The sequence below is a fragment of the Brachyistius frenatus genome, unplaced genomic scaffold, assembly GCF_029030835.1.
Source record: "Brachyistius frenatus isolate BFR_SWC_R1_liver_20210118 unplaced genomic scaffold, ASM2903083v1 Contig_36, whole genome shotgun sequence".
NCBI lineage: Eukaryota > Metazoa > Chordata > Actinopteri > Embiotocidae > Brachyistius > Brachyistius frenatus.
In genome coordinates this window covers 2,351,037-2,420,074 of record NW_027210635.1, presented here as the reverse complement: position 1 = coordinate 2,420,074, position 69,038 = coordinate 2,351,037, and the positions used below count along the sequence as shown (strand labels likewise).

At 40.1% G+C, this 69,038-nt stretch overlaps 6 protein-coding genes and 1 non-coding gene across 17 annotated transcripts in view; 2 read left to right on the top strand and 5 right to left on the bottom strand.

Moving 5' to 3' along the window:
• Positions 1 to 11,949, top strand: part of gucy2ca (guanylate cyclase 2Ca) — a 14,946-nt gene extending 2,997 nt beyond the window's left edge. The window contains exons 4-27 of the mRNA XM_069701305.1: positions 1 to 106; positions 211 to 329; positions 1,091 to 1,190; positions 1,332 to 1,443; positions 1,536 to 1,680; positions 3,034 to 3,119; positions 3,209 to 3,326; positions 3,498 to 3,579; positions 3,815 to 3,908; positions 4,217 to 4,279; positions 4,461 to 4,532; positions 4,641 to 4,745; positions 5,491 to 5,577; positions 5,828 to 5,960; positions 6,146 to 6,283; positions 6,588 to 6,676; positions 6,813 to 6,904; positions 7,162 to 7,320; positions 8,896 to 9,088; positions 9,305 to 9,479; positions 10,069 to 10,167; positions 10,294 to 10,388; positions 10,551 to 10,627; positions 10,808 to 11,949. The exon at positions 1 to 106 is cut by the window's left edge and continues 113 nt beyond it. Of these exons, the coding sequence (XP_069557406.1) occupies positions 1 to 106; positions 211 to 329; positions 1,091 to 1,190; positions 1,332 to 1,443; positions 1,536 to 1,680; positions 3,034 to 3,119; positions 3,209 to 3,326; positions 3,498 to 3,579; positions 3,815 to 3,908; positions 4,217 to 4,279; positions 4,461 to 4,532; positions 4,641 to 4,745; positions 5,491 to 5,577; positions 5,828 to 5,960; positions 6,146 to 6,283; positions 6,588 to 6,676; positions 6,813 to 6,904; positions 7,162 to 7,320; positions 8,896 to 9,088; positions 9,305 to 9,479; positions 10,069 to 10,167; positions 10,294 to 10,388; positions 10,551 to 10,627; positions 10,808 to 11,015 (2,747 nt within the window). The 3' untranslated portion in view covers positions 11,016 to 11,949. The remainder of the gene's footprint in view (positions 107 to 210; positions 330 to 1,090; positions 1,191 to 1,331; positions 1,444 to 1,535; positions 1,681 to 3,033; positions 3,120 to 3,208; positions 3,327 to 3,497; positions 3,580 to 3,814; positions 3,909 to 4,216; positions 4,280 to 4,460; positions 4,533 to 4,640; positions 4,746 to 5,490; positions 5,578 to 5,827; positions 5,961 to 6,145; positions 6,284 to 6,587; positions 6,677 to 6,812; positions 6,905 to 7,161; positions 7,321 to 8,895; positions 9,089 to 9,304; positions 9,480 to 10,068; positions 10,168 to 10,293; positions 10,389 to 10,550; positions 10,628 to 10,807) is intronic.
• Positions 11,950 to 17,881: 5,932 nt separating this feature from the next.
• On the bottom strand, positions 17,882 to 25,680 carry plbd1a (phospholipase B domain containing 1a). Its single transcript, XM_069701303.1, has 11 exons — positions 25,345 to 25,680; positions 24,424 to 24,646; positions 24,134 to 24,217; positions 23,601 to 23,742; positions 22,787 to 22,927; positions 21,559 to 21,703; positions 21,094 to 21,294; positions 20,549 to 20,689; positions 20,263 to 20,448; positions 18,917 to 19,023; positions 17,882 to 18,797 (listed from the first exon to the last, which is right to left on the bottom strand). The coding sequence occupies exons 1-11, from the start codon at positions 25,412 to 25,414 to the stop codon at positions 18,621 to 18,623; spliced, it is 1,617 nt and encodes a 538-aa protein (XP_069557404.1). The 5' UTR covers positions 25,415 to 25,680; the 3' UTR covers positions 17,882 to 18,620.
• Positions 25,681 to 25,698: 18 nt separating this feature from the next.
• trnar-ccu (transfer RNA arginine (anticodon CCU)) lies at positions 25,699 to 25,771 on the bottom strand. The gene has a single exon. It is a non-coding gene; the product is annotated as a tRNA-Arg (tRNA).
• A 227-nt stretch (positions 25,772 to 25,998) lies between these two features.
• pick1 (protein interacting with prkca 1) lies at positions 25,999 to 33,380 on the bottom strand. Of its 3 annotated transcripts, none has more exons than XM_069701301.1 (13): positions 33,262 to 33,380; positions 32,989 to 33,047; positions 32,697 to 32,808; positions 31,607 to 31,735; positions 30,633 to 30,699; positions 30,398 to 30,487; positions 30,252 to 30,305; positions 30,014 to 30,076; positions 29,484 to 29,617; positions 28,858 to 28,950; positions 28,695 to 28,745; positions 28,077 to 28,221; positions 25,999 to 27,681 (listed from the first exon to the last, which is right to left on the bottom strand). In XM_069701301.1, the coding sequence occupies exons 2-13, from the start codon at positions 33,027 to 33,029 to the stop codon at positions 27,416 to 27,418; spliced, it is 1,245 nt and encodes a 414-aa protein (XP_069557402.1). In that variant the 5' UTR covers positions 33,030 to 33,047; positions 33,262 to 33,380; the 3' UTR covers positions 25,999 to 27,415. The 3 variants fall into 3 exon arrangements, with proteins under 3 accessions (XP_069557402.1, XP_069557403.1, XP_069557401.1); XM_069701302.1 differs by lacking the exon at positions 33,262 to 33,380 and adding an exon at positions 33,134 to 33,207; XM_069701300.1 differs by lacking the exon at positions 33,262 to 33,380 and having other exon boundaries at positions 32,989 to 33,221.
• Positions 33,381 to 35,314: 1,934 nt separating this feature from the next.
• Positions 35,315 to 36,490, top strand: LOC138622503 (galectin-2-like). The gene is made up of 3 exons (XM_069701363.1): positions 35,315 to 35,431; positions 35,665 to 35,836; positions 36,058 to 36,490. Exons 1-3 carry the CDS (start codon positions 35,322 to 35,324, stop codon positions 36,202 to 36,204), a joined length of 429 nt encoding a protein of 142 aa, XP_069557464.1. The 5' UTR covers positions 35,315 to 35,321; the 3' UTR covers positions 36,205 to 36,490.
• A 48-nt stretch (positions 36,491 to 36,538) lies between these two features.
• LOC138622485 (interferon-induced very large GTPase 1-like) lies at positions 36,539 to 51,480 on the bottom strand. Of its 6 annotated transcripts, XM_069701322.1 has the most exons (7): positions 51,212 to 51,480; positions 50,575 to 50,616; positions 49,374 to 49,465; positions 48,665 to 49,240; positions 47,787 to 47,846; positions 45,457 to 45,516; positions 36,539 to 42,225 (listed from the first exon to the last, which is right to left on the bottom strand). In XM_069701322.1, the coding sequence occupies exons 3-7, from the start codon at positions 49,453 to 49,455 to the stop codon at positions 37,397 to 37,399; spliced, it is 5,607 nt and encodes a 1,868-aa protein (XP_069557423.1). In that variant the 5' UTR covers positions 49,456 to 49,465; positions 50,575 to 50,616; positions 51,212 to 51,480; the 3' UTR covers positions 36,539 to 37,396. The 6 variants fall into 6 exon arrangements, with proteins under 6 accessions (XP_069557423.1, XP_069557424.1, XP_069557425.1 ...); XM_069701323.1 differs by lacking the exon at positions 50,575 to 50,616; XM_069701324.1 differs by lacking the exon at positions 45,457 to 45,516 and having other exon boundaries at positions 51,212 to 51,478.
• Positions 51,481 to 55,464: 3,984 nt separating this feature from the next.
• Positions 55,465 to 65,926, bottom strand: cdc42ep1b (CDC42 effector protein (Rho GTPase binding) 1b). 4 transcript variants are annotated; one of them, XM_069701354.1, is made up of 4 exons: positions 65,757 to 65,926; positions 60,616 to 61,339; positions 59,133 to 59,683; positions 55,465 to 56,650 (listed from the first exon to the last, which is right to left on the bottom strand). In XM_069701354.1, the coding sequence occupies exons 3-4, from the start codon at positions 59,584 to 59,586 to the stop codon at positions 56,007 to 56,009; spliced, it is 1,098 nt and encodes a 365-aa protein (XP_069557455.1). In that variant the 5' UTR covers positions 59,587 to 59,683; positions 60,616 to 61,339; positions 65,757 to 65,926; the 3' UTR covers positions 55,465 to 56,006. The 4 variants fall into 4 exon arrangements, with proteins under 4 accessions (XP_069557455.1, XP_069557456.1, XP_069557454.1 ...); XM_069701355.1 differs by having other exon boundaries at positions 60,635 to 61,339; XM_069701353.1 differs by having other exon boundaries at positions 60,805 to 61,339.
• Between the last annotated feature and the right edge of the window lie 3,112 nt (positions 65,927 to 69,038).

The window sequence follows — 69,038 nt, the reverse complement described above, 5'->3', positions numbered from 1 at the left end:
CTCTGTTCTTCTCCAACTTTTTGAATGAAACTCTGCTATTTAAGGATCCTTGGCAGCAGGTCTATGTCTACAAGAAGTCCACCAATATAACCGAGGACTGCTCCTGGTGAGCCAAGCGCAAGCACAAATGAACCTGAGTAATCTCTGTAGCTTCACTGTGCGCTCCAGCATTTGACACCTTGCTGTTTGATCTCCTTGCGTTTGCCACAGGTACATCAACGGAATGGAAGCACCCTCTGCCAACTTCGCCACAAACACAAAAAGAGAGATGCTGCGTGGAGAAGACGAGCTGATCAGGGCCCTCAATGATAAAAAAAGACACAGCAACAGTGGGTATTTTTCTTGCTTTTTTTTGGACACTGGCCTTACACAATAAATCAGTGTTTTTAGTTATGTCTCTGGAGAGAAAGTTGTCAATTTGGAGGTCAGTCACTTTGGTCCAGAGTGAAATAGCTCAATAACTATTTGACAGATTGCCATGGAATTTTGTTCAGACATTTAGAGTCTCCATTGGATGAATCCTTAACCTGTTGAACTACCAGCAGGTCAAAGTTTATAACAAGAAATAACTCAACACCCACTGGATGGATCGGAAAACAAAATGTTGTACTGTCATTCATGGTTCCAAGGTTATATTGTCAAATTGCTTCAGAGTTCTCCTGATCTTACATTTGAATTAAATTTCACAAGAACTATAATGGACTGGCAAAAAAAAATAATTGGTGCAGACATTTAGGAACCCCTCAGGATGAATTGTAATAACTTTGGTGATCCAGTGATTTTTGGTCATTAGTAAATGACCACGTATTAATAATATTCCACTATACTTTGAGTTCAATGCCCATTAACCCACTGGCATGGCCGTACATTTGTCTCTTAGCGCCTTCCAAATTTTTTGTGCATCACTTTTTTGTTGTGAGATAAGAGCTCTTGTAATGATATTGTCATTGGTGTTGACTGAAAGTCCATCTGTACCACATGTGCGTTGTGACACTGACATACTGCATCCACTGGCCAAAAAAGTTGTTATAAATATACAGAACAGCTCAAACATCGTCCCTTCCTTTACTGTATAATTTATTTCTTTCAGTTTTCATTTTATGTGGGAGCATTGATGACATTATTTCAATAAAGCAGAAGGCGAGCCGCATTCACCAGGACATCATGTTTATTCTCCTTGATGTTTACAAGTAAGTATGGCCAGGATTTTATAATTTTGTTCACACACTTTCACCATGAAGCTTCCACTCAGTGTCAGTCAAAACAGTAGAAAATATAACAACCACTAGAGATGTGTGACATTTAAAGTGATCTCCTTTCCCTTCGTCTAGTCCTGGCTATTATATCAACACAACATCCAGTGTGGGTATGGAGGACGTCCTGGTGATCACTCTGCCACAGAGGAACTACACCAATGGATTTAACTCTACACACAAAGACCCGGTGAGCTGCGCCTCAAATATCCAAACACGGCTGTGTAGGAAAACTACACGAGTGTTAAAGTCTTTTTCTCTTTTGTTCAATCTAATGGTCAGATAAATGACTACGTGGCTGGATATCATGACGGGGCTCTGCTGTTTGGCAAAGTGCTCAGAGAGAGGATGCTCAGCAAGAGACATAACAAGGGATCCGATGATGTGCCGCTGAGGGACAACCCGTTCGGAAATGTCTCCTTTGATGGTGCGTATGATCGGTGGTAACTCTTTGGTTAGCAACACAGTGGGAAGAGGAATGCAGGAGGATGTCAGTAAACACTAACCAAACTCAGGGATCATGAGGTATAGAGGTGAAGAGGACACAGCTTTTATAGGTGAGGCTGTAATGACAGAGCACGCAAACAAAATAAAGCAAGGAGAGCTCTTTTATTCTCCAGCGGGTAAGATCAGCATTTTAGATAAGTACTTAATGGCAGCAGAGAAACACGTCAGGGGCCACAGGTCATTAAAACATTAATATTTATAGTCATTCAGAGTTGTTGGTAGAGACTGTTAGCTTTTAGGAGGTTTCATATTCTATATTACAACAAATATAAATCTCAAATGCATCGAGAGAACTATAAATCATTTGGAAATCATAATATATGATGTTTCATTGCTTTTCCATTCCCCAAGTAAATATTGACTCCTGCTCTGTTGAGTGGTATATAAAAATCCACTCAGAGAGTCACGTCACACTGAACATTTACTGTACCTTTGTTTTATTGTTTGTTTTATAGTTGTCTCATAATACAGACATGATCTGATTTTAAACTTCTTCTATAGCTGTGAACAAGGAAGCTCCAAACTCGGAAACTCTGCTTCTGTTGCCCTCGTGAGCATGAAAGGGTGCCGGTCTGAAAACAAGCAATGAGTGATCCTGGTTTAATTTTCAACCAGGATCACTTATTGTTTGTTTTCAGGGTTTGTTTTTTCACAACTTTTCTGGTTTCAGCGATAACTCTCAAATCCTTTGTGTTAAGTGTTCTTGAAGGCACCACAGAGGCTTCCAGAGTGCTCCCTGCTCCCATTTACAATAGTATAAAATAATGATGTGCGTTATATTTGATCTACTGCTGCATTTTAGAGAATAGTCTATTAATCTGTTGATTTGGCAAGTTTTTTTAATAACAGATTTTTCTCAAATGAGACAGTTTGCTGCATTTCCTTGTCTTACAATATCTTTGGCTTTTCGACTGCTTGTTAGGCATAAGAAGCCTTGGACTTTTGGAAGGCTAACTGTGATGGGCATTTTCTCATTTCTACAATTAATTATAACTTTATTTAATAAAACAACCAGAAAATAATTGATAATTAGAGTAAATATTAATTGCACTCTTATTTGTTGTTACTTATGTCAAATAGGGGTCAAATTTAAGTGACTAGTTTGAGGAAATCATAATTTTTTTTTTTAACTTGTTGGACTCATTTGTAGCTCCTCCAATTTTAATACTTAGATTGTTTTTATTTCAATATTATTATATTATAAAATGTATATGATTGATATGTTTTATTGTCTGTTTATATTTATGGGTGCGTGTGTGTTTGCTGCATGCAGGTATGGGAGGACACTATGTGCTGGATGAGTATGGTGACAGAGATGTTAACTTCTCTATGATTTACACATCAACCGTCACGAAAAAGGTGAGACTACTGTCCATTTAACAGTTAACATCACAGCCAGTATAAAGGGGAACAACTGTTTTCAGCACTTTGCTTCTCTCTCTCTCCAGTACGAAACTCTGCTCATACACGATACATCACAAAATAAAACCATAATAAAGGACATGTACCCTGCGCTGCCTTGGAAAGAAGGTCGTCTGCCTCGAGATAAGCCGTACAATCAAGAAGGTAATTCACACTAAATCTCAAACAACCACATGTCGGGTCCTTATCTCAAGTCTGAGAGTTAAACCCAGGAAAGCATCATTAAGACTAGAAATACAGCATCATTTCATGGTTTTTATTTTAGGTCAAGCTCTAAATTGTTTTGTGTTTCTTCTATTGCGTGTGTGCTTCCAGGCTTAAATACGGAGAATGTGGTTGTGATTGTTCTGAGTCTCAGCATTGTGGTTGTGACAGCCATCGCCCTCATCTTCTACAGGTAAACAGCAAAACTGTTTCACAGCTGTATTACAAGTGCTGCATGTACAATTTTAACAAACTGTGGTTTTAACCGAAGCTCAGGAAACTGATTGAGCAGCCGCTGTCCCTCCAAATTTGTATCTTACAAAGCCGTCATGTTGATTACATCTGAATCCAGAGAATGAATCCATATATGTCTCCTGTACTCATCATGTATGTATGTATATATACTGTGTGTGTGTGAATACTGTTAGGCAGAACAGGAAAGAGCGTCTTACACAGAAGAAGTGGTCGCACATCGAGCCGCACTTGATTAATCCTCTGGATGAGAAGGAGGTCTCTCTGAAGGTAAACACTCTCATCAATCCTGATTGTAACTCCCAAATTGTATCTGTCAGCTGATAAAGGAGTTTTACAAGAAAAGATGAAATGAGATAAGCTGAGCATGATATCAGAGACCATGTTGAACCAGATGAGGTAAAAAGATTAAATAAGAAAAGGCCACATGAAACTATATACAATGAGAGTTTCAGATTAAGTCTATTAATTAGCATTAATTTAATGTTAACACTAGTTAACATTAGTTATTAGCTAAATATGGGGTTTGGTCTACCTATTTCAAAATTTGTGTGTGCGTGTGTGTGTGTGTGTAACAGATTGATGATGATAAGAGGAAGGACAGTACATACTTCTCTCATCGAGGCCGCTACGATAAGAAGGTACCAAATTTCCAACTTCCAAACCAGTCAAGATACAGTTTACATTCATGTCTGTCAACACTCATATAGTATCTTTTATGTCACAATTTTATCCTATTACACCTTTGTGTCAAATTGGGTTATTTAGTGTATCAAAAGAGGATGATTTTCACTTTGTGTCTTTTTTCTCTGTATTCTCCAGCCTGTGATCTTGAAAGAGCTGAAACACGCTGATGGAGACTTCACCGAGGACCAGAGAATTGAGCTGAACACTGTAAGACACCGCCGTGTTTTATCTCGGTTCATGTTAATAATATGAATGAAAACACATGACGAAGCCTCCCTGTTATTTCCTCCTCTCCTCCACGTCTTCCCGTTGCAGCTGCTGCACATCGATTACTACAACCTGACCAAGTTTTACGGCACGGTGAAGTTTGAGTACAGCGTGTTCGGGGTGTTCGAGCTGTGTCAGAGGGGCTCCCTCAGGGTAAGGACAGACCATCGCTCGTACAGTCTCACTGTTTTACACTTTCCCTGTATATCAGGTCCTGCTGCTGCCAGTTCACCTTATTGGTCGGGATATTTTATTTTGTATTATTTTCTACCCTTATGTTTGTCTGTTAGTGTGTAGACAATTTCAAAAACACTTTTAGTGACAGGTTCATTTGATATGTTTGTAAATTCTGTGAAGGAGGACCTTTTTGAAAAATTAAACTTCTATTATTAAAATTCCAAATGTGGAGAGTTGCACAACTTTAACTAGTTTCCAGTCAAATTATCTTTTGGTCATGAACTATTTTAAATTCTGGCTATCTGAAATTCATCTATACATGTCTCGCCTTTTATTTTGTTGTTATTCTGTACCGGTTTTAAATATTTTTACTGATTGTAATGCATTTTTACATTTGTGTATTTGTTAAAAAGTAACATGTTGACTGTCATCTGCACACATGGAGTGCAACAACGACCCTGTTGATTTGACTTCACTTTGTGTTACCTGACAAACATGTTGTTTACGACAGCTCAGTGGCCTCTTTTCTGTACTGCTCACAACGACTTTACTGATAAGTAATGGACACAGATTAAAGAACACTAATAGTGCGTGTGTTAATACATGTCGTCTCACACTCACGTACAGACTAGTTGATTGTTTTATACTCCCATTAACTGAGTGCAACCATGTACCAGAGCAATAAAAGTGATAAAACGTCTTTATGTTTTTTTCTTTTCAGTACATTCTTAATGACAGGATCTCCTACCCAGATGAAACCTTCATGGACATGGAGTTTAAGATATCAGTTATGTATGACATTGCAAAGGTATTGTTTGTTTGTATTACTAATGTTTTTTGTAAATATGTCATCTATTCACACTCTCTCTGTTCATTTAGGTGGTTTCTATTATGCTCTAAAACCAAATATGGAAACTAAGTGACTTCATCATCTTTTAATAGCAAATTATTTAAAGTACTTCCAGTATTTATGTTTCCTTCATCCAGGGAGGATATGATGATACAATAAATAGCAACTCTTTACAACCCTCTTGCTCACTGCTGTATGTCTCCTGCAGGGCATGTCGTATCTCCACTCCAGTAACATCGAGGTCCACGGTCGCCTCAAATCCACCAACTGTGTAGTTGACAACCGCATGGTGGTCAAGATCACTGACTTTGGCTGCCACACCATCCTGAGGCCAGGCAAAGGTGAGGCTGACGTTTATATCATCACTGAGGTTGATTATTGAGCCAAATCCACATCATTCTCCTCTCCTCTCCTCTCCTCTCCTCTCCTCTCCTCTCCTCTCCTCTCCTCTCCTCTCCTCTCCTCTCCTCTCCTCTCCTCTCCTCTCCTCTCCTCTCCTCTCCTCTCCTCTCCTCTCCTCTCCCAGATGTATGGACGGCCCCGGAGCATCTTCGTAAAGATGGGGTGTCTCAAAAAGGCGACGTCTACAGCTACGCCATCATTGCACACGAGATTATTATGAGGCAAAGCCCATTTAATACACAGTACTGCTCTAACACTTCAGGTAATCCACCATCATACTGTTATAAACAACAGAACTAACCATAAATGTATTCTTTGGTCATTTATTTTTTTGTATTATTAATAAAAGCTTTTTCTTAACCAGTTTTGACATTTTAAAATATACTTTTGCTAAGACAAGGTGATAGTTGTTGAGCCCAAAGACACTGAGTACAAGACAGTTTACAGTGTGATGGGATGTTGATGCTGAGCACTTGTAACTACACAGGGACCACTGAGTGTTCGTCCTCAGCTAAGTCCCACTTATCTTGATACCTTGATTAAATGATTGTTGTGCAATCCCGCAGAGAAGATCTACAGAGTGCAGTACCCCAGTGAGAACCACATCTTCAGACCGGATCTCAACTTTGACAGCATATCAGACCGAGAGGTCGAGGTAAAAGAGCCCCCGAACACTGAGGACCATCACACTTCTACATGTTGTAATATAAAGCTGGTTAGATGATATGGGAAAAATGTTTTCCTGCTCTTTTTGTCTTTTTGTGTGTCTGTGCTCGTGTGGGTGTGTACAGCTGTACATGCTGATAAAGACCTGCTGGGATGAAGACCCGGAACGAAGGCTAGATTTTAAGAGGATAGAGTTAACACTGGGAAAAATTTTCAGGTACGTCAACACCACGCATTGCTTTAGAATGACTTCTAATGGTTTCTTTAACATGCCACATAGCTGAACATAAAGTCGGTGGACATCCGAATAAAGTATGTTCTGATTTTGGTGAAGTTTAATGCCTCAGACAGGGGTGTCCACATATTTGTGACCATTTGTTGATATATTATCTTTCTGTACTATTCTCAGCCTTGCTGAGTAGATCATTAAACGATACAGTGATTGTAATGTAAAACATTTTCTGTCTGACACAGTAACCTGCACAACCAAGCCACTGAGACGTACATGGACAACCTAATCCGACGTCTGCAGATGTACTCCAGGACTCTGGAGCGTCTGGTGGAGGAGAGAACCTCTTTGTACAAAGCTGAGAGGGACAGAGCAGATCACCTCAACTTTATGCTGCTTCCTGGGTACGTTTACCGCACCTGTTGATTTATAGCCAATCAAGTTTGAAGCTGCACTGAACTTTTTATTTTAATCTTTGAAAGAATTAAGGTGAACTGGTATATTGTGAAAGGTTGTCATATATCTCTGCACTTCACCTCAGCTCTACAGAGTGTTTTACATTGTGTCATTAGTTTGGTTTTATGGCCCCACACATCCTGAAGTCAGCAGCAGTTTTAGCAGCAGTGGGCAGCAGTTTGGGTGAAAAAGTTCTAAAAACCTAGACAGATTTACACTGTGGACCACTGAGCAGCTTAAGAGCCAGACGTTTCCTTCAGTAGCTGGTCGATATGAAAACAGCGCTATAAGGAGAGTAAAGTTTGGAATTACATTCCTCAGGTTACTTGAAACGCAGCTCTGAATCTGAACGGTGCTTCATATCTGCTGAACTTATAAATAGGCAACAACCTGCTGCAACATTTAGTTTATAAACTTTATGTAATGAAAATATGATGATAGTGTTATGTTTTCATTACTCTGCCCTCTAAGGCCAAAGAAAAAGCTGTAAACAAAACCTTAAAACGTGTGTGTGTAGCTTTTTATTGTCTCTGTTTATCTATGGTTTCTTTATATTTATCACACGTCATGAAGCTTGGAAACAGAAAAGGATAAGCAGTAAACATTTGAGTTTTTAATCAAGAATATACAGCAAAGCTACACCACCCTCCTGCCTACTGTCAATTTCTCACCATGCATCATCAGTCAATCTAACTTTATTTATATAGCACCTTTCAAACAAATCAAAAGTAACTTAAGATGCTCAACAAGTGATACACAATATGTCGGAAGTTAAAAATGGATAGGAGATTAATGAATACAAAAACAACCCCCCCAAAAAAGTTAAATAGATAAATTAAATAAGAAGATAATAAAATACGGGTACTTAAGATAATAAACAATCAATAATCAAAAGTCAAGCAATACAAATAAAATAAATGGATCATTGTGAAACCATGAAAGGTTAGTAAAAAAAAGTGAATGTTATGATCAACAGTAAAATGTTAATACAACATACAATAAAACAATAGTGATGACAACAGTAAATTAGTATAAGTAATAAATACAAAGTTTAGTTTACGTTTTGAAGAAATCTGGATTATCAGCTCTTTTTGGATCCTCCGGACGGCTGTTCCAGCAGCTTGGTGCGTAACGGCTGTTTTGGTTCTGTTTTGAGGAAAAGTTTAAAGAGAAGAACTGTAGAATCTGAGGAGCCTTCTTCATTCATTAACCAAAAGCATTTCTGAGAAGTCGTCTGGTGCAACCCCCCTGTAGTCCCTCATAAACTAATAAAAGTACTTTAAAATCAATACAAAAACAGGAAACCAGTGTAAAGGCTCCAGAAAGGGGGTTATGTGTGCTCTCCATTTGGTCTTAGTCAGCACTCATGCAGCAGAAGTTTGAATTGATTGTAGCTCATGAATTGGCAAAAGCTGCATGCATGTGCATGTGCATGTTATATTCATGTAGTATAAATGGAAATGACAGTATTTTTTAGAAGCTATTAATTAGCTTGACATTTCTGTCTGTCTGTGTCTCCTCAGCCCAGTGGTGCGGTCTCTGAAGGAGACGGGCCGAGTGGAGCCGGAGCTGTTTGAGGAGGTCACCATCTATTTCAGTGACATCGTGGGATTCACCACGCTGTGCCGCTACAGCACCCCAATAGAGGTGGTCGACATGCTCAACGACATCTACAAGAACTTTGACAGCATTCTTGACCACCATGATGTCTACAAGGTGAGACAGTCTGAGTTCAACCTCGGCCCTTTATGACCTATTGTTTGTCTGGTCATTCAAAGAGGTCACAGCAGAGTGGCGTCTGCTCTTTTCCTGGCACTGTTTTTTTGAAGCATTGACCTAAAACTTAGAGTTACTGGCATACATGGCTGGTTATCGTTCACTGAAAGCAGATAATGTTATAATTACTACATCTGTATTTTCACTGTATCTCAGGTCGAGACAATAGGAGATGCGTACATGGTTGCATCAGGTTTGCCCAAACGCAACGGCAACAGGCATGCAGTGGACATCGCCCAAATGGCTCTGGACATGCTGGCGTTCGTAGGGACTTTTGAGCTGCAGCACCTGCCAGGGATCCCTCTGTGGATCCGTATTGGTGTGCATTCAGGTACCAGATATTCAAAAGGATTAATTTGGTCATATTTGTGTCATACCTACAAATGTGCCTCAAAATTTGCATCGCTTACATATTTTAAAAGATAAAACATATTCATGGTCCTCAAGAGAGTTTTAATTTCAAGCTATAAAAGAGGCAAATGTACAAAAACAAGTCATTAATACCTAAACAGAGTAGATATACTGACTGAAACACAAAATAAACCCCTTTCCTCCAAACCCCTGATGAAATATTTTCACAAGTCTAAAATATATTATTACTTTTAATGTTTCAGCTTCTCAATATATCTGTTTTCTTTATTCCAGCACAATTATTTATATTAGATTTCCCCACACACCATTCTCCCTTATTTCTTATTGCATGTCAGTGAGAACTGGATGTTTACACATCTATGTTGTTCATAATGCTGCTGACATCTAGTGGCTGAATGATATATAGCATATGATTAGACTGATATATGCCACGTGAACCTTTTTCTTTTTCATAGATTGATCATGATCATGAACTGAAACAAATAATGAATTGTATTAGAACTGAGAAAATACAAAAAGTGAGCGAAAATGGGTGTATTTGTGTGCAGGACCCTGTGCAGCAGGAGTGGTTGGGAACAAGATGCCTCGCTACTGTCTCTTCGGAGATACAGTCAACACGGCCTCACGCATGGAGTCCACAGGCCTGCGTAAGAGACACACACGTTTTAACACATTTACAATATTAGCAGGTTAGCTTCTGATTTTAATTTGCTCAGAGTTAAAGAAAACTCAGGGCTCAAGTCTGATGCAGGTTTTTTACGTCGTCTTTCCAGCTCTGAGAATTCATGTGAGCCAGTCCACCATCAACATCCTACAGAGGACAGACTGCAAGTTTGAGTATGAACAAAGAGGAGAGACATACCTGAAGGTCAGCCGGGTTTTGCTATTGACTTAAAAAAAATAATGGATGCTTGTCTTTCCAGTCATTTACATATCATGGAAGTTCCACAGATAGACGTCTCTGCTTATATGTCATGTGTGTGTGTGTGTGTGTGTGTGTGTGTGTGTGTCCATATGTCTTGTCCCACAGGGTAAAGGCAAAGAGATGACATACTGGTTAACAGGGGTGACTGGAGGACAATACAACCTGCCCATACCACCAACAGCGTGAGTGAAGTCTCATCAAGATTTACTGATTCACTGTTGATGTGCTGACACTGAACTTTTTACTGTGTGCACAAATCTGCTCTGCATGTGTATCTGTATGAGAGTGGGCTTTGCCATATTTAATGCACACAATTTTGCACCGACCATAATCCAAAAATAATCCCACTGTTACTGTCTCAGAGAAAACTTCCAGCGGCTCCAGCAGGACCTGGCAGAGATGATCGTGTCCAGTCTGGAGAAGCGTGGAGATGAGAGCCAGGGTTTGGAAAAGAGGAAGACCCTGTCCACCAAAGTCCGCCGGCAAGAGACCAACAGCAGCCTGCAGAGTGACAGCCCACCTGACTACTTCCACCTGGCTGTCACAGACAACCCCAGCACCTACCTGTGATTACAGAGGAGCTTTCCTTACGAGACTCAGACGTTTGTCACAGCCTGTTTCTGAGTCAGCACTGCTGTTTTTTTTTTTGGGGACATCTCTGTTCAGTCATGGTTGGAGTGACTTTGGAGGAGCAGCAGTGGAGAAAGCAGGCATGTTAAAGGTGACACTTGATCTTATGATAAACCGTCTTGCCCCAGAGTCACAGTCCTCTGTCCATTCTTCATACTTATTTGACCGACATGGTCCCTCACGACCACCTCAAATAAAAGGTTTCTTGACATCAATTAATCTCACGGATCTTCAAAAGGAAGAGTCCCCATTCAGTTATAAATTAAGATTTTTGTTGGATTTTGTTGTGATAAAAAAATGTGCCAGAAATCTTCATCTTTCATTGTGTGGAAACGACATTCGGAAATTCCACAAATAGTTAATGTAAATTTTCCCAAAACTGTTGTGGGTGAATTTTTCTTGGTAAAATTTTCTAATAAAAATGGCAAATATTTAAATGGCACATGCATGTTATAATTTGGAACAGACATGGCAGCCTTTGCCTACTCTTGCCTGGTGGACAATGATTACATATTACAACTACACGGATTTTAGTATGAGAGTGCTCCCTTTTAAGATCTATTCAGAAACCACATGGTTATTTTTTTCCAAAAGGAATCCAGATAATGAGGGAAGATATTGAAAGTATTCTTTACTTTACTCTGAACAGTCCTCATTTGTTTATGTTTATATGTTGCCTGCAGAAACTCATTGATCGAAACATTTATTTACCATGTAAATAGCCTTTTCTGCTGCAAAGACAGTATCCAAACAACGCTTATCAAGAATATTTCTGGTTCACACCACAACAGTGCTGCCTTTGTTTTCAGAGCATCGGAAATATTTCTGTGATAATTTTTGTTGTATTAAATAATGTTTGAAATATGGCACAAGATTCAGAGCAGTATCTTTGTTTTGTCTTTAAACAACAATTTTCAATAAACAAAATACAGATTTACATGGTATTATCATACATGAATGTATTTTTACAAGCAGAGCAGAAAAGGAATACAAAATTCTAATATTATTTAAAAAAAACTTAAAAACATGGTGGAAAAGAAGAACTTTTACCACACATGTACAGAATAAATGCAGTGAAGAAAAGTTCTTAAGAACACAGCTGTGTTTCCATCACTTTAGAGGACATTACATGGAATTGACATTTTACTGGAAATTCACTTTAACCATTGTCACTATTAACTAACCCTGATCTTAAAGGTGCAATGTGGATTTTTTTGAGTGTTTAAAACATAAAAAATATTTTTTTAAAAAGAAGAAAAAAAACAGAATGTGAAGGAATGTGAAGGAAGTTATGTTAAAGATGTCCATGTATTGTATTGCATAGCAGTAATTAGCATGCTAACCACTGTCTCATAATACCACCCGATACCTGAAGAGGCGATAGTGAGTCGTTGCAGCGTCCAGTCTGCTCTCGGTCTAACATGAGAAGGAGAAGAACTCTTGTATTCTAACTTCTTGTTAGGATGACGGGAAGCGTAAACACAATGATGGCTGAACCGGAGTCTGTTCCTTTATCGGCCGTCTCTGTGTGCTTGTAATTCAGGGTGTGCAGGAGAGTGTGCTGCAGGCGGCCTGGTCCAGCTGATGAGTTCTGGACTAAATTTCTTCAATATACACCTCTGTATAATGTTAATGACAGTATCGGTATCTTTTTGCTGTTTGTTAAAATGCAGTAGAGGTCAGTAAGAACAGCTGTATGCGACAAGCTCAATCAGCTTGTCATCTAGCTGTCTACCAAAGTAAAGTAATCGTAGCAAACAAACCAGATGTCTCGACTTGGTTTGGACAATTCAATAATGGATTATTAATGAAGCAAATGCCAACATAAACTGTATCCACAAACTTGCAAAATGGTGTATATATGTCGTTTTGCTGTGGCTGTTTTCTTGCTGCTATGGTCAAAACAAAAATTATAGACTTAACCAATCGGCATTTTTTTGTTGTTGAACAATTATGTGATGATTACAGTCGAACTTTACAACAATCTGTTATAAAAAAAAAGAAAAGAAAAATGAACAAAAAAAGCCAACATGAGAGGTGGATTGAGGACAGACTCATTGCTACAGTGACTCATTATCGCCCCTTAACGTACAAAGTGATATTAGAAGATGGGACTTCCATTTTTACATAGTGCACCTTTAAACCAAGTCTTCACTCTAAAATCGAGTGATTTACATTACGAGGACATTTGCCTCATGTCCCCAAAAGGGACATGAGTCCCCGCAATGTAGCCTGGTAATCACATGTCCCCACAACATGAGTTATACATGTGCTTTGCACACGCACAAATGCACACACGCGCACAGCCTCACACAGTTTTAGTTGTAACTAGCGCAGTGCCACCCAGCTCTGTGGCAGGAAGTGGGAACCTGTGCTCCACCACGGTGCTGCACACGGGCAGCCCGCCGCCCCCCTCTGGTCCAACATGGTTTGCGGGGCCCCTGCAAGTGGTGAAGCTGTCCTCCCATTTTGAGCCTGTTTTGGCGCCCAGGTGCAGGTGATGGCACGGTGAAGAGGCCTCTGATGCCCTCTGAAACATCTCTGCCTGACCGTTTCTTTCTGAGTGCGGTGGGTGGGATTTGGCAGGCGGTACTGTTTTCTGAAGAAGCTCCAGTCCCGGCCCTGTGTCCTCTGTAACACAAACAACAGAAACTGAATCAAAGAATATTCACATTCAGTACAACATACTTTGTAATTGAATCTCATTGATCAAATAGCCTATATGTGGACTGTACCTGGAACATGGATCACTTAACTATAATCTAAATTACCATTTATATTTTAGTCACTGAGATTCCCAGTCAATTACATTTGGAATACACGTGTATGTAAGCATTGAGCATTTAGGAATAATTACAGTGTCATTTTATCGGCCTGTCATATTGGCACACGTTAATTTTGAGACGATGCTGATATTGTATTTTAAAGCCTGTACCGGCCGACTCCGATGACATGCGGATATCATCATACATCACTGAAATATGGATATTTGGTGAGGTGTGAAGGTGAAAAAATGATTTTTTTTTTCTGTGGTTTTAATTTTCATTGATAGTTCGAGAACCAATCATATTCGTTGAATGAAGACATTACATTACAATAATTATACCATTATGCTAAACTACTTCTTGAAATGCCATGTTGTTTTCACATCAAACTACAGATTGGTGAGAGGATGTAAGATGTGTAACTAAAACATTTTGGCTGCCAGGGGAAAAAATTATCTTCATCAGAGGTCTGCATCGACACAAGTAAGTCACAAGTAAAAAATAGTGTGTTTCAGAACAATGACGTGAGCAAAGCTGCTGATGTGTTTTTTACATTCCTGGATGTTCTGCAGGAAGACGTGTGGACAGACAGTTTATTCAGTGAGGACAAAAGGATGCTATTGTCCAAGTAAATATTGGACAATAGATGCTTCCCCGTAGCCCCAAATTGGGTTAAGAGTGAATGTGAGCTACAGTCTAGAAGATTAAAATTATAGCCACAATCATATTGGCACATTTGCACAAAAGCTGTGATTTAGACCTTCATCAGCACAAAGGTGATTCAAAACAGTCACTGGAGGCTGGTCACATGTTTTAGACTCCGTTTTATTTAGCTGGTTTTACAAAGTAAATGTTCACAGATATCAGCAGCTTTCAGATATCGAGTTTATGGATTCAAAATTATTCTCTCTCTCTCTCTCTCTCTCTCTCTACGTGTTCGGTGTAGAAGAGTCAGTTTGGGTGTTTTCAATGGTGTGTGTAGACCCCAATTTGTCCTTCCTAACCAAACGGATGTGTGTTGACACCAGAATAGCTGGTAAGAGAGCAGGGCTGACCCATGGGACGCCTCAGAAGAAGAGAACAGAAACTGTGGAGTTTCTACTGTGATGAACGTTACACTTCATCACCCGCAACTCCATTTCCTCCACCCGACTCTCAGAGCCCTGCTCTGCTTTGAGTAAAACAAATGCTCCCCTTTGGGGGGTACATGTTGTCTAATTAAGTATGGCAGTTTATGAAGCTTTGAACTACGACATGGAGGATAATCTGGGGTTAAATAATACGTTATTTACAAGAAACATTATAGTTACTGTTTCAGCAGCTCCTTCTACCAGGAGAGAATTTCCTAGTCATTGAATTAGAGTTTAAACCGTTATACAACACTCAAAATGTCCACAAAGTAAAGACTAACAGAATAATGAAATACTTATGTAACTTTTCCAGCAGCTGATGATGCTGGGATATGTTGGTCTTTATGTAAATATTTAATTTATAAAAAATGAAATAGAAAAACGGAATAATATGAGCCATTAATGTCAGTTATTATTACCGGAGATGCTGCGAAGTCTGGTCTTTCGTTTGTATATGACAAACCAGAGAGCCAGAGCCAAGATGGAGCCCAGTGTGGCCACAACCACACAGATCCACAGCCTCAGCACCAGCTGCTGGTCCACAGAAGTCAGGGGAGCTTCTGAGGGAACTGTGAGATTAACAAAAAGTTTATAAAAACAGTTTCTGAATATCTATAAAACTGTATATATATATATTCCCTGTAAGAACTTATCGTGGATATGAGCACAAACTGGGCATTTATTACAAATGATGAGCTTCTGAAGGAAAACGGATACAGTCAAGACCAACCCTGTCAAATCTGATTTGGTCATTTAAGATCAACAGAAGTATTTAACATTTTTATTTGTCTTCAACAGAAAACTTAGTGCTGTTTTTGTGATGCATAAGTGTATAGATTTTAGATCATAACCATCTGAAAACAGGTGTATTCACTTTGCACTGAAGAGGAAAAAGTATCTACGGTTAGATCAGGCAGAAAACAACACATCTCTGGTGTTAATAAATGGTACGAATTCAAGTCAACATCTAAAAGTAGTCAAGAGATGTCAAGTAAAACCAGGTCCAAAACCAGGATATATCCAGAGGTTCTAAGACTAAAACCAGACCAGGGTTCAGTGAAACTCACCTGTCTCTAGTTTGGTTTCCATCTTGCTGGAGATACAGTTGCCCACGAGGGTGTCCCACATTTGGCCCTCCAGACAGACCTCTTTGGCCATGTCTGCAGTAGGGAGAGTGGTGAGATCTGCTGCAGTGGTAACCCTCCTCTCAACTTGTGTTTGTGACACAAACTAAAAAAAAAAAAAAAAAAAAAAAAAAAAACGAACAGTGAGAGAGAGAGAGGAGGGATGTGACAGGAGAATTTATGATATGAATGCAGAGGGCCTAACAGACATTTCAGTTCCTCTATTTGATAGGAAAGAGTGACTCATGACACGTGTCTCCGGGGGCAGAGCGTGTTTCTGTTTCAAAAACAAAGCTCCCCACCTTCGAGCTCCTTAGTTTGGATTAAATGGACCTTCTTTCATAACAGACATTTTGACATATCATAGCAGGAAATGTATTAAGGATGGCTGCATCCCACATTTTTCATTTACAGTTAATGTGCAGCCCAGAAGGATGAATCAATCTCTATCAGCCAGAAATGTTAAATTACAAAAGTCAATAGTCACAAACATTACAAATGACAACACACAACTATTAACATTAACAGAAGTCTTACCATTTTACTTAAAATGCCTTTAAACCGAGGGTGGGCAATTAATTTTCCCAAGGGGCCTCATGAGAAACTGGGACTGTTGTAGAGGGCTGGCCCAATAGGCTGAACTCCATTCTGCTCAATATTATTTATGTCTTTATAAAAAGCAGTAAATTGTATGTTTTTTTTTTATTAGCTGCTACTGGTAGTAGTAGATGTTACAATTAGGCTATTAAAATGTGGTGCAAGCATTTTAAAAATGCTTGATGTTGATCACAATTCAATCAACATTCACAAAAAAGATTTTGAAAATGAGCATATTTTTGCAGTATTTCAAAGAACAGCATTAAATTAACTTTATACAAAAATGTAGTAAGTGCTATTGATATTTTGTTTGAAGTGTAATTACCTCATTTGTGTTTTTCAGTTATTTGTTTTTGTTCAGTGAGAGAAGGGTTAGTAATAAGTATAAGTATAAGAGCAATGACACCTCCAGCCCACAAAGCACACAACCAATGAGTCAAGTCTTAAAAAGGGTTTATAATTACTGACTTACTGAATTAAAGACTGGTTTTTACTTTGCCATGTTCCTCAAGGTAAATTACTCACAAGTCTCTGACACAACTTAGTGAACAAGTTAACCTCAGGTAGCAACTTAATGGGGAAGAAACGCCCGACGGAGTTGGTCCCGGTGAGAACTTCTCCCTCCACAGCTCTGCTGCGGCTCAGCAGGTAAAACTGATAAATTCACTCGATATCTCTTGGGAATCTCAAAATGCCGCACTTTGCTCCAGATCTGCTTCCTGCACCTGTTTTAACTGCAGGGTCTCCGGTAGGTGAGTGGTGGTTCAGAGAGGAGGAAGCGTGGCTAAGGGCTCTGCTACGTGCAACAGCCAGGACGTTCAGACCACCAGCTCGCGTGGTGAGACGTTTAGGGAATGTCTGTAAATTAGGCTACTGAACTTTACCTGGATTACACATGCCTGATGTACACTTATTTACGTTTGATTCCTAATTTACCATTGAACTCACGCGGGCCAGTCAGGGACAGCCAAATGGCCGTATGTGGCCCGCGGGCCGTACAATGCCCAGGTCTGCTTTAAACTGTTAACTTCAGATATTGTGAAGTTGGTAGTTCTGCTGGAGGGAACTGGAACGACGCTCCTCCACAAGTGAGAAATAAAATGTTGGAATTCCCTCTCTAAAGCAAATGTCGTGCAACAGAGTCACTCTAAGCAAATTTATCTTATCCAATAATCAATTGGATAATAAATTATATTCTTTTCTCTATGAAAATTTAATATGGAAAAGCTTCAGATTTAAAAGTCCAGTCCAGAATATCCACACACACACACACACACACACACACACACACACACACACACACACACACACACACACACACACACACACACTGCTGATAAAAGAGTAGGGCTTTAATAAACATAATAAACATGGCACTATGTACAGTATTACAGAAAGACATGCAGGCTTATACAAAAATACAGACCTGAGAAATTTTCATTTTGGATAGTACAAGAAATATCATCACCAGAGAAGATCAACACCTGAGGATTGCATTGCACTGATTGTTTCATGTATTATTAAAATGATAATGTCTCCATAATTGAAGACATTCAAGAATTCAACAAAAGAAAATTAAACAGCAAAAACAAATATTTAAAGATGGATCCAGCGCTGATTTAGAGCATTGATTCAGCAGTTTATCAAATCATAAAGTTACTGTAGTGTTCAAGGCACAAACGGCTGCACACTCGTCCCACAGTATTGCCAAATAAAGCATCCACTACATCCTGAGTAAAACAAATTTAGTCTTAATTATGTGGAATTACTACAAAATGTAGAAATTTCAAAAGAAAGCACATGTTGGTGGACATAACTGTGAACATAAAACAAGAATTAAACCACAAAAAAAACCATTAAGATGTAACTGTGAATGAGGACAGTCATTACTGTGAAGCATCTGTGTCTGTCTCACTCTCACTCTCACTCTCATGGCTTGAAGAGAAGAGGCTGCATCTTGACAAATGTGAAGTTGTAGTACTGCGGCAGGCCCTGGTGGGCGATGCTGCTGAATTTATCCCAAATGAACGGCGGGAGTCCGCCCTGCGTCGTTGGCCCGTTCACCGCCTGCGCACGGAAGTCCCCAGCCATGAGGAAATCTGTCACCTGGACCGACAACAACACAGACGGGAGGAATTTTGAGCGCAGCTGAAAAGCATTTCATTTTACAAAAAACTACACATGTCCTCTGGTAATGCCAGATCATTGTGGTGATCGGCGTCTACCTTGGTGTCATAGCAGCCTCCTGGTGAAGGCTTCTCTGCTCTCAGGTCGTCACGGCAACAGATGGTCTTACAGGGGTCGCCCTTGGAGTACGGATCATTCTTGTAGTCTGAAAACAAGCAAAGACAAAAAAATGTCACAGTGAACATGAGGTTGCTCACGTTAACAGACGACTGGGCTAACAAGTAAATCTTTACAACACTATTTGACTATTATTTGAGATCTAATATGTGAAACGAAGATTCACAATCACATCACTTAGAGGGCGAGATCGGTGCTTCAATCATCATGTGCAGGGGTCAAACGGGCCTCCTGATACTCAAACTACACCCTGAAAGAGCTCAGCTGCGTCTCTTTCAGTATCAAAGCATTACAACTGACATTTCAACAGTTGAAATCTGCTTTCAGAAACAAACGCAGGATGTGGCCTTTCATTGTTTGACGTTTTTAAACATCTGTAATGTGACAAAAGCAGCAGAATCGATAGCGTCTCCACGCTGAGAGGGACAGGTGGCACAGCACAGGTAACATCATTATTTACAAAATCTGATGTGTCATTACGATCCTATGAGTCCAAACCAAATGCTGAGCTGCTGCACAGATTCAGTTTCTAGAGCAGCAAAAGTCCAAATTATGTTTCCTCTAGAGAATCCTGACTTTTTTTTTCTGGTGTATCAAGTTGATTATTTTAAGGACTTTTCAGTTTTGCTGTTTAAATACAGTAATATTTGCAGTAGTGACAATACAGCACCCGTGGAACTTATACATCACTGAAGTAGTCCGTAAAATAATACAAAAACAGTTCATTATCTTGAGCCTATATGTAACTGTAGATATTTTCACTGCTCAGTGCAATTATATCTATATTTTCATGAATGACAGGGATATCAGTGTTTATTAAGCCATGAGTTAAATGTAAATAATAATAATAATAATACAGATCTGTCACTGCAGTGCATATGAGAATAGGACTGTACAATATATTTGGAGTGTTGGTGTTCTTGTGACGCCACAGAGGAGAACTGAGGACATTCAGTGGAGTGAAAAAAGAAATGACATTTAGACAATTCACCTGCAGCATCTTGATCCAGAAACAATGTCTTTTGTTACTCTATAATCCACAGAACCCAGAGTGTACCGTGTTCACAGTAACTACTTTCTACTAAAGAAATAGTCCCCGTTTCTACTGTCTGAAATACGATCCGAGAACCCCAACCTCATTGGACAAGTGCTCCCCCTCCTCACAAATCCACAATGTATCCCCTGAACATGACTAAAAAAATCTCACATATGGTAACCAGCTGAATGAGAGTAATCTAAAGTAACGAAATGAGACGGAGCCACGCACCATTGAACCTTAAGATGTACTTCAAGGAGTCCAGGTCCTTGACGTTAGCCTGGTCCCGGCGGAAGATCTTGGCTCTGGGACAGAGGTCGTAGGAGAAGTCCTCTCCATACTCCCGCCACATTTCTCCGTAACCGCTCAGCATGTAGATCTTCCGGTGGAAAGGAATGTTGTAGGACGGCCAGTAGCCTGCGGTGCACGGATAAAGATTCAGATAAAGAGAGGTAAATCCTACAAATATCCGACAGACACAAAAACTGTAGAAAAGAGAAAAATAAGTGTAAGTTACCGCTGCGCAGAGCCTGTGTCTGGTCAGAGTACTCCACCAAGCCGGGGATCTGCTCCACCACAGTCAGAGCGCCGTCATCCACACTGTGGTTCAGCTTCACTTTGCTCCTGTCCAGCACCATGTACTGGTTGTTGTAGGTACCTGACAGTTGAAGGTGGGTGGTGGTCAATAAAAGAGGAGTGACGGAAAAGCACTGTAAGGCTTTTGGCTTCATTTGTTTTACCTTTGCTACTAATTCTGTCAGTTTTTAAGTTATTATTTGTACTTTAAAATTAACCATTTATGCAAAAGTTGCCAGATTTACGATTTCCTTTTCACAGGATTCATGAAGTTTAGCAAGACACAAGTAAATCTTAAAACCAGTTTGTGCTTTCAGCTGCAAGAAGATGCATATAACACATTATCAAATTTATACTAAAACAATGATACGCTGTAGTAATTTTATCTTTTTACTTACTGTTATCTTTAACTGAATTAGTCTTATAAAATAAATGAATTGTGTGCTGCGCTGCCATACATACACATAATCACTGTGCTTCTCTCACCAGAGTTGTGCATGGAGAAGGTTTTGGCCCATTCTTCTCCGGTATGTGCCAAACTGTGAGCCAGCCTGACTCTCTGCCACGCGAGCAGGCTCTGTGGGGTGACTCCCTCAAAAAGGGAGGAGTTGAAGACACTGTTGGTGGTCTGGGTCATCATCAGACCACTGCCCAAGATGTAGAAATCATCCAGAGACACCAGGAAACCTGAAGACACAAACAAGCCATGCTCCAAACATGATGAAGGTGGCAGGAGATTCAGAGACAAACGCAGCAGAACACAAACCTTTGGACAGAGGAGCAACAAATCCTGTGATTCTCAGCTACAACTGTTTATTCTTTCTGGACCTTATTGACTCATTATTGGCTATTCTGAAAACACTGATAGCGACAATTTCCCTGCTGCAGTTGTTCTCATTGAAGAATTGTTGCTATCATAGAAGGAGAATTCCTGGGACCTCCTGATCATACCAGGGTAGCTGCTGAAGGACAGTTTCCCGGTGGCCGTGTGGGGCTCAGTGATGTGAAAATCCCAGTGTTTGTAGATCCGCATCGTGGCCGCGTACGTGTACCAGCTGGAATGGGCAAACAGGAGGTTCTCAAAGCCAGGCAGCATCTGGGGGAGGACAGAGAACACTAGAGTGGATTTGAGGTTCAGGATTCAATATGGCAAATTTGGGACTCAGATTAGAAGATATTGGAAATATTTGACATTCAGTAGCACCTCTTAGAAAAATACTTCACTTAGTGATGCGGTTACGGGTCAGAGGTCAAGGGGATTTGCAATGTTTCCAAGGACGCACAAAATATGAGGCACAAATCAGTGATATGCGATTACAAATTGTTCCTCGATGTTATATTGCTTCTGTAACATCTGGGGAAAAGCCTGGTAGAGAATGTGACGATGCTCAACAAGGAAATAAATATGTCTTATGTGCTGTAGTTTTGTTTGTCTGCAACCACAGGTAGTGAAAATGATAAAACCAGCTTCTGTTAATGAGTTAATTAGTTCAGCTCCATAATTAATTCAAATTCAGGTAATGTTCATTTCACAAATGCTGCCACACACAGGCATGGCACAATCAGTGGGAAGAGTGGATGTTATATTTACACAAGAAAGATGTGATTTTAAGTAAAAGACAAATGATAACACTGCATCCCTCCCGGATCTAAAGCGCTGAGATCTTGTTTCCATATAAGGACACCGTATTTTTGCAGCTAATATTATGATGTCTCTTTCATGATGGATAAAAGAGAAGGATGTGCTAACTTTGCTTCTCTCACAGCAAGTGAGACTGCAAACTCTGCTGCAACTCTGGTAACACAAAACCGTGTAACATCACAGACAAGAAATATGCAGCTTCTTGAACACAATTCTCCTCGGTTGAATATGAAAGCTTTGAAATTAAATTGAAAGCTTTAAAATCTTTTAAATAAGTGAAGTAGTAAGGATAAATATGTTTTCATTCTGCAGAACATGAGATGACTTCCTTTCTTGGTAGCTGCTTGTTTTTCTCATTTCGCACATTTATGAAAATCTCACCGCAGCTCATGTTAGTGACGCATCACTGATTCACTGTGCAGGAGCTTTGAAGAACTTCCCCTATACAACTGTCTTTTGTGTTGCTGTGTGCATTTCTTATGGAGAGTATGCGACATTCCCTAATAGCCTGATCAGGACTGTCTTTTGACCTCTGACCTTGATGAGAGCTGAGCAGTGCCCCATCCCTGGAAGTTTGAAGCCTTTGATAGGAGGGTTGGAGCTGGGGACCAAGGCTGGGATCAGATCCAGGAGGTCTCCCACCGCGTTCAGGAACTGGATGGAAAACAGCGACAGCGGCTGTGGGAAGGACACCAGATAAACAGCTGGTCAGCAAATGAGAATCTATAATACTGTGACCTCTATAGACACACAGACAACGGTGAAACTTGAATTTGCAATTTAAGTCTGACTCATTTCATATATAAGACTCATATCATATATATATATATAGTGAAGACATTGAAGTAATTTTGGCAATAAAGACAATTCTGGCAGAGCACAAAGTTGTCGCCATGACAGCAGACAAAGCTTCAAACATGGTCGTTGCTGCAGAGAAGCTACAAGTTAAAAAAAAATATGGATGCTTCACACACATCTACAGCACAAAAGATCTAAACAAGTTTCAAGGTGGACACCCGAGATCAGTGTTACTAATTCAGTAGGTGGCCAAATCTTAATCATGGTGACAGTCTCTCCGACTGTCCCCGAGTTATGGTGTTGAAAAACGGTCAGAAAAGGAGTTTTGGCCACAAATGGTTTTTTTCGTGAGGTCACGGTGACCTTTGACCACCAAAATCTAATAAGTTCTTACTGTTGAATCCCGGTGAATTTTGAAGAGATTGCCCCCAGGCATTCCTAAGATTTGGTTTGGCACTTCTGTGTTTTGTCTTTATGATGTTTTGTGATCTGCACTTTGGCTGCTGTTGTTTTTTTTTGGTGGGATTAAAATGCTACCTTGTGGCTGTTTTACCTTCTTCCCTTGTTTCTTGGCCCAATCGGCCACTCCTGCCTGCAGCCCGTCCATCTGGGCCACGATGAAGCCTGCGTGTTTCCACAGAGGATCGGAGCTCTTGTTCAGTTTCACCTGCTCTCTGACCCACGAGTCCTGCTTCCTACAAAAGTACCAGAGGGACTCATTTAATCATAAAACCTCCTGAGACATGTAATCAAACCGATTAAACATGGACTTATATTGAGGAGGAACCATGCATGGAAAGAGGGCCACTAAGAAACAGTCAAACATTGCACCAATCAAACCTCTGCATCTGACTGGCCCTATGTTCTCTTATTCCTGCTGAGGTTCGCAGTATAATCAATGTCAGGAGGGAACTTTATTAAGCTGCGGTGTTGTCAGGAGTGTCTGAATGCCAGCGCAGAGAGAGCTGTGGCGTGGCAGGAGCTGAGAAGAGGATATGAAAGTGTGACTCGGATTGTGTACTTTACGTGACTGCGACGCCGCTGCGGTGGTTTTTGTTTTTAAAATGGAGAAGAGAACAGACTTACGCCATGAAACTCTGAATCGGCCCGAGGATCTTTGGGTTGTTGATCAGCTGCGGGTACATGTTGTTGTAGTGGTCCATCATCTGCCTCAGGAGGAAGAATGAGTTCAGAAAAATGAAAATACAGCAGTTATAATCTTAAAAACAAAGTTACACATCAGGTTTGGTGTCGTTTTGATCAGTCAGTTGTTTTCTGTTCGATCACACCTGATTTACGTCACTTATCTTCCTTTATTTATTACATCTTTGGTTTATTTTGAGGATCAGATGGTCGAACACCTTAATGACACTTACTGGGCAGTGAGGAAACCTTCGAGGTAGCCGGCCAGGAAGAAAGTGACTTCATCGGTTTCGGGGGTCTGTCCGTACCCGGCACGAATCTCTAGGACGCTCCAGCCTGTGCTGGACAGGGTGTCGTTCATGTACCCATAAGCATCCCCCTCAGTCTCCAGCACGCCCTCCTTCAGCAGGACTGTCTTGTGTTGGGGGTCCCAGTACACAGTGGCTACTGTCATCTCTGAGAAGGAATCAACATTGTGAAGACATAAACAAAAAGAAAGGGCGACACAAGAAGTGCTATAGACTACAACAGTCATGCAAACTGATGGCTGTAAAAGACATTGACATTGGCTTCGGGGGAAAAAAAAAAAAGAAGCTAAATGCATATTCAATATAAAAATTAACTAATGATAACGATTTTTCTGCATGATGCAACACTGGCACATTTTCAATTGTTTTATTTTCGATTTTTGTTTTGTTTTGTTGAGCTGAATAGATGACATCTACAGCAGGCGATATGAGGGTCATAAGGCAAGTAGAGGTATTACATTCACTGAAAATCAAACAACCCACTCCTGTATGTTTCTATTGCTTCTGTCTTTTACATATATTAACGTTTCTATATTACCAAATGTTAATGTGGATTTATTGACATAAACAAAAATTATAGTTAGAACAGACATTTCAATGAGAGGATCTCCTCGGTTTGGGGATTATCCTGCACAAATCATATTCCACTCAAGCACTCATTTCCAAAACACTTTAAATCACAGCAGCTGACAGGAAGTCGGTCGCAGTAAAAAAACAAAACAAAAAAAACACATACACAAAACAGCATGCCCGCTTAATGCCACCCACTAAGTTCAATCCTGCAAAGTAAAGCCATTAGATCCTTACACAACCACCTGAGACTTCACGTAAACTCGACCTACTTACTGTCAGGACAGGCGACGGTCGCAACCGCGCGGAATAAAAGAAGGACAAACAGCCTTCGTATTAAAAGCATGTCTGCGAGAGTGCAGTCAAATGTTAAAACTGGGGGCAGAATAAAGAAAACGGATGGACGAGCATTGGTTGTAGGCGAAGAGGAAACCAATTGTTAAGTGACGGACGGAAAGTCCAAGGAAGCCCGCGTGTCACGGGAGCGCAGCGTTTCCTGATTGGCGGCGGACGGAAGCAAAACGGAACAATAAATCGTACACGTGAAACACTTCGGTGGGAGCGTTAATACAACCAGCTCAGCTCGTAAATCTTAACGAGTCGTCCGTTTAAAATAAGGAAAAAGATCTCCACCCCAGATGGGACTCGAACCCACAATCCCTGGCTTAGGAGGCCAGTGCCTTATCCATTAGGCCACTGGGGCTCTGCGACTTTGCCAAGTGTTAGCGTGACAATTTATAGACCTGAGAACGGGAACTGATCTATTACTTCACATCGTCACAAGGATTGCATCAAAGCACCACTAAAGCAACACTGAAACTATCGGGTTGGGAGAAAGACAACATAAACTGCTAATAGAAGGTGACGTCAGTTTAAAAATAAAATAAAACAAACACAATTATCTTTCTAAAATAAGTCAAACACTTTAACTAGTTGTATGAATTTAATGTTTTTTATTTATGGTGCAAACCAACTGTTACTTAGGCCATTTTAAGGATACCATAGTCAGCTTCGGGCCAAATAAATCTGCGTGAACTGCAGGGAAATGTTGTTTTTTATGAACTAACCTGTGCAAAAGAAAAGAAAATCATACAGTAGGTCCCTTCAATTACGTTCCAGTTCTTCAGAAAAACTAAACAACACACAAACAAAGATATTTTAATTCAACACATGCACCCGTTCCTGCAGTGGGATCTGGAGAAACACTGCCCCCCAGTGGATGTTTATATTGGTTACCACAAGGCAATCATTAAATTCACCATCATTAAGAATAAATCTGGTCAATTAAACTCTTAAATATATTTTGACCAAAAGAATAAATACAGTAAAGTGAAAATGACATGAAAAATTACTTTCCTCCCCTTTTTCCAAACTTATTTACATGTAGTGTTCATAGCACGGTGAAGCCCTGCAAGGCTGTGTTGTTGACTTGAACCGCACAGCTGTAAGGACACAGCTGGAATGAAAAAAGCATTGTATTGATTGGGATATGAGTGAATATATATATATATATATATAAAAACAACTGAAAAATACTCTTGTTAAAGCTTTCTGCATCTGGATGCTGCTGTAAATGCGTGCCGTCACCTGTAAAGCAACTTAAAATAGGCAGAGGAGAAGAAAACACGCATGTGTGTAACAGCTGCATGTAACAACACTTCATGTAGGATCCATCTTCAACAACACCTTGACATTTTGTATAATTATCCTCCTGTTTCATTAGTGAGTTGTATGTTGCACTGAGAAATGGTCTGTGTTGTGACACTTAAATGTACCACGAGAAAACTTTTCAGGTAGCTAAATACAGTAAATCCCTCTCCGAAAGGAGCAGCAAAGTTTGTAAAAAAGAAAAAAAAAAGAAAGGAAAAATAAATATTAAGCAATAAGACTACATATTATGCACACTGACAAAACAGCCCAGACCCATTAGAGTTCATCATACAAAGAGCAAAGAAGGCACACCTCATACGCTTATAGATTCTACTCTGCAGCATTAAAAACAAAGTCCCCTTTTTCTCATTCAGGAATGACCGTATGTCACACGATGGTGACTTTAAAAAATAGAAAGTTGTTTTTAAAGAGACAGCTGAGTCAAAACTTGCAAAGGTAAATGATGTCGTAAAATAACCACAAAGCTGTTGATTTCAAGGAATCACCCAAAAAAAAAAAAAAAAAAATCACCAAACAAAATCAACATGCAGCTTCTATTGTAGCAGCTGTTTTAAGTCGTATTCACCTGTGACGACCGTGTTAACGTTTCAGCTGCTGCTGTATATTTCACTGCTGACATCATTGCTTGGTGGTTGCGTTCACATTAAATGCAAGTGATGTTACTACACTCTCTCTCTCATTCATCATCAACCAGTTTCTCTGCGCCGTTCTCTGCTTGTCTGCCGCTTCCTCCGTCCTCTCCGCCTCCTCCTCCCTCCTCCTCCTCCTCCTCCTCTTCGTCTTCTGTGTAGGAGAACGACTGGCTGCTGTAGTTGATCATGGTGCGGGAGAGGTCCACCTCGATGGGGAAGACATCCGCCTCCTTCAGGATGGCGTAGCACTCGTCATAGTAATGGGACATGCCGGAGACAAAGCGCTGCAGCTGGAACACAATGTCCTGAACTGTAGGTGAAGAACAGAGGAGGATACCGCTCAATGAAGGGTGAGGGTCACAGGTCACAGAGGCTGAACTGAGGGGCTGCAAGTGCATGAAAAATAATGATGTTTAAAACTATGAATCATTGCAGAGCTTCTCTACTTGGCTCCAAGAATAAAATAAAAATAAATAAAACTAACTGGAACTAAGCATAATAGGTCTTCTTTAAAATGTATATAGAAACATCAAAGACAACCTGATCTAGACCTGCAGCTTAATACATCCTGACATGGCTGGATGGTTGATTAAACAACACATGAAGTCACATTGTTCTGTTTTTGTGAATGGAGAGAAACTGATCAGATGCGGGTGTATAACCAGCGTCAGTTTCTGTGTGTTGGAGAAAACAACCAGAACAGACCATGTTTCTGATCCAGCAGCTCTATCTTCTCCAGAACGTCCTTCCTCATTTTGGCGAAGCGGGCGCGAGCCTCCTGCCGACACCGCAGCACCAAACGGTACTCGTAGTTCCCAGTGCTGACACGATACAGAGGCTCTCCCATTGCCTGTGGGAAGAAGCGCAGTGCTCACAGGTTCATGTGATGCGAGTGCAAAAAACCCCTCTTTTCTTCCTTTTTTTTTTTTACAGCTCTTAACAGTTTTGTAGTATTGGCTCCAAAATACATAAATCAAAGCCGTGATTAGTGACTGTCTGTCAATAACATCGAGGGTCTTCTCTTTTCTGCTCGAAATAATGTGGGCCACCACAGAGAGTGTACACATAGCATCAACTGGCATGAATGGATGAGCCAAGAGTCACAACTATTACTGTACAGCAGACCGAGCAGGCTAGATCCTTTATAAGAGGATTATGGACCAATCTGAACATGATTCAGTAGTTTTCAACAGGTTAAATATTATTAAAGGTTAAATTATCAAACAAAGTCAGTGGTTGCAAGCATGATGCCAAATGTTTTCCTTTCCGTTTGTGTTTTAGAAAGTTCAAAAAGCTCATCCCAGAAATCAAATGGCGACTCACAATACTGCTGTATTCTTCATCATCCATTTCCTTCACCTTCAGGCAGTACGACTAAAAGACAAAAATAATTCATGCTGTTATTCTGATGACTGACAGTCAACCTGCTGACGACATTATGTCGAGTCATTGAGCAAAGCAGAGGAACACACGGCTGTGGACTCACCAGATATTCAAACTTCACATCCAGGTACTTGCGGATGGTGAGCTTTGTGTCTGGTATGGCCTTGTGAAGGTACGTGTTCAGATCGTGGAGCATCTGCACAACAAGATATGATTGGTTAGTGACATCTTAACAAAAGAAATTGTGTTTTTTTTTCTATTCATGAGGTTTGATAAAACTGAATTGAACCAAAATGCTGCCTCATAAAAAGATGGTTGCACGTTAAAAGTCAAAAATCACTCTGGTAAAAAATATAAAGAGACTGAGAATACTGACCATTTTTTCCCCATCTTTTTTGAAATTGTCGGCATTGTTGACTTAAACATTAATAATTTCTTCTGTGAATGGAAACTTTTACCATGAAACTGACACCCTCCTTCACAAACGTCTTTTTCGGAGATGCAATTTTTTAGCTTCAAAGTGAATGCAGAAAACACAACAACTCAAAGTGATTTTACACTAACATGATAAAAAAACATGATTATGAATATTATATTGCATTTCTGCCAATAAATCCCCCTAAAACCTTTAAATTCATGTTTCCTCTCCGACTTTGAAATAAAAAAAAAAATAAAAAAAATGGTGTTTTCAGTGATTTCACGACGATTCAAAGTTAAATCTGTACTTACAGGCTTGATGGTCTTCAGAAGCTGAATACCGTATTTCTCAATGTTGCGGTGAGCATCAGCAAACTTCACAAACGCCTCGCTGGCTGCAGCCTGAGGCTCTCGCACGCCAATGACGGAGAAAACATCGCCGAACGCTGAAAAGGCACATCATCGGATACCCGTCAGATACAGTTGGACGCAAAGGCTTTCCAACCTCTGAGACAACTGGAGGGATGTCGTCTTTGTTTGATCACGCACAGCCAATTTTTTGGAGAACATAAAAAATGAAAAATAAATTGTCTTCTCTTAACAAATGACCGAGGGTCTGATGATGAGGTAACCGATGCCTCGAAAGCAAGAGAAGGTTATAAAAGGATGTCAAAGAGATTCCAGCTTATGCAGTGAATATGTCAGCGGCCAAACTTTCCATAAAACTATATTCGACACTGAAGCTGAGATCTACTCAGTTGATCTGTTTTGTGTTTTTGTCTTTAGCTATTCAAAGTCTGAGGTGTATCATGTCTGACCTCTGTAGGTTTACAGCAACTGACCTCTGTGAGTTTGAGAAAGCTCAAAGAAAGCTCGGAGCAGCCTCTTCGTGTGCTCCATCAGCCCTGCAAGCAAACAGAGGAGTGATGAGGAGTTGTTTTGACCAAACAGGAAGTCACCTGAACACAGCGTATCTGATCAGAACAACAGATTAACAATGTAAATTCTGAATTATCACACTAAACTACAACAGTTTAGTTTAACCACGACCTTTTTTTTTAGACTTTAGTCATTCTTCACCTTTGTAGAGCTCTGCTGTTTTCTCCAGCTCCTCCAGTCTTTTGACCAGTCCATCTGTGAAGGTAAACCAGGTTACACACATAGAGCTTTAAAATCCATCTATACCAATAAACCTGCAATGATCATAATAATAATAATAATCTTACCGTTGCATAGAATAGCTCTACTGAGTCCCAGAGCGTCTGCTGTGCCTGAACTCATATTCTCCACGAGGCGATGTTTGACTTTTTTCAGCACTGAAACACACAAAATAACACTGAATAAGAGTTGTGATCATGTAAGAATGCAATAACGTTACAATACATAATTCACAGAAAGTGATTGAAAACAATAGACCGGTACTAAAAGTGAGCACGTGGATGTGAATAGTGGAAGAGATACCTATATCCAGAGACTTTCCCTGTTTTGGGTCAGCCTGCAGTTTGTTGTAGTGGATTACTGCTTCTCCCTGTCAAAAGATAACCAAGAGATACACAGTTAAACTAACAAACTGTAATATAATGATAAACTAAAAAGAAGACAACCTCAAGAATAAAACTCTTTCTGAGTCAACTGAATTTCACAGAAGTTAAAATGTATGATTAAAAACACCATTTCTGAGACATGTGGTAAAATGAATAATGTGAAAACTTCATGGTGCCGAGGGTGAAAATCACATGAGGTGTTTGCAGTGAAAGGAGAACGGCAACACAATATAATCCTTTAATTCCCACACCGAGCCCCGTCTTTATTCGGCCATGCCGGAAGTCATGGAATTTTTCTGGGCGTGAACAAAAGATGCCAAAAACAACACAGCCAGTCTGCATTGGTGACGTTACGCCGAACGCTGTGGGCTTTTGTCCGGACCTCTTTAGTGCCACTTGACAGGCCGGTAACGTCCCTCTTCTCCACAGTCCGACGGTGGGTCTGCAGCCACAACCCGTTAACTGTTGCACTATTGACTGATAACACGGCAGCCACAGCCAGGCATAAAAAAAGTGAGTTATCTTTTACTCCTTACAACTATTTCTCATTTAAGTTCTTAGGTTCTTGATTTAGTTCAGCAAAAGTGAAGTTTATTGAGTTGAATTGTTCTTACTTCCAGTTGTCAGACCAAAAGTAGATTTACACACAATGTGATGGTGTGAAAATGATTCGAACAAATTGTGTTTTCCTGCGACGAAGCAGAGTTGCATTTGACAAGCAGCTGGAGTTTAACTGATTTGATCACTAATCGAGAAGACTGCATGAAACCGGTCTGTGTGTCTACAGGACTGCAGGAGGAGTGAATGGAAAGCCGTCCGATCATAATCTCATATTGTTCAGAGCCATTAATAACAGTGGAGTGTGATATCTCTCTCACAGCCTGTGTGTACCTGGACTGCTTGAATCATCTTGGCCACCTCCACCTTAGTTTTTCCCTTCACTGGTTTCCCGTTCACTCCTGTGATCTCATCGCCTGCCGCCAGCGTCCCATCCAGAGCTGCTGACGTGTTATCAAAAACCTGCGAGGGAACAGCAGCCTCAATTAAAAAGGTACACATGACAAAAGGGGAAAAAGATTTCTTCTTCTGACTTCACCAAGTGGAGTTTTATCGGTTCAGTTTCACTCTTAACAACGGCACAAACTGAGACATGATGTATGTTCATATCAGTGGTGGAAGAAGTATTCAGGTACTTCACTTCAGTAAAAGCACAAATACAACACTGTGAAAATACTCTACTACAAGTTAAAAACATTACTTATTCAAAGTATGTAAGTAATATCAGCAAAATGTACTTGAAAGTATTAAAAGTAAAAGTACTCATTGTGCAGTAAATGCTTCTTATCAGTTAACATATTTCATATAATATTTTTATATTACCGCTGCTTTAATTTGCCTTTTCCTGCTGTAGTTATTTAAGGTTGTGCTGATTTTCACTACTTTATGTTGGTTAGTTTAATCTACAGTAATGCATCATATTCTATAAGATCATCATGTGTGTCGTTTCTGTTCTGAGAACAATGAATCTCAACAAGGTCAGAAAAAACACTTCTGTTTTCAGCTTTGTGATGTATTTTTCTATAAATGACGTAGCGTAAAACAAAACGAACCCACAAAGGAACATTTCATCTCTCAGTTTACCATAAAAATTCAAATCAAAATCACAACATTTGAGGTACTTGTTTTTCACTGGACAGAGAGCGTATGAAAAATGGTAATCTTGAAAGTAACTAGTATGTACAGTCGTGATGAAAAATGTAGTGGCCTAAAAAAGTACCAGATTTAAGGGAGCGGAAGTATAAAGTTGCATAAAATGGAAAAACTCAAGTAAAGCACATTGACTTAATACTCAAGTAAATGTACTTAGTTACATTTCACCTCTGGTTCTCATCATAAAACGTGAAAACCGACGGAAACATCTGCTCCCGGATGACAAGATTGTTAAACAAACAAAAATATAAACTAAATACGGTGTGCCTACCTGGACGATGTAGAGGCACGGGCAGTACTGTGCTCCACCACCAATGCTGATGCCGATGAGATTGTTTGCATCTTTCTTCAGACTCACAGTGCCAGGTACTGTCGGGATCCCCCTGTACATATATACACGACATAATGTGACACACCGAGCCGTGCAGCATCGAGCTCACCTGGGACTGAGAGCGAAATTCAAATCAGGAAATACACTCTATTAGCGACTGTTTAAAGGACTTGTGATCTAATTTTTTTTTTTTTTAACCATAATATCAAATAAAACATGAATAGTAACTCACAGCTTGTCCTCCTCCAATTCATAGTCCATGTCTGTGAACATCGCAGGACCGACTCACTCCTGTGATTGAAGCACACGACGTGAAATTATGTTTGACTGCATCTTTAGGGAAGACACGCACACACAAAAAAACAAAAACATCCAACCTGACAGCTTTCTCTCAATAAACTACCGATGACGTAAGAAGTGTGCTTCTTCTTAGCTGCTAGCTGCTGGCGGGTGCTTTAGCAAATGTCGTCCGTTCAGAAACGTCAACGGGCCGGAAACAATTTACCTTTTATTAGACGTCGCACGAGGTCGTCACACAGGCGTCACTAAGTATGTGCATAAAAGTCCAAATATCTTTTAAAAAAAAAATATATATATAAATCAATAAATCGCCCCCTTTATTTGCAATTATGTCAACTTCAGGAACTAATGAAAGGGCTTGTTTACTTTGTGTCGTCACTTCCGACAACAAGACGGAAGTTGTGGTGGCCACAATTCAGAAATCTCAACTCCATAGTCTATAAATAAAATGTATACAGACTGCAGTCATACAGTCTTTGCTATCAGCCAATAAACAGTCAATGCAATACTTTGGAGAAAAAGCTTTTAACAAGATGCTTTTTAATCATGCGGTTTACTGCCCCCCCGTGGTCACAGTGAGAACCTGCAGTGTATTGAGCTTTTCAAACTACCACAATATTAATCATCAAAGCGTCCAAAATGATTGTGACCAAAAACGGTGGCCTACATTTGAATATTAATCGTGTTTTTATTTCATTTTAAATGATGAAGCATACAAATCAAACATAAAAATGTTCTCGAACAACAGGATTTGCTGTAAGAGACTGGTTGACTATGAGTGCAGTAGTTCACTCCAGTGTAGTGACTAAAGTCTTGAAGACCCCTCTTAACTTACAAAATGTCGCCTGCTCTAACAATAGGGTGAGTTCAGACAAATAAGGTTGGAGCCTCATAGAGCATTAAAATGTTTCAGCCAATCACAATAATTGATCTTGTACTGTTGCCACAACAGTGGGTTAGGTTAGGTTAGGTTAGGTAGTTACTTTATTAATCCCCAAGGGGAAAATTTTTCACTACAGCAGCATACAGGAAGCAATAAGATAATAATATAATAATAAAAAGCAATAAAATAGCAATAAAAAAAATATAAAATATAAAATGCACAGTATATACAGTACAGTATATATCTATATATATTATATACAAACAACCAAGAAACACAGACAACAGTGCTATTGTTGTGTGATGGATTTTGCCAGAGGTGAGTTATTGTATATATATATATATATATATATTTAAATGAAGTATGTCAACAAAATCATTTGGTCAGAGACTCCAACAGGAAATTTCACTCATCACTAATAAGGATGATACAGGAATTATTGTGATTAAGGTTTCCAATAATACAAAATATGTTTTAACAATATTTTTACACACCCTTTCAAACAAAAAAGACAAAATTTTAATACAGACATTGATATCTGTGAAAAAAGTCCATTTTAGATACTGGCCCATTATAGTCAGCTAAAATGGGCCACACCCATTTGTGTAGAATTTACACAGAAACTGAAGGTACAAACCAGGTTCATAGTTTAGATGTGTATCCATCCATCCAATCTTGGCAATCTTTTTTTTGTAATCAGGCGTTGCAGATAGTGCAGTGAAGGGAAATGAAGGAAGATGTCGGTGCAATCAGTGGAGGGAGGACAAAGTACTGTGAGATAAATCAGGGCAAACACCAAATGTTTAATTTTTAGCAGACTTTGAATGGAGGTTTGTTTGTAAGTGTAACTGTGCCAAAAGACCCATGGAGAGAATGAGCTTGTCTATGGTGATGATCGCTACAAGAACTAATTAGATAAGCTATTAAGACCGAGCTTCACCAATACAACATAAATGATACATTTTTAAATGCATTTTCCGATCAAATATTTGTCCAACTTTTTATTGAATGAACTGTATTTACAGTGTTGTTACGATGTCACCACACACTAAAGACAATATTTATGGTTACCTGACAGAAAAGTATTTCACCTTAAGTTACTGTGTTGTACCGTTTTGATTGTGACCCATTTTTCCTGATCATTGTGTCGTAGCTCAAGAGGACATCTGCTGATACTCTAACTCTCATAGTTCCAAAACAATTGAACTTTTTCACATTTTTTGAAGGTAAATATTCAAGAGACCCAAGCCCATTCATAATAATATCATTTGATCCAATGCATAGCTTATTAGATGGTAGTAGTTAAATTATAGATGTTGGACAGAGATCTTTACTGAATAGAATAGTTTTAAGGTGATGCCTCTTATGATTAACAGCATTTTATGATTAAATTGTTTGAAACTGTGTCTCAGCAACTTGAACTGAAGAATGTGGATCTGAAACCTGGAGATAAGCTGAAAATAAAAGGGGTAGTTCTGCATGATGCTGAGAGGTAAGCTAACCAAACACATTACTCTTATTTTATATTAGCTACTTAACCAAATAAATTTTAAAAAAGACATCTAATCAGTTATTTCTACAGTAATAAAAAAAAAAGAAAATGTAGAAAAATGTGGACTTTCACTTTTACATGACGATATGTAAGAGAATGAATCCGTGTGATGTTCCTAACTCTGTAAACACTTGATGTTATGAATGCAGTTGTATGACCTCTGATCCACTCAGATTCCAGATCGATCTCGGCTGTGATGCAGACGACCTGGCTCTGCACTTTAACCCTCGTTTCCATGACGACGCCGATGGAGCTGTCCTCGTCTGCAACTCAAAGAGTGATGGTTGTTGGGGCGATGAGAAACGAGAAATACACAACCCCCTACAGAGGGGCAGTGATGTCAAGGTGAGAGAATCTAGGCAAAGAAACTGAAGACATGCATGTTGTCAAAAGTGTTATAAAAAGGCTTGGATATGATTTTGGTTTTGTTTTTTATATTAAAAATCAATCACGCAATATAATAATTTTCTTACTCACTTCTGGTTATTTGTTGCCATTCAGATAGTTCGGGTTGAGTTTGGGTTTCTGTCGTAAAGTTTTACTTATTACCATCTCATCTATTTTAGATTGTGTTTAAGATGGCTGGAGACGTGTTTGAAGTGGAGCTTCCTGATGGACAGGAAGTCCAGTTTCCCAACCGTGTTGGAATGGACGTCATCAGCTACATCCGAGTCACAGGGGACTTCAAAATGACGGGCTTCAAGATCTGCTGAGAGACACAGCGTCTGTGACACATGTATGCTGAGTTTAACAGTGTGATTATAGAGAAGACTTTGACACGTGGCCAGTGATTGTAAGAAATATGAATCATGAAGAGATGTCGATCCTCCGTACTTAGAAAATGTATCTTTAATTAAAATATACTGTTGACGAAAATAATATTAAATGTTTAAATTCAAATGATCATGTTTTGTTATCTTTGAAGGGTTGCACCCTAAGCTTGGCTTTGAAATGTATTTCCCACAAACAGTAACACAAACATTACATACTCATAAACAGTATCATTATGTGAGAGCAGCAGAAATGCAAAGAAACCTGGTCCCTCGGTGGATATGAAGTCGTGATTTTTATTGAATCATTATTGCTGTGAATAACATGAGAGGTCAGCATCGTGACGAGAACACGCTGTAGTCATACAACTGTCCTTGTGTGCATTAAAACTCAACTTCAGCTGGTGAGAATATAATATAATTACAGGCTGATTAAAATGAGATTAATAGATTACAGTTGAAATACTTCAGTAACATGAAATATGCTTGTTACAGTTTTTCAGCTACTTTCTTTGTCATTTCAACTTTAAATGAAGATACTTTAACATGCAAAAACAAAACAATATTTGCTCGACTAATTCTTAAATCAGTTCAAACAGATTAAAACAAAGAATTATATCTCACACCATGCAAAAAAAAATCTGTAATTTGTGATCACATGTCTCTTGAACACACAATATAAACTCTTTTTATGCTCGTGTACCTTTAAATTGTACATATTTTGATTAAATGAAATTTAACATCCACCCTCACATGCAAAAACTTCATAAATCCACTTTCTTCATCCTTAAAAATAAACAACAAACAACAGATTGCTGCTCCTTCATGAAAACCTTGGTGAAGTACTTCGTCAATGACACATATCATCTTCAATTTGATGACTCCCTTCATTCTCTATATGATCATTGTTCCAGTGTGCTCCTGTTTCTCTGTCGTTCATTTGAATAATGCGAAGATGATTCTGTACATCAGTCAACCCTGTATTTTGTAATGATTTACTGACTGTCTACATTTGATGATAAAATCAGTAAAAGTATATGAGTGCTGTTTATAGGATTTTAATTTCTGAATAATCACGTAAAAGAAATTGTGATTTTCAGCAGTTGTTCCGGTGTCGACTCACTACAGTAACAGTCTACTCTGAGTACGTTTCATCCAGACTTTCAATCGCTTGTTGTTTAGTGTGTGTTCTCCACTGACTGGGAATTTCTCCTCTGCCCTCGAATTTCCGACCATAGTAATTTTCCAGTTCTTGTTGAAATCGACACACAAACCATGTCCAATATGTCAGTTTGGACTCATCAGGGGTAATTCTCCAGTTAGCAAACCTTGGTCCAGCAGTACGGTACTGCTTGAAAGGAACGGAGACTTCTGACACTCCATCAGGGTAAAAACTGTTATCACTTGCAACGTCTGTTGTGCAGAAGTTAACGGACATTTCCACTGTGTTTCTGTAGTGAAAACCCTTGACTGAGCCTGATCGATGGAAGGGGACGTTGTGGTCATCAGGGCTGTGATCTTCCAGGGTGTTTGTGCACACAGCTGCACAGAATGGACACGTTACCCAGCAGCATCTACACAGCTGATCGATGAGGATCTGATCAGGTTGCAGCCTAAAGTCCTTCATCTTATCCAGGGAGAGGCGGCTCATCTCTGTTTTGATGGGTACAAGGCCTTTCTCTATCTCTTCTTTAAGAAAGTCAAAATTGTTTATGTCACGGAAATTTTGACAAGAAATGGTGTCAAGTGTCAGCTTGTCTTTTAGCAAACTGGAAAATTGCTCCATCCACATGTCTGTGCCTCCTTTTTGGGTTTTGACTTCCTGTGTTGCAGTAAATAAAGCTTGACTGACAAGCTCACTGATGTCATCCACATTTTTCTTGAGTATGTTCTTTGCTTTATGACTCTGTTCTTTGAACATGTACTTGTGTACTTCATCTTTTATAAAATACTCTGCTTGACTCCTTGGATCTTGGATGTAGGTGATGAAACTCTTGAAGTCCTCCTTCTCTGCAAGTGACTTCAACACATGTTTCTCCAAGTTCAACCTGTTCCCACTGAATGCTGGGAAACTACACCTCATCTCTCCAGTGAGATCAATAGCAGTCTTGTTACAGACAGCCTCCACAGCGGACACCTTCAGATTTTCACAGATCATTTCTCCAAAAACGGCAGCAGATGAGTTTCCTTTCCAGAAGCTTCTAAAAATGCTGTAATACTGATCTTTCTTGCTTTCTGAATAAGTACGTGCATCGTTGTTCTTTCTGTATGTCTTGTGAGACTGGGAAAGCCATCTTCCTGCCCTGTCAAAAACATACAGCGAGAGATCAACTGTAAACTCCTTCCTCAGTGCGTATGGCTTTTGTGATTCAAACTCTGTCACCTTCGTTTGAACATTTTGGGCCATTTCTTGCAAGTAAGTTGATCTGTAGCCTCTTGTTGCTACAGGTTTGGTCTGAATTTTTTTGAGGGATTGTTGTTCAACTTGACTGATGAAGGATCGGATCTGTTCATGTTGTTCATGTGATAAGTCACTGCTCCCTTTCTGTTGGGTTGTTGGGACAATTCCAGTCACTTGTTTAAAATAATTGAATGCACTTTTGAATACATTTGTTCCTTGTTTGCCAGTGTCCTTGTTTTCCTTTTTACTCTCATGAGACTGGTGGCTCTCCTCAGAGAGATCTCGCTGCTTCTTTTGGTTCACATAATCAGAGTAGTGCCCCACTTTTGACAAGACATGGTATCTGTTACTGTCTTTGCATCCCTTTATAAGACCCCACTCAAAACCAAGCTCATTAAGGACACTTTTCTGATCTTCCTCCAGGTTGATGTCCTCAATGGGTTTTATACCTGCAGATAATTCACTGACCAACTCCCCCCAAACAGTGTTGAACTGACTTTTAAGTTCCTCCTCTTTTGCTTTGTCTTTTAAGCTATGAGCGAGCTCTTTGCTCTTCTGCAGCAGCTTGTTCTCAAACTCTGTCTTCTTATCATCTAGCTCTTTACGAGCTTTCTTCTGCTGGATAACTTCATCCAGTGTTTTTTTCACTCCTTTCACCTGTTCCTCATGGAACTCTTTAATTTTCTGTTCAAATCGGCCTCTCCATTGAACCAGCATGTCTTTGTCTCTCTTATCCTCAAAGTAGAGATTCATATCCTTTTTGATTTCTTCAAATGTTTTGCTCATTTCTGTAAAGAGATAACTGTTCTCAACCCTGTCCAGTTTTCCATTTTCTATTCTGGTATAAAGCTGGTTCTCAATGGTCAGCATGTTGCTCCTCAGGGTCCAGGTCCAGGTCGCGTACTGGACCTCAAGTTTTCTGTACACTGCAATTTCCAGTGTGTTTTTGAAGCTGAAAACAAATTGTTCATTCATCAGGGCGTTCCACAGGTCCTGAATTTTGCTTTTAAAATATGAGAGTGTGATCCCGGATGACTGTGAAGCCTTGGAGAGGATGATGTGCTTCAGTTCTTGGACATTCTCACTGTAACGTGGATTTGGAGGAGCCATCGGTGGACTTCCCTCCCAAAGCTGGGCAAAGTATTTCACATCTTTTTGCACATCAAATGCAATGACGTCACTGAAGCACTTGACATCACAGTCCTCCTCTTTGGCAGCTAGTTGAGCCATGTCATCCAGTTTTTCTTGCAGGCGTCTCTTTCCATCCATGTTTTTCTCTGCAGCTCCAATATCTGAAACGTTCTGGTGAACAAACACACAACTCGGAGAAAGTTTAACTTTCTTCATCCTCATGAAAGCCTGAACAACAATCTGCAGGACATCTTGCATCTCAGCTGGATTCTCACCAAAGATGTTGATCAGTGTCATGTTTCCCAGGCCAACAACAAATGTTGCCAGTTCATTATCGTGGTGAGTAGTGGTGTTACCGGCCAACTCAAGAGCTCGCAGTCCTTCAGTGTCCACCACTAGAAAATAGTCAAACTTCAACTTCAAGTCGTTCCTGATTTCCTCTGACACCTTGATCAGCTGCATAAAGGCACCCTTGGTGCACCTGCCAGCACTCACTGCAAACTGCAACCCAAACATGGCATTCAGCATTGTTGACTTTCCACTGCTTTGTACGCCCAAAACTGACAACACAAAAACTGTCTGGTCACCAAGTTTCCTGATAACCTCCTCCAGAACACTAGAGATCCAAGTTAAAGGGGCGTAACCTGCATCACCATCCATCAGCTCCATCGGGTGTCCTGATATCATCAGATCTGCAGCCAGCTCAGGGTATTTTGACCAGTCGGTCTGCCTGTTGTGTGTTTGTTTCTTTTGAGATTTATGGGCTTCATAGATTTGTCCCATTTCTCTAAAGATGTGCTCCAAGCCAAACGTTGCTGACTGTAGTTCTTTTGATATTTGTTCAAGCTCATTTTGTTTCCTGTCTAACAGAGGAGATTTGTCATGCTTGTTCTTCAGAGACACGACTTCAGACCACTTTTCATCATATCTTTGTAGAATTGAAGCGAGATCATCTGTGGAGAGGGCATCTATTAAGATCTGCATCCATTTCAGGAAGTACTCTTTGTCTGTTGATGGCAGAGACAAGAGGCTTTCAGTGAATGACTTCATCAGGTTGGTGTGGGAAACAGAGCATTGTTCTTGTCGTATTTGCGTCAGTTCCTGTTCCTTCTGACTTTTCTCCTTCTCAATGTTTCCTTGGAGGTGATACAGTTCTTTCTTTATTCTGCACCACTCATGCCACAGATTGCCTTGACAAGGGAGAAACTTTTCTTTGATCTTTGAGATGTCCATCCCCTGAAGCAAATTCAATATTTCCATTGCTGCAGATTTCCCCTTTTGGCAGACTGGGTCATCTTCATCCACTCTGACTCCAGAGACCTTGGACATAGATTCAAGCTGGAACGATGTGTGTGGTCCAGACAAAGTCTTTTTAATAATCATTTTCAGTTCTTCAGCAACATCTGACTGGCTTCTTTCTTTTAGACCCACAATGTATTTCCCTGGTTTCTTCTCAACTGCACCACAATCCTTATCAGCAACGAGAATAATAAGAGGCTTTGGAGACTTGTGAAGGGCTGAGAGGACTGCAGTGCTTTTCTGTGTTCTTCCCAGAGTTGGCACAAAAACAACATTGACTGAAGATTTATCGATCAGTATTTCACGCTGCTTTTCAGTCATTAGAGCATCACCGTGAAGATTACAGAAGGCAATGCAGTCGGTGAAGGAGTCATTGGGGTTTCCAGCAGGAAAGTACCAGGCAATCTCTGCGACACCATCCATCAAATGGCGAGATTTGGTGCTACCTTTACAGTTTCTGTGGAAGAAGGTACTGTGAGTGTCATTGATCAAAGAGTTCATGAGATGAGATTTAGACTGAGACAGTGAACCCAGGCGGAAAAATGACACCATGGGTGTTTCAGCTTTGCAGATTGGCATACTCTTCATGGTGATGGTGTCTTTATCCTTGATTTCAGTTACCTTCCACGTTTTTATTATTTGTCTCAATGTCCAAAGAGGACACTCAATATCCATTGTGACTGGGTCAGGAACAAGCAAAGGTAAGGCGTACTGACACTGTGACAACTTTTTAACCATGTCCTGCTTGAGAAAGCTGTCTGAGCAGTGAAATACTGCCATTTGAACATCCATTGGATGTGCATGGGTTTGTTTTGATTGATCAGAGTCTTCATCTGTGTTAAAAAATTCATCTAAGTCATCATCTGTGTCAGTGCTGTCAGACACCGGAGCAGACTGTGGATGGCTGACCTCAGGACTCTCCTGTTTTACAAGGATATGTCTAGCTCTGTAGTCTAACGCCAATAACGTCTGAAGAAAAGTATAGGCTAGTTCTTTCTCACACGTGTCATTGCTCGGTTTTACAGGTGGACCTATTTTAAGAAAGTCAGCTGGTGACAGCTTCTGTTGAAGTTTGTCTTGAAGGTGAAGTCTGCTGAGCAGTGTTTCAATTTCTTTCTCCACATCGACGGTACCTGCAGAACAGCAATGATATTCCAGTTTACCAGAGGGACAGAAAAATGTTATCAACTTTAATTGACTGAATTTATTCAGTAATTGGGCTTTTCAACACATGAATACTGTGTAATATATTTTTAACTTGCATATAGGGGAGTCGAGAACAGCTTGATATTGTAGCGGTGTTTCCCAGAATGCCCAGCATTCGTTCGAACGTTCATAGTAGGCACCATGAGTGACATGAGTTGGGCATTAATGGAAGGACCTCTGATTTGTGTTCAGTGCACGTGAAAGTCAATGTAATGTTTTGAGACAAATAGTGAGCAGGTCCTGCAGTAATGGAGTGTGCTGAATTTTAGTATCTGGGCTAAAATAAAGTTCTTCTGTTCCTCATCTACTGGCCGGTCAATCCCTGGCCTGTTACATTATCGTTCTCAATTACAGGAAAGTCTCGGAAACGCTGACTGAACTCGTTCACAAGAGATTTGATCACAGACACTAATTCCCCCTTTTAGCAGGAAGTTTGCACATTTTATTGCGGGCAGCGCGGGGATTTAACCACTTTAAGTTCCATATTATCAATTGCATCTGACGTAGCTTTGAAAATGTCCTTACCCGTTGTTGTGCCCTTTAGACTCCTAAGATCAAGCAGCTCCTCTGTAATGCGAAAGTTATCGTTCATTCATGTGTGGGCCATATTCCATTATATTTTTAGAATTTGCTGCGGCCCAATTAAAAATCGACCACGACTACGGGCTGTAGTTTGGACACCCCAGATTTAGAACAATAATGAAAACATCCAACTATAAAATAACAGTATGAAACTGAGTAATGAATGAAAATGTATGAACAAACCAAAATTTGTTTCACATTGACTCAAAGTACTGTTTATCTTGCTGACAGCTTTACACTACTAATGGAAGTGTCTTAACAAGCTTCATGAGTTTGTCACCTGGAAGTTTTCAGTTAACAGCTGAACCTTTTCAAAAGTTCACTGGTGAAATATTTTGTCTTCTTACTGAATGCAAAAGTTTGTAAACAGCAAAATAGACCTGCTCAACTACTGTACTAATCCATATTCATATTATGGCAAGAACTGCTCAACTAACCCATAAACAAAATCACATAAGCCATGTTTTCCACATGAGACACGTGATCACATGTAGGACACGTTATGTAGCAAAATATGATAACATGGGGAAACTATGTGGGAAGATTTTTCCCCACGTTGTTGTATGTGGTACCATGTGGAAAACATGTCATCACATGTAATGTGTCACAAATATTGCAACTTTTCACAAACATATTCTCAACAAGTACAATAACATGAGCAACAAGCAGTGATATGTGAACCCTCGTATGCTAAATGTTGATGAGCCAGCGGGTCCGTGGAGTTTAGCATGTCTGATTTATGTGCAAAGTTTCGTGAGGTTTGAAGCATTCCTGGACCTTATACATCAACTTCCTGTGTCTAAGTGAAAAATGTAACTTTGCCGCATCACCCTGGCGACTCCCTTTCGCAAAAAAGCTGACTTCTCAATATATCATCATCAATGTTTTAAGGTTATTCTGACCCGATTTGATGTTGATGTGATCAACTACCTCGATGAAGCATGGGAAAGTATGAAATATTTATTTTCCAGTTGCCAGCAGGGGGTGTTATGACTCAGCAAATATTACCATACAGGTGTCTTCAGGGCGGGACTGTTATCAAACATGAAATGTTTGAGGAGGATCAGAATATGTACATATTGTTCCATATACGGGCACACCGTTCGCCGAAAACAAATTCTTTTGATAACTTTTCATCTCCCAGGTGTTAAGACAGGACAGACAAAATGCAAATTGGTCCGACAAAATCTGTAGTAGGAGTTCGTTAAAATACAACACGTGGAAATCGACAAAAATGGCGACTAAATTCAAAATGGTGGACTTCCTGTTAAATTGAGGTCATGGTGCCAGGAGACTTTCTTGTACATCGCCATGTGATACACATTTCCACCGAATTTTGTGCATGTCGGTGAAACTAGGTGCCGGGGCTGCAGTTTAGTGGGCGCTAGTGAGCCATTTGGATACGTCCACTCACAAAAGACATATCAGATGTATTGTCTCACCACGCTGGATGGATGTGTGATGGAGGTTTCAAGCATCTTTTGACCGTCAACGTCAACTTCCTGTGTCATGGCGGAACATAAAAGTTTGATGCATTGCTATGGCGACGCCCTTTGACAAAAACGCATTCACTTCTCGATATGTCATTATCAACATCTTAACACTATTCTGACCTGATTTGACGTGGATCTGATCAACCAGCTCCATGTAGCATGTGAAGGTTTAAAAAGTGACATTTCCTGTTGCCACCAGGGGGCACTATCACTGTGACCAACAATTACCATGCACATGTCTTCAAGCTGTTATCATACATGTAAAGTTTGGAGAAGGTCCGTCCATGTACACAAGATTTACAGCCATTGAGACCCTCAAAATGGCCGCCACACCACCAGTCGACGAAAACAACTTCTTTTAACAACTTACTTTTAACATTTAGCCACGCCAACTCGCTTTCATGAGTTTTGGAGAGCAGTTGTTTACGTAGAATAATAATAATAATAATAACGCGGAATAAGAATAATTCCTTACATTTCAATGGAGCTTTCACACCATTCGGTGCTCCAATGACAAACACAAAGGTTCCATAATATTCTCATTACCTCTTCATCCGATTAATCTGCTCTGTTTTGTAGTAAACGCAGTGAACTGCTTTCCTGCCTTCATAGTGTGTCTGCATTTGAGCTCACTACTCTAGAGCTTAACAGGGTTTCACATGTAATCCAAAAGGTTTCCCATTGATAACTATATGTGTTTCACAGGGGAATACACATTGGTTCCACATCAATTTTCACGTATAATCCCATTGATTTCATGCGTAATCCGATGGTTTTCACATAGGACAAGGTTGGGGTTTCCCATGAGAATAGACATGGGTGTCCTCCTTCAAGACTGTTGGAAAAGCTCCAGGTGATGAACTTATTTAGCTCGTCCAAAGAATGAATAGTGTGCGAAGCTGTTATCAAAGCAAAATCGGGCTACTATACTGAAGAATATCAAATTTAAAATATATTATTTACTTTCACTATGTTATTACTTACGTGTAATTTCATCGCTTCAGTAGTTAAACAATGTAGAAAATGGTCAAAATAATTGGGTTATGTGTTGCTGCACAATTCAATTCTTAATTAACATCTTACCTTTGCCCTTGGTCTCAGATTGTTCAGACGTGACTTCAGTTGAAATCTGTATTTCTTCTTCTGCAGGTTTTAAAAAAATAACAGTGAATTGACTGAGAATCTTGCAATATATTCAATATATAAAATTAATATCTTAGTTTTCTTTCTTTAATGTATTTCTTGCAAAGATACAATATCACCCCTTTCAGGCCAGAGTGAAGTAATTTGAAAGATCTTAGTCTTTTTGTTTGCTGATGCACAGGAGGTATGTAACAATTAAGGTATTTAACTGATTTACAGTTTTTTTCATCATTGGGCATAATGTTTATCTGTGGTTAGTGGTTTTATCAAGTCCTTATAAAAAAAATATTAAATAACAGAATAGGTCATTTGTCAATGTAAGCCAAATATAAAATTACTATTTGAGATGTATTTAAACGGGTCTGGGCAGAGGTACATTAAATTGAGTCACAGCGCCGCCTGCTGTTGTAGAGGTTAAATTACTCGAAACATTTGTGAGAAGATCCTCATTACAATGATGAAAGTAAAATTGTGCCAGAAGTCATGAGATGTTTTTGTTTTTTTAATATTTATAAGACATGGTATATTTCTTAAGTACGTTCTATTAGAATAAGATGTGTGTTTGTTTGATTCATACTTTTTGTATTATCAATAAAAGCATTAGTTTGTTTAAGGTGTTTTAACTATATTGTGTTTGTTAATGAATCAAGTTAATGAAACTTGATTCGTATCACATGTTCGTTTTATTTGATTTTGTCACGGTTTGATGGTTTTAAAATGTAATCTCATGAATTTGATATGTAGTCTCATGCGTTTCACAGGTAAAGGCGTGTGTTTCATATGGGAATATATGTGTTTTACATGTAATCTCATGGGTTTCACTTAATTCTGAGTTTGTTGCATCTAATAAAAATTTCCCTCTGAGGGATTAATAAAGTGTCTGTCTGTCTGTCTATCTGTCTATCTGTCTATCTATCTGTCTGTCTGTCTGTCTATCTGCCTGCCTGCCTGCCTGCCTGCCTGCCTGCCTGCCTGCCTGCCTGTCTGCCTGTCTGTCTGTCTGTCTGTCTGTCTGTCTGTCTGTCTATCTATCTATCTATCTATCTATCTATCTATCTATCTATCTATCTATCTATCTATCTATCTATCTATCTATCTATCTATCTATCTATCTATCTATCTATCTATCTATCTATCTATCTATCTATCTATCTATCTATCTATCTATCTATCTATCTATCTATCTATCTATCTATCTATCTATCTATCTATCTATCTATCTATCTATCTATCTATCTATCTATCTATCTATCTATCTATCTATCTATCTATCTATCTATCTATCTATCTATCTATCTATCTATCTATCTATCTATCTATCTATCTATCTATCTATCTATCTATCTATCTATCTATCTATCTATCTATCTATCTATCTATCTATCTATCTATCTATCTATCTATCTATCTATCTATCTATCTATCTATCTATCTATCTATCTATCTATCTATCTATCCATCTATCCATCTATCCATCTATCTATCTATCTATCTATCTATCTATCTATCTATCTATCTATCTATCTATCTATCTATCTATCTATCTATCTATCTATCTATCTATCTATCTATCTATCTATCTATCTATCTATCTATCTGCCACTGGAACATTATCTGACCTGCAGTAACCTCAGGTCTCCCTGAGAGCAGCTCGCTCTCTCTCTCCTTTTCTCTGTGTTTGTGATATTCAGCAGGTTTTCAGAGTCTTCCTCATTACCTCTTCATCTGATTAATCTGCTCTGTTTTGTAGTAAACACAGTGAACTGCTTTCCTGCCTTCATAGTGTGTCTGCATTTGAGTACACTACGTTAGAGCTTAACAGGGTTTCACATGTAATCCAAAAGGTTTCCCATTGATAACTATATGTGTTTCACAGGGGAATACACATTGGTTCCACATCAATTTTCACATATAATCCCATTGGTTTCATGTGTAATCCCGTGGTTTTCACATAGGACAAGGTTGGGGTTTCCCATGAGAATAGACATGGGTGTCTCTCAGCACATGTGGGACCTCCTTCAAGACTGTTGGAAAAGCTCCAGGTGATGAACTTATTTAGCTCGTCCAAAGAATGAAGAGTGTGTGAAGCTGTTATCAAAGCAAAATCGGGCTACTATACTGAAGAATATCAAATTTAAAACATATTTTTTACTTTCACTGTTATTCCACACGTGTTATTTCATCACTTCAGTAGTTAAACAATGTAGAAAATGGTCAAAATAATTGGGTTATGTGTTGCTGCACAATTGAATTCTTAATTAAAAGCTTACCTTTGCCCTTGGTCTCAGATGGTCCAGACGTGACTTCAGTTGAAATCTCCATTTCTTCTTCTGCAGGTTTTAAAAAATAACAGTAAATTGACTGAGAATCTTGCAATATATTCAATATATAAAATTAATATCTAACTTTTCTTTCTTAAATTTATTTCTTGCAAAGACACAATATCACCCCTTTCAGGCCAGAATGAACGAATTTGAAAGATCTTAGTCTTTTTGTTTGCTGAACCACTGGAGGTATGTAACAATTAAGGTATTTAACTGATTTATAGTTTTTTTCATCATTGGGCATAATGTTCATCTGTGGTTAGTGGTTTTATCAAGTCCTTATGAAAAAATAAATAAAAATAAAAAATAGGTCATTTGTCAATGTAAGCCAAAAAGAAAAATACTATTTGAGATGTATTTACATGGGTCTGGGCAGAAGTACATTAAATTGAGTCACAGCGCCGCCTGCTGTTGTAGAGGGCAAATTACTCAAAACATTTGGGAGAAGATCCTCAATACAATGATGAAAGTAAAATTGTGCCAGAAGTCATGAGATGTTTTTGTTTTTTTATACTTATAAGACATGGTACATTTCTTTCTTAAGTACGGTCTATTAGAATATGATGTGTATTTGTTTGATTCAGACTTTTTGTATTATCAATAAAAGCATTAGTTTGTTTAAGGTGTTTTAACTATATTGTGTTTGTTAGTGAATCGTAAGGGAATTTTTGTTGAATATGTTTTGTCTGTTAAGTTTTGCCAGGAATTTAGCTCCACAGATTTGTGTTTGGAAAACCCAAAAGTTAAGGGTTGAAATAACCTCATTTCTAATGCATCAAAGCTTCGATGTATTAGAAATAAAAGTTATAAAATTATAATCTCACCTGTCCCAACTCTTTCTTCTTTGTAGGAGTTGTGGTCCAGGTGTTCTTTCTGATCTTTATTTTGAACAGACGTCAGTCTACTGTAGCTCTGGTGATCGTTTTCAGAGACCATGACGTCAATTTTTTCCAACAGAGATACGATCTCTTTTTCATCCGTCATAGTTCTTGTACATGTGTGGTATCTTTTTTCAGCAAAACTGCTATTAGCTTTCAGGTCTGCCAGGGCACCTTCACATTTTTCATTTGACTCATGAGTTACAACTGTCATTACATAAGAGAGAAATCCTCTCCCAAAAGTTTTTTCTAACCACTGCACTCTTGATTTGTAATGACTGTTGTGCTGTCCATATGGTACCAGTAAGAGAAAGGCATGAATTCCCTGATTTAATGGGACTCTGTCAATGTTTGGATGACCAAGCATGTTAATGACAGAGATGTGCCGACCACACAAATCATACAGTTTGGCTGAAAATTGTTCCACATTTGTTTGCTCGTCATGGTTAAGTAAGATGTTTTTTGTTCCGATCTCTATGGAATTTCTGTCACCAGTTAACAAAAGCGTGAGCTCAGGCATCACTGAAACAAACAAAACAACATCAGTAGATTAAACATTAAAATGTCAATGTTAAAGTGGTGCAGAGTTTGCAGAAATGAACAACTGAAATATAATCCATAAAATCCATGTTAGTGTTCCTAATTAAAATATTACCTGTGTTATTGCTTGCAGCTGAAGCTGACTTGGTGACTGAGTGTTGAGGTTCATGGGGGTCTTCTACTGGATCACACTCCATCTTATCGGCTCTTCATGTTTGCAGTCATAAAACAAAGTAATTCACAAAAATGAAACAATATTTCAAAACTGCAAATTCACATCACCATTCAAATTATTTGATAAAATAACAAAAAGTATATCTAACACATAAAATGTTTTGATTTTAGACACACACACACACACACACACACACACACACACACACACACACACACACACACACACACACACACACACACACACACACACACACACACACACACACACACACACACACACACACACATTCAAAGCTCCACATGTGTGCAGCTGTCCTAACTGGTCTTTGCTTTTCCTTTCCCACACACACACACACACACACACACATACACACACTCGCACACGAGGTGTGTGAAAATTAGTTGTGTTGAGTTGGAATGATGTTGTCTAACAAAATGTGCCACAGAATTGGCCGATAATATATATCTTATGTAAAATAAAATATCAAACCAGACCGTTTCAGATTCATAAATTTGAATTGGTTTCAAAACATTTTTTTTACAAAACTATGACAGGTACCAGACAGTGATATTCCATCAAGAAATTTCCTTTGATCTCATTTATCCTAAAAATAATACACAATTTTGGCTTCTTTTTTACTCAAAAATGCATTATAATTTTAGAAGAAAGGAGGTCTAATGAGGAATAATTTAAAATATAAAGTGTAAAACCAGTGTCAGTGAGTTGGAATGAAGTTGGCTGACGAGGTCTGACACAAAAATTTGTGATAAATTTTCCATTATGCCTTACAAGCACTAAAAAACAGACGGTCAGTTTTGACAACAGGAGGACAACAGGTGTGACTATTTGCTGGCATCGGAAAATATGAAATGGTTTAAAAAACAAATTCGGACTAAAATATGACACACACCAGTCTGTGATAATCCATTAAGAAATTAATTAAATAAAAATAATGACCAATTTTCACTTTTTGTTTACTCAAAAATGAGTACAAATTTAATTAAAATGAGGTCTATTGACCATAAATAATAATAATTTTTTAAAAAAGTGTAAAACCAGTGTCAATAAGTTGGAATCAAGTTGGATGACGAGGTTTGAAAAAAAAAATGGATACATTTTTCATTATAGGACTACGCACCTTTTGTTTGAGAGTTAATTTGACCCGGACGAATGCAGCTCTCTATTGTCCACAAAGAAAACACGAAGGTAAAGATTTTATTGATAGTGGTGAAATGTTGCAAACATAATCTGAAAAGTTGTTGAGTTTTCCTTTTTTTTTTTTTCTTCTGTCTATTCCACGTGAGGAGACGCAACAGGACAATGTGACAAAGTCCATATGAAACATGTGCAGTGTATTTAAGAGCATTTGGCAGAAAAGGTCAAGGAAAGTTTTCTGTTTACTTGCATTGACACACCCCATTTAGACAACCAGAGCTCAAGCAAAAGTTGTACTTCTTAGAGTCTTGCTGTTAAATAATCATTTTCTAAGAGAAGGGGAGTGTCCCTGCATGACGTGTTTTTCCTGTTCACCACAAGTCACACGAAACTAAAATAAATGGATCATTAAATAGGCAGAACAAAGTAAATGTGTGTGCATGCACTAAAAGAACATCCTCCAAAGAAGTCAAAGCAGCCAAGACTTAGAGGAAATATCAAAGTAGGAAAATGAGGTTGGTAAAAAATAAAAGAGGTCACTTTCAGATACTGTACATGATCAGATTTAGCAGATTTAAGTCTGTAAGCGAAAACACAATAAGATTATTATATAAACTTACCATTTGATGCGTATTTCTTCAGCTCTGCCTGTTTTTGCAGATGTGGCTGCAGTATCACAAATCCCCCCAGTCCGCCTCAGATATATATAGAGAGCAGAGACCGTTAGATAACTAACTGTACTTCACAAACCCCTCCCACATGACTTTAACAGATCTGATGTCATCTGTCAGGTCTAAGCGGCTGCAAAACTCTGCCTGCACATTACTTATAAATCAGTGATGTTAAAACTGAAAGTGAAACTTTGAGAACTCTGTTTCCCGGAGGCCTCGTGACTTACAAGAAAACAGAGAATAGGCCTATTGAAAACATCCAAACAAGCAGTACCACTGTAAGCCCTGACCAGTCTGTGACGCAGCAGCTGCCGAGAGTTTGATTACAAATACCTTCCAAATATCTACCAGGAAATCCAATAATATTTAACTCGTGTTAGTCCAAAAAAGGAAGAGGGATTGATATGGTTTCAAGGTTTTAGTTTCAATTTCAACTGGTCCTGATGTAAGTTTTAAAGTAAAACCAAAAACCTGAGATTTAGTTCCTCTTTCCTTTTATGGAGCCTTTTCACTGAACTGTGCTGCTAATAACCCTCCAGTTATTGTTATGTTGGTCAAAACCAGTGGTGCAAGATATTCAACAAATGTAAATAAACAAAGTCTTAAGTTAAAGCACACACACACACACACACACACACACACACACACACACACACACACACACACACACACACACACACACACACACACACACACACACACACACACACACACACACACACACACACACACACACACACACACACACACACACACACATCCATCCTGCTGTCACATAAAAAAGATTGACCAGTAAAAGTTTGCATTAACCTGACTGACATCAGATTTTTAATTTAGGTGATGATTGGAATCTAACAAAACTACCATTTGCATTTGCAAAATTACTATACACCGTTTTATAATTACCTGCATATACATGTCAAATAAATGTTCCCAGCAAAGCTGAGTAGCTCAGTTCAGAGTTTGACCGGTCGACTAATGTACAGATAAAAAAATACTGTCGTTACACTTTTTCACATCAGGTCATGTTGTATCTGTCCCCGCTGTTGTACAAAGTAAGTACAGAGAGAAAAATATGCCAGTATTTCTGTTTCATGCCACTTTATACTCTCCTCTACTCATGTATCCATCCATTATCTATACTTTTTCCTGAACAGACTCACAGGAAGTCTGGAGCCTATCCCTGCTGACTTTGGGTGAAGGCGATGTAAACCCTGGACAGGTGTCCAGTCCATCACAGGGCCAACACAGACAAAAACAGACAACCATTCCCATTCACACCTACAGCCAATTTAGAATCACCAATTAACCTAACATGCGCATCTGGAAGCCGAAGTACCCGAAGAAAACCAGCGCAGGCACAGTGAGAACATAAACTCCACTCAAAAAGGCTCCAACTGAGCAGCAGGTTCAAACCCAAACATAAAATCCATAATAATATATCAAAATTGGTATTGCAGAAACTAAGTACCTTAAAATAAAGGCTGTTGCATGATGATGAAAAAAAACCAAAAACGTTTTACATGTTGTCAAAGAAAAGAGAACATTGATTGTACAGAATCAGACTTTAAATGCTTGATCAGTTAACCATCCAAGGCTTTTATACAGTAACTAAATTTCAAAAACTGTTACTCAGTTATTTACTGGAAATTATTAAAGAATACAATATAGAAATTATGTGTAGGGCGAGAAAGTCCTTTTCACATTCTTGCATCAAGAGACTGAGGTCCTGGACTTGTGTTTGTAAGTGTATCATTGTTCTTTTATGTGACTGCTTGCAAACTCTTTCTTCAGCTTGAGGAATTTTCACTCTTTAAGTTCTGAGATATTTCAAACCATTCTCCTTCCCAAGGCTTCAGATACTGCAGTTTTGTCCAAGCTGACACTTTATTAATCCCCGAGGGGAAATTTCTTCACTACAGCAGGGGGGCTCTCAGGGGGGAGATGCTGCAGCAGGCTGCCACTAGTGCGGCGCCAGGTAACCTGACCTGAGGTGCATGTTTTTGGATGATGGGAGGAAGCCGGAGAACCCGGAGAGAACCCACGCAAGCACAGGGAGAACATGCAAACTCCGCACAGAAAGGCCCAGGACCGGATTCGAACCCGGAACCTTTTTTTTTGCTGTGAGGTGACAGTGCTAACCACTGCACCACCGTGCCGCCCTAATTTGCCCTACATTCTTAATCGAGGGTCTGATTGAATGGAGGGCAAAGCACACTGGAGGGCTTGGCCTGGGGATGTGTCGTTCTGAACTCCTGAAATTTGAAGCGAGAAAGAACGTCTGCGATTTTCATGACCTGGGATGAAAACAGCTTATTCAGGTTATTCTGGACGCAGGACCAAGTTAAACGACGCATGACGCTGTTAATTACTGTCATTTTTGAGTGGCCTTTATTGATTATTTCTACTGTTGCTGCATTGTCGCAAAACACCAAAATTTGTTTCCTGGTCCAACTACTGCCCCCTAGAAAGCAAGCAGCAACGATTGGGTAGAGCTCATAAAGTGCCGTAGATTTAGAACTGCTTTTAAGGGAATGCTTTACAGTTGGCCAGACATCTGCAAACCATTCATTATTGTAAAACCCCCCAAAACCAACTGAGGGGTGGCATCAGTAAAAAAAACTGGGGGAATCAGAAGACTCCCCAAAGTCGTTATAGAAGAGAGACCATTCAATACGTCACATAGCGAGGCCCAGAACCTAAAATCTGAGCGACAACCTTCGTCTAAGACCACTGTATCTTTCAGATTTTGAACAGAATTAGCCAGTTCTAACAAACGAGAAAGGAAGGAACGGCCGTGAGGAATGATACACATGGCAAAGTGAAGGTGACCTAAAAGAGATAAGAGATCTCTTTTAGATATTAAAGAAGCAGCACACCAAGATTTAATAGCCTCTCTGATGCGAGACAGCTTGTCTTGTGTCAATGATGCTTGCATGAGCACACTGTCAAGGGTTATCCCGAGAAAGTCTAAACGAGTTGATGGACCAATGGGTTTCTCCTCTGAAAGAGATACGCCTAACTCATTGAAATTGACTACCGAGGTGGCGGGGGACAAAGTAAAATCCACAACTAAAAAAATCATCCAGAAGATGTAAGACGAAGGGAAGTTTGCAGGTGTTATAAAAAACCCTGCATAGAGTTTCTGATAAAGTGTTGAAAATGCAAAGACTACTGCGTTAAATGTCAATTTAACAGAGAAGTACAGTTTTGAGCACAAAACGATGCCATTATGAAGGGTGAAGAAGTATGACCTGGAAGGCCTTTGTGAGAGAATGTTGACCACAGCTCTGGGAAAAGTTGACTGAGAAGCGGTGCGCTTCTTTGCTGGAGCTTTGCCTTTACATTTGGCAGAGGTGCTGTTTGAATTGCCGGCGTTCAGGTTCAACCCCTGGGCATCGGCGTTTTCGCGGGACAGGAGGTAATCGAAGAGCTCCTCGTGGTTAAAGCCAGATGGTACTGGGATGCTACGGCATAGAGCTCTTCCGGGATGCAGTGCACGGGCCAGCCGGCTAATCGTTTGAAGGTGCCGCGGGAACTACGAGGGGCGTCAGATTCATTCTTGGAGCGGACCTCGGCGGTCCTGTGTTTCAGGGATGAAACTAATTTCTGCCCCTGAAGACCGCCACTGTGCGATCAAATTAGAGTCATAAAGATTTTGTGCTTGGGAAATGATGTTCACAAATAATTTCACAGTCTGCACTTGTATTTCACATTTTGTGTGCACGTAAAAAAAATTGCTTGCTTGTATCTGAATGCGTAGACTTGTAATAGAAAACTTTTCTCACAAATTCCAATCTGTGAATGTGTGAAACTGTTTTGCAGCTGTAAACATATTTTGTGTATGTGCAAACAAATTTTGCACACACAGTTATAATTTACACGTGCTAAAGGTTTTTGTGCCTGTACAAAGTCTTTAAGATGGACACACAAATTTCCCATCTTTAAGTGTGACACTGAAGTTACAGACAATTATGATAATGATAATTGATCATAATTGAGAAAAATAGAACAAAATAAGCAACAGCCACTGGCATGTTATAATAATTTTGTGCTGGGGAGTAAAATATGACTGATTTAATATAAGAAACCAGAGGAAATATCAAAATAAACAATAGATGTTTATATATTGGACTATCATAGAATGTGTGATTACATAATTAATGTAAAATAAATGTCACCAGAGACTTTGAGGAGACATGTTTGTTTTAAATCAGTCTTTTATTACATCAGCTGAATCTTTATAGAAAATTAAGTCTAATACTGATAGATATTTGTTGAACGTTACAGGAGGTTACAGAACATCATCACCGACTTCAGATGAAGATTAGAATTGTACAACTGTAAAAAAAAAAAAAAATAATAATTCTCTAGTGATAGTTAACTTCAGTTCACAATGTATGTAGTGATGTATTAATATGAAAATGTAGTCCAAAGTACTGTGTTCCTTGAATCCCGGTTCTCTTTGACACCTCAGACCTTTGAGTTACTGAATATCCTGGCTACATGGTGTTAGGCTCTATTTGCTGAAAATAATCAAATAAATAATCTGCATAATATCACAACAGCAATGTAGTACAGAAGGAGGGGAGGTCACCAAACATCCTTTTGTCGGAAACTGAATAGACCAGTATCTTGTAGTTGATCAGTGACCGTATATAAACGTATGTGAGAAGAGGAAGAGTGTTTCTATGGAGGAATATCACGTCCCATCTTTCTCCCAGGTCAGAGGAAGTTGTAAAGTCTAGACTTTGATCTCCTCTTCCTCATCACTTAAGGCATACTGTGTTTTGTGGCTCGGGGAAATAGCCGGAGAGCTGTGGTTGCTGCTGCTCGTCCTCACTTCCTTTGTGAAGGAGCCTCCGCCATAATGACGAGACAGCACGTCAGCTGCCCTCTGGAACCTCTCTGCCTCCATCACAGGCTCCGTTCTCTGAGGAGACCCGGTGGACTCATCAGGTGTCCTAAGAGACCTCCTGTCCTCCTCCTGCTGTGTCCGGTTAGAGCCACTACAGCTCCCCCTGCTGTTCGAGTTCCTGCTGAAGGACCCACGGGTCATGGACGGATTGGGTGAAGTCATTCTGGGGGTCTGCACGGGCGTCTCTGCTAGAGAGCTGTCGTCATCTTGTTCCTCATCCTCACCCTCCTCTCCTTCACCTGCTGCCTGGCTGTGATTGGCTGCCTGAAGGCAGCTGGGGTTGTCGAACAAGCTCAACACCTCAGTCATGAGAGAAGGGCCGAGGTCCACGGTGAACGAGGTGAGGGAGTCGGAGCGGGTCGGTGTGATGCCGCTGCCGTCCGGTAGAGACCCTTTACGGACATCTCCGTCTTCAAATTGTCGGTCAAGGCGAGAGAAGCGTGGCAGAGTGACGAATCCAGACTGGAGACCTGTGAACAGGGACAAGAAGAAAACACACTGAGGTCACTGAAGTGATCTGAACTGTAAACAAGAGAAATACAACCGGACTAGAACTGACATTATGCTACTTTAGAGATTTTAATAAAAGTAAATCCTTTTATTTCTCTGACAAACCCCTTTAACTAAGCTGCTCAGATAACGCAGGCTGTATGGGTTCATAGAGTGGATTTAATATATTAGCAACATTGAGTTTTTTGAGCATATCCAAACTCAAACACCCCATTGATCACCTTCACTCCTGTTTGCAGCTGCCATTTTTCAGTTTTGACTGTTTCATAATATCACGATACCCTAAATCTAGTGTTTAAGACAAAAATCTATTTATTACTCTAAATCAGAAACAAAGCAAAGTACCTGTATGTTTCAAAGAAAAAACATACAGATTAATGGGACTTCTGAAGTATCAGTTGTCAAATTTGGTGTTTTTGTCAAGCAATTCAGTTCCTTCACCAGAAGGTGGCCATATGTAACAACCCAGCTGTAATTTTTAGATGTTTTCCCACAGTCCTAAGCAACACTTACTCACAGGGCTGTAGCTTCTGACTGTCCCAGACACTTAATGTTACAACTGTCAGGTAGTCAAAGATATGAGGGAAATAAGAGGGGTATGATGACGCTGACAGGGGTGACAAACAAGAGAAATAAATGTTAATGTTTTATAATGGGGATCAAGTAAAGAGTGGAAGATGGTCTGTTGATAAAGTTATAAATTAAAGGTGCAACTGTGACTACAAAGACCCTCTTAGCACACTGTGAGAAAAGATTTTCACGACTAAAACTCATACTCAGCAGTGGATCAGGGAAAAGATGGGGGAAGATGAAATACTGACATCGTTGACAAACCCGATGACAAAGAGTTCCCATCATCCCTCAGTTCACTGACTCTCTGTGCCAGGTCTGCAACACTCTGTTTGGGAAAATTCCTTATGAAGTGGGTAATAAATGTGGAGAGGGAGAGGGGATTTCCAGTCCACAGTTCTGCCTGATAAGCTCCGATTGGTTGGCCGATATAATGAATGGTGTGTTTATGCTGCTCATTGAGGCGTTCTCACATGCACAGAGTTGACAGGAAATGCCCAGGGAGCATCTTTCCCTCCACCAACCAGCTGTGTCTGTGTTTGTATTTGTATTTATAGACCTAATTGTGTCCAGGTGTTGCCTAGGTGATTGCAGCTGAGTCAGAAGAAGCCTGTCTGTTTGCTGGTTGTCTTGGAGGAATGTGGGATGTTGAAAGGAGGGAAACCTCACCCTCTCTGTCTGTGTTCACTCTGACATTTATAGTCTTGTTTGCACTGAGTCTGCTGGAGACTCAATAGTAAGAACAGAGACTGAAATCAAATACAGTAATGTATCATCAATTTTTTTGTGTGTGCTGATTCATGTTGACTAATACAGTGCAGCTCTATCACTATGCTGCGGCCCATAACTAGGTCGCAGATCGATTTAATACAAGGAATTTTTTGTTTGTTGAAGCTCATTGTGTAATGTTTTGTAAGTTGCTTTCACATCAGACCAGGCAGTGTTATTTACAGATTTGCACGATTTTAAGCACAGATTCAAAACGACTTTAGAACCGGGAGACCACACCTACACAGTCGCCTTCTCCTGTCAATACTAATTATTCTACAGTCTGTATTGCTCCTATTTCAAATACATTGTGTCTCATTCCAAGGTCAATTTATAGAGATAAAGCTATTCGAGTTTTAAATTAAGACAAAAATCAAAAATAATGCGAAATAGGTTTATATGCTATCAAATTCAAGTTTGCGTCCACAACCAAAATAGGAGTCCATACTTTAAAAAAAAAAGGCCCTTTTCCTCGATGCTGAATGAACACATAATGCCCCTTCTATTATCCAAAATGTGAGAGAAAGAACACAAATCCAGCGTAAAGCTGAAGTAATTCAACTCTGGGTATCCGTGGAAACACTTCCAGCTGTTTGAATGCAGAGGAGCAACGCTGCTTCGGCCAAACAGATTCATAGATTCACCAAAGCAGCAGCATATCATGGGCGACAGGTGATTTAAAAAATAACATCGTTTATACTTTTTTGTGCGGCCTCACTGGCATGTATACTACTTCTTTAGATGTAAATGGGATTTACACACACACACGCGCGCACACACACACACACACACACACACACACACACACACACACACACACACACACACACACACACACACACACACACACACACACACACACACACACACACACACAGCACAGCTTGTGCTTCAAGTTGACTTGGTATGACTTAATCTGTACCGCTGTAGCCTTTGAGACACTCTTAAACTCACGCTCTACTGTCATTTAATAAGCCATCATATCAGAGTACGATCACTACAACTACATTTTCTCCACTCACTTTTAATGAAGATAATCTTACTGCTAAGATGCTTTGCATAAATCTCGTCCCATGCTGGAGGTGATTATCTGTATTATCTCACCATATGTGCAGAAGGAATCGTCTGTTGAGCTGATGGAGCTGGGGAACAGCACCCTCTGTAGGCACCCGTTGGGAGAGTCAATGTTCAGCTGAGGCAGGGAGACGGCATTCTTGATGATGGGTGAGATGTCCGGTGGCGGGGAAGACAAGTCACGGGAACCCTGTCGCGGCCGTGGCCCGGAGTTCTTCCGTACGTGCCGAAAAGTGCGTGTGAAGAAGCTGGTTGTTTTGGAGCTGCTGGCTGAGTCTGGACTTCCTGGCTCCCTGACGCCCCCATAGTTGCTGAGAAAGGACGTGTCACCAAACACGTCGCCGCCGCGGCCGACATGCATGGTGTGTCGGAAGTCGCCCATCGGCGGGCCGATCATGTCCACGGAGAGGTCGCTCTTAAATCGACGTTTCCCCTGAGACCCAGACACAAGGCCTTTGATCCCTGGCAGTTTTCCCAGGCTCATGGTGGCAGAAAAGTTTTGTAATTTTCCTTTAAATCAAACCAGAACGTCTGAACCCTGATTACATGTCAGTCACGTCTCAGTTCCAGTTTGGGGTCCACTGTAAAAGCAGAGAGAAAAAAAAAAATAATGCCTGGACAGTGAGGACAGCACATAGAAACATGTGGTTATTCAGTCAGCACAGAATGTGTATATAATTCATTCTGTGCTGACGATTCTTCCACTCCATGACAACAGTTTCCCTTTTGGATCCACACTTTAAGATGCCAGTATAAATGTAAAGCAGTTATGTCCCTGTCTGTACTGCACATCTGTCCAAAAACTCTCTTCTCCTGCACCACACCAGCTTTCAGTCATGACCAAATAACAACGAGGATAAATTACAAGGCTATGCTGCGTTTCCTCCGGTGGTAACTGGAGAGTTTGGGGCTGACTGGGAGCTTGTACAGATTTGGTTTAGGGAATACCTGTTTAGAAATTGAAAAAAAAAAAAAAAATCCAGCCACAACTGTAAATACACTGAGACATGATTTCAGCCAAACAACTCAGCTGGTGTGTCGGTGGTAAAAGCAATGAAAAAAAGGTTTTTTTTAGTTTTTTTTTTTTAGACTTGCAGAACTGTCTTGTTTACGGTCTCAACTTACATTTCGCTAGCAGCACTAAGAGGATCACCTCACCAGGAGGTCTTGCAAAGCTCAAGTATGTTTAGTTTGCCTTTTACCCAAACCTAAAAAAAAAAGCTTCAATGTAGAAATGCAGAATTTTAAAGTAAGACTGGACAACACGTCACACGCAACACACACACACACACACACACACACACATTAAAGAACAATATTTTTTTGTACCGAGTTACTTTATAGGCTCAATATACTATGCTGTCCCCTCTCACTATTATTTAGGCTTCAAGTTAGCCTACAAGGATTAGCACTTGAGTGTACTCTAGTGTTACTCAGTTCCCTGTGGTTTTGAAACCTTACCTTAGGAACCCATTAACACAGCATGCAGTGTTGTCGAGCAGTTATGAAATACCTTAATGATGAATAATTACTTGGAAAGTGCTCCTTCCTTTGTTTACGGATCAGCGATTGCACGTTTCACCTGCCTTCTTGATTTAGGTTCAAAGGCCTTCAGAGATTTTACGTAATACGCCTTTAAATAAAATAATTTTAAAATACCACAGCTGTATGTCAACACAGCATTGTGTCCACAGTTGCTTACTGGCAGTGAGGCCTCTGTGTGAGTGTTCAACAGATCTTCTGAGAGGATCTTATCCGATAAGTTGTTCTGCTCTCGTCCTCCTCAGTGTCCAAGCAGAGAAAAGACGGGGGGTCCACCGCCATGCACCGTCTCCCTCTTCAAAGGTTTATCCATGCGTGGCACCACACTGTCCACGGCACATCCTGTCCCCAGGCCTGTCGCCTTGTGTCCTCTGTTCCCCGGTCCCTCTGATCCCAAGACCTTTGAGAGGCAATGAAAACAATCGGAGCGAAACAAAAAGGAGGGTGATGGGCTCCTGAAAAGGGCAATAAATTAAAGCGCTGTAATCCAGCAACTGTTTTGTCTGCTTCGTCCTGGAAGAATGATAAAGCTCCTGCAGATTGTCCGTGCACTGGATTAGCTGCTAATCCCTTCTGTCTTCCCTCCCTCTCTGACTCCGTCACTCAGTCTTGGCCTTCTTCAATCCACTTAGTTCCTCGAGGTTTTCCAGGTGGGGGGGCGGGTCTCTGTTTTCAATCAGTTCACATAAGGCCAGCTAAAGACCAGAGAGAGAAAAGGACAGAGCTGTGAGTGACACACTGGACCAAAGACTAAACCAGGAGTGTTCATGCAAAACGTAAATCCTTCAGGCATCTACAACTTTGGCCTGACTGATAGTGGAAACGTGACCTGAAGAGTCTAGGACTGAACTTCACAGATAAATCGTGACGTCTGTGTACTCTGATTCTCCTGTCAGCTTTTTCACATTTGTATAGTTTAGAATTAAATGTATTCTAACGCTGAAACAGTTTGACAATAGTTGGATGATATTTCATTTAACTTACTGGTTTGACCTTCCACAAGGTGTAGATTTGCTGCTTTTCTCTGATTTTTCTGGAGACGTGACGTGACGTTATTGCTTTCATTGAATATTTGATTGTGCCTGTGCATGTGACAATTAGGTTTTTTTTAGTTTTTTTTGCTGTGTAGGTTTGTATTCTTTGTATGTCTTTTTTTGTTTTATGGATAATGTTGATTTTTCTTTGTTTGCTATTTTTGTGTGGACCCCAGAAATGTTTACGGGGAACCAAATAAAGAAGAAAGATTTTGCCTGCATCCCCCCCCCTCACACACACACACACACTGAGCCTTGCAGTTTCCTGGTCAAACAGTTTTGTCCATATTAATACCATAACTCTCCACTTCTCTGGAGATGTAATTTTTTCCAACAACATCCAAAGGACCCGTGGTTCTGTTTTTCCTGGACACACTCGGAGCACCTTCCTCCTGTCTGCTGAGGAGATGGATCCAAGGCAAATGGGGGTAAGCTCCACACACGTGACCTTTTCGAGACACAACCAGTGTTGGATTAACATGGCTAGGTGCTGGGGCTACCAGCCGAGGCTGCTGCCAGGCCAATGTCAACGGTGATATAACAACTCCAATTAGGTAATGGTGCCACTCTTACTTGGTGCTTACCTGGGCTCAGATTACCTCCCAACAATTTTATACTAATCCCATTTTTTCTACAGTTTCAGAACAACTGTTTGAGGGTTGCAATCATTGATTGTCATGAACCTCAAGAGAGGATGTAAAGCAGGAGGTTAGATATACAGGAGGAGCACTTAACGTAGTGTCTGTTCATATAGAGGAGGAGGGAGAGTGGATGGATTTTAATTGTTGTGTGACCACCTCTAATCTCTCTGAGGGAGTCATTAGGGCCTGCGGGACACGAGAAGCTGAGAGACAGACAAAACATTCACTGTCAGTGTCAACACCAAGTCAGAAACGGCTTTGTGATGTTGAAGTTAAGCATCCATTTCCAGATTGATGAACAACTTTAAATACTGTAAAATACGTCCTTCATTTTAGTGCAGCATTTCAGTCATCTGATGTTTAAATCAGAGCTTTTCATGGTGCAATTAACATGTTTTTTCCTGCTCCTCTAGCTACCAAATTCCTCTTCCCCTATAATAGCTCTGATTTTCTTCTTCCCTCCTGACTTTGCGAGCAGTAAACTAAGCTCAAAGGTCTGTGTAAAATAAAGTGTATTAGCAGAACATAAATTCACTTTGGAAACTTTATTTTCCCAAAATTGGCCTCGTTAGAGTCACGCAGAAAGACATTTAGATCTGTTAAACATGTTATTTATCCCTAAACTGTACCTGCAGCGACCATAAACAAGCCTGTTTCACATGAGCTGCCTGACTGATTGCAGACACAGAGACAAACGTGGATGTTGGAAAGTGTAATGGGAACAGCGTGCAGTGAAGAGAGTAGACCGGACATCATCTATTATGGCCATCAAATGAAGGATCTGAGGACGCTGATGAGAAACACATTTTTACCTCCCGTCTTTATGTGTTTTTTCCTCCAGACTTCTATTTCAGGGCTCTTCCTTCAATCAATCTCTCTGTCTTCTATCTCTGGTTTTTCCCTCTGTCACAAAAACACACTCTGTCAAACATTTTGCTGTCGCTCTCACTGGTGCGAGCAGATTTACTACGTTAGTCCAACATCTGGAGCCACAGAGGCACAAAATGCAGAAACAGGGTTCTCATGACATTTCAGGGGCCGGTCAATCACACTGCCTCAAAAAAGAGAAACATGGGTGCACTTGTACATAGACTTTACACACGCACACACGCACACACACACACACACACACACACACACACACACACACACACACACACACACACACACACACACACACACACACACACACACACACACACACACACAGGGCTGAGCAGCAGTGGGCCAGCTCTGAGGTTGCTTCCTCTGCCGGACCGGAGGGCCGCGGGCCGCGGCCCCCTCGGAGGACGGCACCAGAAAACTGTGGTTGAGGTCAGAAACACCCTGACCATTACGCACGGCTCAAAAATACAACATGCACTCAGTTTACTAGGATCTACTGCTGCAACGTGGCAATGCACTTCATGACCTGCCAGGTCCTTATGGTGAGGGTGTGTGTGTGTTTTTGTCTCTGCACTGCACACACTCAAGTGTCTTATATGTCAATTGACTGCAGTGAGAGTTAACTGAGACAACTTTAAGATGATATTCGATTGGGATGTATGACATCTGAAAATGGGTTCATGATGATGTACGACCATATCAGACATGTATGATTATGACATGTCATATTGGAGGACTGTCACTTGTAACTGAACGTCCTGTTCACTCCCTCTCACACTTTCCTTGATCTGCCGAGTCAACAAAATACCTCACAAGAAGAAACACTCAAGATGAGCATATTAAAGAGTTCAATTACTTATTTTACAATATACAAATACTGCAAAGAAACCTTTCAAAACAAGAACAAGGAAAGCAAAAACATCAGTCTTTATGGTGAGGTTTAACCATCATTCACTATAGTTTTACAATTTCTTTTTTTTTTACATATGAGACTTCTGTCAACAAAACTCAGGGGAAATGAGTTTCCCCTGAGCAACAGTGAAGTGCAAACATACTTCAATCTCTGCCTAACAAAGAGTACAAGGAAATGTTGCCTCTCCAAACTTCCACCTTGAAAACAGGGAGGTGCAGTTAATAAAATATCAAAGGGTCTTTTTAAAGGAACACCACTGGTGCTGGTTTAAAAACTCTGTGTAGTTGAAGTGCGACAGGGTTGATTCCAGCCACCACGGCGTTTTAAGATAAATTATAATGCAAACATTGTGCAAAACAATTTGCATCTCGTTAGCTCACTCTGCTTATTACTTTAGGTCTTTCTTCTTTATATTACTAGTGAAGGATTTCCACATGTTGACAAAAGGTGATGTGAATCATATACCACAGCCTTTGCAGTCACCAGATCTCAACCCAACTCACACCTATGGGAGATTTTGGACCGACAACTTAGACATCACTCCATCACCATCATCAAAACACCAAACGAGGGAATACATTTTAGAAAAAGGATGCTTCATACCTCCAGTGCAGTTCAGAAACTTGTAGAATTAAAGCCAAGCTGCATTAAAACTGATCTGGCAGGCGGCACGTGACGGCCCAACACCTTACTACCACACGTTGTGGTGTTTTTTTTTCATTTAATTTGTCACCTGTCTGTATTTAGTTTGGTGTCTTGGTCCTTTACTTATCTCTCCTAAGACAGGTCACAGGACACTGATCACTACAGACCTAAGCCCCCATAAGTAGGCCAGTTGTTTCAGTGGTTGAAGTACATTGTCTCCAACCATGATGCCACCTCCCTGACTGGCTGCCAGACAACTGATCTAAGACCAGTTGTTCAGTGGCTTAGCAGGAGGAGAACTGTGACCACTTGATTTGAAATGTTTCCACTAAACATCATCTCATCACCAAGCTGCAGGTCGCAGGTAAGATGCAACGCTGTGGGAAGCCATGTGATATACGTTACAGAGCTTCCACACAGTTCTATTGCAATGTGATTAAAAAAAAAACACAAATCCCCACTAAGTAAAGGGAAGTAATGCTGCAGAAGAGGATGTGCACAAAAAAGTAACTTCAAAGTAAGTTGCTGGGTAGCAAACAATTGAATGCCAGATTGCAAGCTTTGGAGAAGTTGTCCCTTTAGGACATTCGTTTTCTACTTGTATCACAACTTTTAAAATCATTTCTCTAAACATTTTCTTAAAAAAAATTAGGCTGTGTTTTGACCAAGTCTGCTATGTGAGTATAGATTGTTTGGCCTCTTTGGACCACCATAATTGTCTGAAGCTTTTTTGGGCAAGTACAGAGACAACTAGTATGCGTCAATAATGTCTCTGTCAGCGTGCAAAAGCTGATTATAGTGATTTTTAAAAGGTGCCCCAGCTGCTGAGGCTGCTCTTTTTTCATGCACATAGATGTGCGCTATTTTATAGGAACCCAATGAGACTCAATTTAAATCAAAAAGTGTGACAACGTCCGATAAACAACTCGATGTTGATTTCACGCCTTACTCGCACTTTCCAGCACATCTAACAAACTTTTTGGAGTAATCCTACCTTAAAGTACGCTGTGAACGCGGTCCCTTCGAAGAGTGATAACTTCACCTCTTTTCTTTGTCATCCTCCTCTCGGCTTGTGGTCTGCACCGTATGTTTCCGCTCGGACATGAACTTTGCGCAGCGCAGCAGTGGAGCTGAACTGTGCTGCTGCCGCTGACAACTAAACTGGAACGAGATGGAGAGGGAGGAGAAGAAAGAGGAAGAGGAGGAGGTGGAGGTGGGTGGACCCCAGTGGCGTGAATGAACAAATATTAATGAACTTTGACTATATAATCCATGATAAGAAGCCTAAAGGGAATTTTGGAAACGCTAAACCAAAAGGCCAGTTTTTGGTTGCCTGAAGAGGATTGTAGAACAGAAGGTGCAGTACAGCAGATCTTTGAGTAAAAGTAAGAAAACACATGTCATGTATACCAATTAGTATAGAAAGAGGGAGGCAATGTGTTGAAGAATCACAGAGGACATTCTCATAAACCGCTGTGATTCTTCCCACACTGTTCTGTCAGTGTGTGCTTGTGCTTCACTGCTAAATATGGCTATATTATGTGCATATTAATGCTTTTTCTGCTTTCTCTCTTTTTTTGAGGGGGGTTGTTTTGCCCATTTTCTGCTTGTTTATGTGTGTGTAGAGTCTCCTGGAACTCATCAGGTTTTAATCTTGGATCCTCTCAGGGGACCGGCAAAGGTGACTCGGATATTTAATCAAAAACATGAGTTAAGAGGTGCAGCAAACACACACACACTTATTATACACTATCGCTGACCTGTTGTCAGCTAGGTAAACATGATCGCCTCAATCCTCCATTGATGTCATCTAACCTTTCTTCTTTCTGTGACCTCTCACAACAAAAATACACCCATCACTGTGCTTTACTTTTAGCATGCAACAATAGTGTGCATGTTTGTGTGTGTGTGTGTGTGTGTGTGTGTGTGTGTGTGTGTGTGTGTGTGTGTGTGTGTGTGTGTGTGTGTGTGTGTGTGTGTGTGTGTGTGTGTGTGTGTATTTAGTGTTTGCTGATGAAAAACAGAAATGTAAGCATGTTCAATAAATGCATCACCACACTCATGCAGCATTTATCTCCATGACACACAAATAATAATGGACTCTGAATAATTATTTTGTCAGAAGCCCAAATATCTGAGCTGAACAGTGTATGATGTCAATCATACAAACAGAAATCAGTTTACCAGCTAAAAATCAATATCCTTTGGCAGGTGGGAAAGTGGAGCAAGTGGAGACACAGAAGACGCTGAATGAGCTGAGGGATGAGATAAAAGAGAAAAGCGAGCACGGTAGACAGTAGAGGAGGTTGCAGAAAAGACTGTCAACTCTGAGCAAAGGAAAAGAGAAGGTGATTGAAGAGAAGCCGATGTGATGAGAGGTGGTGAGGGCTCTCAGAACAAAAGTGAGAAAGGGAGACATCATCGTCACTGTGTGAATCTCGGAGGCTGAGCTGCTTCTGTTGACAAGTATCAGATGCTCTCTGACAAGCATTAAAGGCAAGAAAAAGACAAGACAGAAGAAGTGGGGAATAACAGGAAGTCAGACACTGATTACACTGAAAACATTGTTTCTGTCAAGAATTGAGTGATATTTTGGTCCTTATTATGGTAGGAATAGTATCTGACATGGGTAAAGGAAGACAAATAGACCACAGCACAAAGGAGGAAGGCAAAGGGGGTAGAGAGGAAGGACTGCCAGTCAAACAGGATGAGGAGTCTCAGACAGACGAAGGTTTTCTTCACAGGAAATGACTTTCTCACAAACCAGAGAGGCAGCCAAGAGGCTTAAACTACGCTTAATCTAAGCTTAAACTCCCTTCAGACATTTATTTACTGTTCAACGGCTCACTGTCGGAGCTGCTTCTCAGACAAAGGAGTTCATCCAGTGAAAACACAGTTAAAGAAGTAAAGGTGATTTGATTGACCAGAAGCATCACTCCTCTGGCTCCTGCTCTGCATGAAGGACAGATTCAGGTTAGACGCTTGGTCTCAAGTAACCCAGATGTGCATTTGGAGAAGTCTGTCCAGGAAGTGGGACTGATAGTTTCAGGTGGGAAGAGAGTGTGATGAGGTTTATATATGGAGGGTTGGGTGAAGGGCTACATGAAAGAAGTCGATCCCGGTGTTGTTGTTTGGACTGCTCTCCTGTTTCTGTGGATTCTGAGCCTGCAGGAAGCCGAGTGTTGGCCAAGAGACAAAAGAGTATTGTGAAGTCAGTCCTCAGTGCTTTCAAGACTACAGTGAAAACACACACACACACTGAAACACCCAGCAGTGACTGTTTTTAGATATCTGGGCTATATCTATCTGGGCTTTAGGAGGCAGATGTTATTCAGAAAATATCTGTACCACTGTTCTTCTAGTTCTTGGTTTTAATTTCGGGGGGAACATTTTTAAGAAATATTCTCCCAAAATGTGTCTTTCCATTTGAACAGAACATCCACAGAAACATAGCAAACCACTCATGCAACATAATCCACTTCTTAGCCATCAATCCACATGTTGAATATGTTGCAATACGCTCACTAAACCAAAGTTATACAGTGCATCCGGAAAGTATTCACAGCGCTTCACTTTTTACACATTTTGTTATGTTACAGCCTTATTCCAAAATGGATTAAATTCATTTTTTTCCTCAAAATTCTACATGCAATATCCCATAATGACAACATGAAATAAAAAATTTTGAAATTTTTGCAAATCAATTAAAAATCAACGAAAAAAAATCACGTACATAAGTATTCACAGCCTTTGCCATTACACTCAAAATTGAGCTCAGGTGCATCCTGTTTCCACTGATCATCCTTGAGATATTTCTACAACTTGATTGGAGTCCACCTGTGGTAAATTCAGTTGATTGGATATGATTTGGAAAGACACACACCGTCTATATAAGGTCCCACAGTTGACAGTGCATGTCAGAGCACAAACCAAGCCATGAAGTCCAAAGAATTGTCTGTAGACCTCAGAGACAGGATTGTATCGAGGCACAGATCAGGGGAAGGGTACAGAAAAATGTCTGCAGCATTGAAGGTCCCAATGAGCACAGTGGCCTCCATCATCCGTAAATGGAAGAAGTTTGGAACCACCAGGACTCTTCCTAGAGTCGGCCGCCCGGCCAAACTGAGCGATCGGGGGAGAAGGGCCTTAGTCAGGGAGGTGACCAAGAACCCGATGGTCACTCTGACAGAGCTCCAACGTTGCTCTGTGAAGAGAGGAGAACCTTCTAGAAGGACAACCATCTCTGCAGCACTCCACCAAGCAGGCCTGTATGGTA

Bases quoted from the DNA above. Each gene is read 5' to 3' on its own strand.
- plbd1a (XM_069701303.1), bottom strand. From the start codon at position 25,414: ATGCTTTTAATACGAAGGCTGTTTGTCCTTCTTTTATTCCGCGCGGTT. The intron at 24,647-25,344 runs GTAAGTAGGTCG...ATTCCTTCTCAG, and splicing joins GACCGTCGCCTGTCCTGACA to AGATGACAGTAGCCACTGTG. The intron at 22,928-23,600 runs GTAAAACAGCCA...TCCTTCCCACAG, and splicing joins CCAAGAAACAAGGGAAGAAG to CCGCTGTCGCTGTTTTCCAT.
- pick1 (XM_069701301.1), bottom strand. From the start codon at position 33,029: ATGTTCACAGACATGGACTATGAATTGGAGGAGGACAAGCT. The intron at 30,488-30,632 runs GTATCTCTTCCA...TGTGTGTTTCAG, and splicing joins GGGAAAGTCTCTGGATATAG to TGCTGAAAAAAGTCAAACAT. The intron at 27,682-28,076 runs GTCTGTTCTGGT...CTTCACCTACAG, and splicing joins GCTGCTGGATCAGAAACATG to TTCAGGACATTGTGTTCCAG.
- LOC138622503 (XM_069701363.1), top strand. From the start codon at position 35,322: ATGATTAAATTGTTTGAAACTGTGTCTCAGCAACTTGAACTGAAGAAT. The intron at 35,432-35,664 runs GTAAGCTAACCA...TGATCCACTCAG, and splicing joins GTTCTGCATGATGCTGAGAG to ATTCCAGATCGATCTCGGCT. The intron at 35,837-36,057 runs GTGAGAGAATCT...CATCTATTTTAG, and splicing joins AGAGGGGCAGTGATGTCAAG to ATTGTGTTTAAGATGGCTGG.
- LOC138622485 (XM_069701322.1), bottom strand. From the start codon at position 49,455: ATGGAGTGTGATCCAGTAGAAGACCCCCATGAACCTCAACACTCAGTC. The intron at 47,847-48,664 runs GTGAGATTATAA...TAAAACCTGCAG, and splicing joins AGAAGAAAGAGTTGGGACAG to AAGAAGAAATGGAGATTTCA. The intron at 42,226-45,456 runs GTAAGATGTTAA...GCTGTTCTGCAG, and splicing joins ATCTGAGACCAAGGGCAAAG to GTACCGTCGATGTGGAGAAA.
- cdc42ep1b (XM_069701354.1), bottom strand. From the start codon at position 59,586: ATGAGCCTGGGAAAACTGCCAGGGATCAAAGGCCTTGTGTCTGGGTCT. The intron at 56,651-59,132 runs GTGAGATAATAC...CCCTGTTCACAG, and splicing joins CGATTCCTTCTGCACATATG to GTCTCCAGTCTGGATTCGTC.